At 35.1% G+C, this 60,948-nt stretch overlaps 2 protein-coding genes and 1 long non-coding RNA gene across 4 annotated transcripts in view; 1 reads left to right on the top strand and 2 right to left on the bottom strand.

Moving 5' to 3' along the window:
• Positions 1-5,601: 5,601 nt before the first annotated feature.
• Positions 5,602-12,213, bottom strand: LOC121323835 (homeobox protein CDX-1-like). The gene is made up of 3 exons (XM_041265105.1): positions 11,790-12,213; positions 6,715-6,863; positions 5,602-5,957 (listed from the first exon to the last, which is right to left on the bottom strand). Exons 1-3 carry the CDS (start codon positions 12,211-12,213, stop codon positions 5,760-5,762), a joined length of 771 nt encoding a protein of 256 aa, XP_041121039.1. The 3' UTR covers positions 5,602-5,759.
• A 26,277-nt stretch (positions 12,214-38,490) lies between these two features.
• Positions 38,491-60,948, top strand: part of LOC121324756 (platelet-derived growth factor receptor beta-like) — a 32,860-nt gene continuing 10,402 nt past the window's right edge. Inside the window, exons 1-11 of one of the 2 annotated variants that reach the window (XM_041266914.1) lie at positions 38,491-38,997; positions 52,627-52,690; positions 54,119-54,182; positions 55,203-55,478; positions 55,822-56,085; positions 56,462-56,592; positions 57,201-57,375; positions 58,262-58,451; positions 58,720-58,835; positions 59,619-59,742; positions 60,858-60,948. The exon at positions 60,858-60,948 is cut by the window's right edge and continues 121 nt beyond it. In XM_041266914.1, coding sequence (XP_041122848.1) covers positions 54,134-54,182; positions 55,203-55,478; positions 55,822-56,085; positions 56,462-56,592; positions 57,201-57,375; positions 58,262-58,451; positions 58,720-58,835; positions 59,619-59,742; positions 60,858-60,948 — 1,416 coding nt within the window. In that variant the 5' untranslated portion in view covers positions 38,491-38,997; positions 52,627-52,690; positions 54,119-54,133. The remainder of the gene's footprint in view (positions 38,998-52,626; positions 52,691-54,118; positions 54,183-55,202; positions 55,479-55,821; positions 56,086-56,461; positions 56,593-57,200; positions 57,376-58,261; positions 58,452-58,719; positions 58,836-59,618; positions 59,743-60,857) is intronic. The other variant, XM_041266913.1, reaches the window with a different exon arrangement.
• On the bottom strand, positions 40,087-43,991 carry LOC121324757. The gene is made up of 3 exons (XR_005951264.1): positions 43,928-43,991; positions 43,715-43,815; positions 40,087-43,068 (listed from the first exon to the last, which is right to left on the bottom strand). It is a non-coding gene; the product is annotated as an uncharacterized LOC121324757 (long non-coding RNA).

Below are 60,948 nucleotides of genomic sequence, written 5' to 3'. Positions count from 1 at the left end.
ATCTAACAATTTATAATTATTTACACTGATAAAAAAACAAAAATTGTGCTCTCCTATAAATCCATAATACCCAGCCACCCCCCAGTTAATATACTGCTATTTACTGTTATGCTGATGATAATTACAAGAGCAAACAGGAGCTCATATCACTTAATGACATTAACGGCAGTAATTGCCAAGCGAGTATCAATGATTACATATTGGGTTAAATTAAAAAATAAAAATCCATGTACAGGTGTCTTCTCACACTGTGCTATCATGCAGTATTTTCAAAAGTCTGTTTGTTTTGCTGGAATTAAAAGTGTTGTCTGGTTTGAGAGATAGTAAAAGATTAAGGACCCTGAAATGGTGTTTTTAAGATGAGTAAAGAAATGGTTTCCTTACATATCTGCATGTGTACACCTTGAGGTTGGAGTAACAATCAATTCTTGCAATATTAACACTATTTTTTTGTCTTGATCATTACTGATAAGTTGCTAATGATACTAGTGTAAAGTTTAAATAAAGGTTCCTCTGAGGCTTGGGGCTTTCTTCGATCTCTTGAAAGATTTCCACAGCTTAACCACAGATACACTTCATGTTTTTCTTCTCACTCCATTGCTGTTTTCTCTCCAAGCCAAACCCCAATCCCTCCGTAATTTAGTAATCAATTAATGAGACATTAATGAGGCAAAACTGGTCAAATTACACTGCATAGTTAATAGTGTGGCTGCTTAGAAATAAAATCTTATGAGTTAAACTAAAAAGGAGAAAAAAAGGATGCATGCGAGAGAAAGAACTAACTGGTCTCAAAGGGTGTTAAAACATATATCATTTGTTTACTTTATTACACCATTATGATTCAACTAAACATAACCTGTTCCGCTTGGTAAGTGTAAAACGTCTACCTAGTTTCCACATCTGTGCTCAAGATGAATGTAGAACAGAAAGGTCATTTCTGTAAACTATTTGCTTTGCGATAGCTGAAGTGTGTTACGTGCATAGACAGCTAGATATAAAAATAAGCTGTTCTCACCTTGCCCTTTAGACACCACACCCTCATTTTCAAACTAAGGTGGTAGATTTATATACGCATTCTAGGTCCTCCATGAGCATTTCAGTTTCACAGAGTTTCGATATTGATAACACTGAGCCTGGTCTGATGCAGTGCCTTCTCCTGAATGCTTTGATTTCCTTCCTTTATACAATATGTATTTCTACCTGTTCCATCACACCAATTAGTCATTCAGCTCGGCGACAGCACAGACTCATTGTGATGTAAGTGCACCTAAACTGAACCGTATCATTTGCTCATTTGGAATCCCAATGAAAGTGTGTAACATGTTATAAGAATGTTATAATATACATTATTTGTGTATAAAACCACCTATAAAAGGCAACCCTAAAGTGTCACCATGATTTACCTGTTTGAAGCATTAAAGGGTAACACTTTAATGATCTGTTCTCAATAAAATATCTATAAATGTGTTTGAAAGAATTTTGATGACACTTTACATCGTGTCACAAATAACTGTGCATTTACCAACTAGTTACATAAGATACATGTGTACTTATACATAATTACAATGTTATTATGCATAGTTACAATATACTTACCATGTAAATGTTTTTGCATGATATATGTAAGTATACAATTATATCAGAAAAGGGATAGGGCTGAGATTAGTTAGGGTTAGGCGGGTTAGGGTTAAAGTTAGCATTAGGGTTAGTGTGTTACGGTTAGGTTTAAGGTTATGTCCTGCAAAAAGATTTACGCATTAGGTACATTGTAACTATGCATAATAACATTGTAATTATGCCTAAGTACTAGAGCTGTCACTCAATTAAAATTTTTGATCTGTTAATCTATGGGCATTAGTTGATTAATCGGTAGATTAAGCTGTGCACATTTTTAATAAAGGTAATGATATTATAGCGGCTGTCCTGCATAGCAATGCTTCTAAATCAATAGAATCTAAAATTTAAAAAAAGCCAAATGGGATTTTTTTTATTTTTTATTTTTGTAAATGTAACAAATTTCATTCAGGCCACTGTCAGTCACATACCTAAAAACACAATACAGTTTACCATTACAGCTACATACCCTGGCTTCATGTACGACTCCTTTTTATTGCATAAAGCAAAACCTGAAGTGATGAAGTCTTGTTAGAGGTACCTGAGAATACGATGGCTGTTGACGAGCGATTGCTTAACATGCTGTTGTAGAAAGTATCAGAAAAAATCATTCCACACAATGACCTCTATTTGAGGAATTGGTGCCTTCATCATGCCCTCTGAAAGACAGTTCTTGCTTACTCATTGTGATGCAATTACAATTTTGGAAGTGGCGAATATATACCTTCCCTTCCTGTATCAGTTTGGGTATCTGTGGTGTATATTTTTAACAATCTCCAATTTTTTCTGAGAAAGTTCTTCTTGAAAATGAATTCATAATCAAGGGGTAAGTGTATTAAGATGGGCCAGTCACAGTGCAAACATACCACAATTTGCATTTTCGTTGCAACACTTAAGTATACATTTTGTCATATGTACCAAGAGAAAATATGCTAATGAAGAGTCGCAATATATTAAATTTAAATATTTGTTGTGTCCTTAGCAAGATCTCTATTGTGAGAGTTGTGTGACATTGTTCAAATAAATGGCAGGAGTTCAATTGTGGTTAGCTGCAGCAGAGGGAGCCCGAAGGATAACGTCTATACAAAATAACATTGTTTTTGTTAAATGAAAATGTCATCTGCGTAGTACATTTTGTTACGTCTTCATTTTACCTGTTTTAATACTGCCTGGGCAGCTGGCTCATATATAGGCAGTTTAATCCTATCAGATTATATAGTGGGGCCCCCACCTTCACCCTTCAAGCTTTTCTTAATGATATAGTAGCCCCTCACTAAACCAGATATGTTTGTCTGACATTAGGAGGTTTATGTTTAAAAATAAATAAATAATTAAAATCACACACACATTTACAGTGCTCAATGTATTTTGAATGTATAAATCATTGTGCTGAAATAACACTGTGTTTTGGGCAGGCTACACATTACATTATGAACAAAAATATAAATCTGCACAGTACACCAATACAGTATACAGCACAGTAGTAAAATCAAATGAATACTAGCACACTTTCTTTTTTTACTTTAGCCTGTAAGCTACCAGTATGGTAACACAAAATACATCATACTGCTGCATTGTACACAGAGGTGTACAATGTGAATAAAATATTATTTTAAATTGAGTTAAAACGATTTTAGCTTATTATTATTATTATTATTATTATTATTATTATTATTATTATTATTATTATTATTATTATTATTATTATTATATAGACAATTAATACAAAATAGATCATGGTGCAGGATTAACAAGTTTTGATACTTACAGGAGAACAGTTAATTCTCGTTAATACAACTTTCAAAGGACTAGCAACACATTTTGTATAATACCATTAATTCGTATCACGCTATGTAACACAATTTTTGTTCCTGGGTAGTTAGTGTTATTTCCTAATTGCTTATGCCTCAAAAATATAGAAAATGGCTATTATTCCCCACAAATTTTGCTTTTGTGACCAGGACACTATTTCCAATGGGAAAACGGGCAAATGTGTGTCTTTTCGTTTACATAAAGTCAGAGAAAAACAACATATGAATCCAAATTAACATGTATTTATACTAAAGTAATACAAAAATGACTACAAAATATTTAGAAGTGAGTAATTTTTCGAGATTTATGATTATACTGTATTTCGGTGTGTTTCCTATTCCTATACAGACGCTCAGAATGAGCTGGAGGGATTAGCGGCACGTGTGCAGTCTATTGCTCTCAACACGTTGGGGAAACCAGTAATGCCACAGAAATTTGTTTTCAAGGCTTTTAAGTACACCCTACTTTTAGGGAAAAACAGTTATTTGGCTGTTCATCTCAAAAATGCATTGATCACAACTGGCAACACATGAGAAAAAGCAGACTGGGAAATGCCAGCAACAATTGTGACTGTTTAAAATATGCTTCCAAAAGTTCTTAAATTAATGCAATTGTGTCGCAATTGCCAACAGCTTTCATGCATCTCATTATAATATTTGAGAACTTTAAATTTGCGCTATCTCTGCCCCCTTTTTGTGAATTTATGCAGGAAAGCCCATAATTACATATTAATCTATGCTTGAACCTCAAACAGAAACTGCTGTCGCAAAGCATTCCCTAAAAAGTCGCAAATAGCATTGCGCTTGTTTAGTTTTGCGACTATTCCGACAGGCACACCTACCCACAAATTAACTATGATGCCTCAGTTGTCTGATCACATTTTTTTATTTGTAGAAAGTCATTCGAAATATTACTACAATGTTCTCAATAAAATTCTCAATAATGCTCATAATAAGCAATATCACGCAAAATTCAACTATTGTTACAGCGCTTAATCTAGCATATTTATGTCACACCTCTGCTCAATAATGATTGGACAGCTGCAAAACCAGGGCAGATCTTTGAGATTCCCATTGGTTAAATTCCCAAGACCTTCAACTGAAATGGAGCATACTATCAGATTTATGTCCCACCTCTTCTCACTTATGATTGGACTGCTGCAGAGAATATATATATATATATATATATATATATATATATATATATATATATATATATATATATATATATATATATATATATATATATATATAATTCTGCAAGATTAAATTGTAAAAAAAAAAAAAAAAAAGAAAAAATAATCTTTAGTTGATTAATCGGTCCAATTAATCTGTTATTTGGAGCAGCCCTAGTAAGTACATATGTATTTACTAATATGTAAACAATTAGAGACAATTAATGTAAAATATTACCAGGATTTCTAAACAATATTAGTCTGTTATTAATTACAGTGTAACTAAAACATGTAACTAATGCATTTATAAGAAACCTTATAATTTCTTCCATGTCATGCAATTTTATAATGGTAATGTTCTGTTTAAATGCTACATTAATAAACTAAGAATACTTGATAATAATCAAAACAGTTAAAACATTAAACAACACATTTAGACTATAAATAGACCAAAGTTACTGTAATACTATAAGTCCATAGTTTTGTTTCTTAACACAATGCAGTAAATGCTATTATCTAATGTTTAATGAACAGATGTTTCACTGTAGACTGTACACACCTTAAAGTTATTTATACTAAGTGCTGATAACATCAAATTAAATAATTATTTTTGTTGAGAACACAGCACAAACAAGATAGAGAATAAAGTCCTTGTGCTTTATTTAAAAAAAAAAAAATATTGATACCCCCATCTCTAAACCCTTTTTTTCAGAAATAATAACATTAGTATACAACATAACATAAAGCTTTTAATACAAATTATTTAAACATACAGAACAAAAAAACAAAAAAAAAAAAAAACACACACACACACACACACACACACACACACACACACACACACACACACACACACACACACACACACAATGAGTACCTAATCAAATGCAGTGTTCATTTTTTTTTTTTTTTTTTTTTTTTTATGATGCCAGAATAAAAACAGTATGATATTAAAAATCTAGGTAATGGGATCATCAATGTGGTAAAAGCAGGTTGCCTTGGTGAGTTCTATAGTTATATATATATATATATAAATTTGTGTACGGAAGCGCAGCAGTATGATTTCTTTTGTTAACTTGTTTCACAGTCGCTAAGGTGGTTTCTTGTGAATGGTGTCGTCGTGCTGTGGATTTCAGTTTCTGGTTCATGCTTGCTGTTGTTAGGACAAGTACTCTTCTTTGATAGTCATTGGTATGGACGGGGAGACAAGACCACTGCTGCTACTGCTGACCATGCCCACTGTCCCTGTGGATCCCACTCCAGGTGGGGTGGGGGCAGCCTGTTGCCCTGATTGCTGCATCTTCTTCTTAGTCACTTTCCTTTCCTTTGCTCGTCTGTTTTGGAACCAAATTTTTACCTGGAAAGTCCATAAAAATGTATTTATTGAAAGCATTGCACAACATGACAGCAATCTTATTCTGTTGTAGATTTTTACCCAAAAACCATCTAAAACAAAAAGAGTTCTGATTTCTTAATCATTTAAAAAAAAAATATATAACTATTTATCTTACAAAACAGGTAACAAACCAGTCTTAACATGATTTAAATCTAAAGTGCTTGCATTCACTTTTCAATTTCATATTTAATTAGTTGCTGTATTACAATCCAACACTGTTTATTTCAACTGAATACCATCCAGTAACTTCAAAGACCTTTAGTAATACGTAAACAAACTAAGTTAAGAAAGAACATGTTTCAGGGAGGCGACTTTATCCAAGATCTCTCGCTGAGATGTTTGTTAACCTTATCCTGAGTGAGGCAATACAAGGGTTAATCTTTTTACTCCAAACACACAAGCACGTTTGTTTTGTCATTACTTTTGCTACTTGGAGTTACATTTTCAACATGCTTACTGGCACCTGAGCTCTCCCGCAACATGTAGAGTGGGAGGAGCCAGCAGAGCTTAAATGCTGCATTGTCACATGATTTGAATGAGGAAGTCTATTCAGTGCCATCACAATGTTTAAAGCTCCAACCTGTTTGAAGATCTTAATATCTTTACTAAAACACTTTCACTGTATTTTTATTTAATTAAAGATCTGCACAGATTGGATTATTAAAATAGACTCCCATGTCCTGATTTACAACAGGAAAAGAAACACACATTGACTGACCTGTCGTTCAGAGAGCCCAAGTGTAGCAGCCAGCTCTGCTTTCCTCCTGATGGTGATGTATCGGCTGAAGTGGAATTCCTTCTCTAGCTCCAGTCGCTGGTGATCTGTGTAAACCACTCTGTATTTATCTTTCGTTCTGGTTTTTCCTCCTAAAACAAATAAGTATTCACAATTATATTCATTTAGCTTGAAACACCACAAGGAATTTGTCTGCTGACTATGTAGAGCCAATTACAAATTCCACGTTTCTAACAGAATTGCTACTGAAGATTACATTTGGACACATAAATGCAATAGTTTTTGTGATTGAGAGAGAATGATCTTTATATAGTGATAATCAGACTGGAATGATCAGTTTATTTAACAAAATGCCTTTTGAAGTTGTCAGTATTTGAGTTTATCCAACCACAAGCACTTTAAAAACAATGATTAATTCTATAAAAGAATGTGTTTCATAATGAATGCTGCAAAGTGCTATATTGTGTGACTCCTTATCAAGACTACATGTTTAACCAAGAAACTTGCTGCACATCAACAGGCTGCTGGAATAATTAAGTCAGAGCGGTATTGACTGAACCAGCTTGGTCTCGATAAAAATATTGTATTTATTTAAGCAAACCAGTGTTTTAAGAGATAAGAATTCTTAAGAAGGGTCTGTATGACGAATATAGTGAAACTATTTTTTCTAAAGTGTATCCCTTTACAACCCCATGCAAGTATTGCTAGTTTAAATGGGTTTATTACTTTCAGAAACAAATGTGGGAAACATATTGCCCAAATTATAACCCTGTATAAAATATTTGTCCTAATTTCTATGACAACAGACAAAGAGTAACCAGTGGTAAATTAAAAAAAAAAGAGGAATATGGTTAATATATGTTTATGGGATGTATTTTTTATGTATTACTCACCTAAGGTGTATTTAAATAGTATAGTTTACATGTGTTCTACTCTGGGGGTCTAAGAAGCTGATTATAAATAAAGCTTATAGAAGCCCAATAGCAAATGAGTTAGAACTCAGTTGTCTATCTGTAATGCCAGATGAAACTCCAGATAAATGGGTTGGTGGTTACAGCGAATGGGAAGTTCACGAGAAAGAACGAGTTATTGTGTCAACGCAATAAAGAGGTGCAGTTCCAGTATGATGAAACAGGTCTCTGTAGTTAATCTGTAACACAGACTGTCACATTACCTCTTTCAGACATGACGATAGCCGCCTCACCTATAACTTCATTATAATTGGACTGCCATCGCTGTCCAAATCTAAAAGTTTTAGATTCAGAAATGTTGCTCATCTGAATATATTCAGTTGATACTGAAAACCTACCTAACTGTTTTGACAAGTTTTACCAACGCTTGAATATAATCCTATTAAATAAAGCATCTGAATATAAACATAGATGTATCTAATTCTCCCCAGCCTTTCATCTTGGTTCACAAATTTAAACTATATTTGGATATACTTTAAAAAATACAGTGAAAAGCAAACAAAATTGGTGTGATAATATTAAACATTAATAATGCTGGGTTTATTTGAGCTTGTTATAGATACCTTCACCAGTGTACTAAAAGACAAGCAAAAATTACATCGAATTCCACAGGGATCCAAATGAGTGCTGCGTCAAAACAGCCATTCAAATTGAATAGGCTTATTTTTTATTTATTTTTTACTTAAAGTCCTGAAAGGATTCAATAATATTGTGCATATATTACATAAATAACCCATACATCCTGTGAACCTTTGTTTCTTTTCTCCTCATAATAGGTAATGCATTATACATATTAAAGTTGCAGTGCTCAAAATATATATATATATATATATATATATATATATATATATATATATATATATATATATATATATATATATATATGGATATATGGAGTTGACTATAGATACAGTGTAGCTGCAAAGATTCATAAAGACTAAATTATTATTTGGTAATAAATAATAACAGTAACAATCCTGGCAACATAAAAGTAGGGTAATAACAGGTTTTAAATCAATTAGTAAGTAATTACATTATGCATTGTTACACATGTTTTTATTATGTTATTGGTTGTTAAACCACAAAACTGTCATAATATCAGCTGTGGCATTACTCTACAAATAAACTGTAATTTGTGGCTATACCTAATAAAATACTAAATATGATTTAGACCTACTTTTCTAATTTCTATAAATGTGTGAGTTATTTTGGGCTTTATTATTATTATTATTATTATTATTATTATTATTATTATTATTATTATTATTATTATTAAATATTGTCATTTTTTTCAAATGCTTTTACTGATTTCCTATGATATATTAATACCATTAACTTCCTACTGTTGAACGTTAATGAATCTGATTTCTAAAACGTGATTATTTACTTACAAAATGTACAAAATGAAAATGTAAGCCATTGTAAAAGGCATCCAACAGCACAGTTTTTTTTTTTTTTTTTCATTGTTCAATCTAAAGTGACATATAATTTGTGTCTAGCATTACAGCAATCCAATCAAAGTAATTGGCATTGTTAACAAGTTATTAATTATTTTATGGTAAATATCTGTAAACTTACTGAATACATTACTGGCAAATTTACTGAAAGTTTACCAGTAAAACACAGGCTGGTATTCTGTATATTCAAAGCAAGGACTTGCAAACTCATATGTTGAAGATACGGGAACAACTGCACTGGTTCTCGGGTTATCAGGGAGTGTACAGCAAACAAAAGGGGTGTTCTTGCACTTCAATCAACACTTTAGAGAAGAAGCCGAGATGTATTTTGTATTCATTGGCACGCGCCTCCAATTTCCGTAACTCCTCTGATAGTGTTAATGTCGCTTTCATATTCGTTTATGCAAACAAGTCTTGGCGACTGATACGTGCGTTTCCTAAAAGAAAATATACAGAAAACAAAACGAGTAATTAAAAGTAACCGCGATCACGTGATATTGAATAAAACAATTTAACAAAATTGTGAATGTAGTTTTCTTTTTAAAACAATAGATGTTATATATTATCAATACATAGTAACTTCTGACTTTAGCCTTTAATACGCCGTATTTGATTTGAATCCCTTGGTTAGTTATACCCCAAACAGGAATGGGTCTAATGAGAGGTGTTGAGAGCTGCTAGTGCTGGTAATTTGGAAAATGCTCAAGCACTACATTTTGGTGGAAGACACGTGACATCAAAGATCAAGTCATTTTAGTGTTCCCCTCCTTACTACATGACCAAAACAGATCGGAACAATGCAAACAATCAACTTCACTTGAGGTCCCGGGCTATCCGAGAACTACAAATCCGCGTGATTTGCACGACAAAGCCTTCAGACTTGTAGATTTGGGTTGATCCCGGGGTCCACTTCCACTTTTTTGAATGTTACTTCTTTTTTCTCGTTTGGTCTTCTTTGAAGTTTTAAAAACCGATGTTCATTTGTGTTTCCATGGGGAGAGGCTTCCATCACCTTTTGTAATGCATCCTGCTGTAACATGTCCCGTAGTCATGCAGTCAGACAGAGAGTCGAATAATAATAATAATAATAATAATAATAATAATAATAATAATAATAATAATAATAATAATAATAATTCAATGATTAAGCATGAATTAGCTATCGCAGAGGTTTTACAAATAGTCATCCACGGGAAGTTTAACAAAAGTCTAATTGTTAGAAGTATGTAAAATGGGTATTTCAGCTGTAAACGGAGTTCACCTTGTAAATCCATTATATAGATTATACTCATATAACTTATGATTTGGTGCAGGTCATGTCATGGTTTATTTGGGATTGAAGGTGTTTAGATTCACAGCTCTGGGTTGTTAAACAAGACTTCTAGTGATTTAACTGCAAGTCTATAAATAAATAAATAGACAAGATATTTGAGGCCATGTAGAAAACAGATAACTCGCTCGATAAAATACCAAGTCCGATTAAATGTAAAATGCCATGTTTGTAATTATGTGTTAATAGAATTATTTACATCAGCCCCTGTACTTTTAAATAAGTATTGACACTAAACAGGGTCGTTTAAAAAAAAAAAAAAAAAGCTATTAGGGTTGACATGATGCCTTTTTTTTGTCTTAACATTTGTAAGTAATTGAATTTCCTTTCTCAAATGTACTATAATACTTATTTGAAAAGTACGCCTGTTTGTTTATTTTATTTCGTCGTTTTAACATGTAGATTCTTGGTGTGAGATGGTAACTGTTAGATAACTTTTACATCCTTATAACCAGGTCAGACTAAATCACAAATAACGATGACAATGCAACACTTTACAAGTTCTGTTTGAAAAGACTGTGTCCTCAAAAAATGTAATTAAAGTCCATTGCTTTTTACTAGAAAGTATCCGTGTGATCCCCAAAACTTGCACAATGATGTTACATTTCACATCGAAATCGAGATATTTACAGGGGAAATAAAGTTTTCTGTTGAATCCTTTGCGATCTTGAACCGGTTTCTCTGAAACCCCTACTGAAATTTAACATATATAAAAACAAAGGTTTCTAAATTAGAACCATTAAAAATTATTACCACAATTATTTGGAACCCTTCAGTTATTAAATATCAAACATGCACATATCGAATCTGTATGTTGTACGGAACTTGGAACCAATTCGATTTAATGTAAAACTCATTATATAAAACGCTCTGTTGTTCGGTATAACAAGCAACGAGGCCAGAAGAATCATCTTGGTATAGCGACTAGGAACCATCTTGTCTAACAGTAACGCAGTAATAATATTAATGAGGGAACCTTGCCATAAGATGTATTGGGACAAAAAGTAGTTGGTCTATAAATGTTGCAAAGCAATGTTTGATGGTTAAATTCAGAACTCTCTGTAAAGATACCAGCATGTCATAACAATTCGATGGTGGTAACATGCATCTGTTTGCTTCAGCCAATGAAACTTGAGAGAACAATTAAATTAATTATATTCAAGTAATATCTATATGCATACATTTTATGCCCTAAAATCAAAACTGTCTTGATTTGAACAGCTTAAAATGTCATATTTAAAACTAGGTTGCTGGAACAAATGCGACGGGTTTCATTTATTTATTTGTTATTGCACTCACCTGCAGATACTGGCGGAGCATTGCGCCTCATCCATTCATACGGGTTTCTCCTTTGCGCATTTGGGGAGAGAGGAGCCACGGAAGAGTTGATAACAGGGGGAAGGAGCCCAGAGCCCGGGGGTTGCACTGAGTTAAAGTCAGAGGGGCTAAAGCTAATCTGCCCAGGGTTAGAGCTGGAGGTTGCTGGCCCTGGTCCATAAGAGTGCCAGTCTTCCCTGGCAGGTGCATAAGCTGGATTCCATGTGCCACCGGGCTGGTTGTGATGAGGGTCACCGTTTATTCCTGGTACGTGGTGATAACCGGCAAAATCCGAATATTGAGGCGGCGCAGGAACAAAATTCTGGTGATTCAAATTCAAGCCTGGGTGTCTTACAGTGTTCGAGTACATGCTGGTGTCGTTATCCAAAAGATAGCTCACGTACATCTTTGCAAGGGTGTCCTTTTGCGCATAATGTGTGTCAAGCAAACTTCTCTCTCCCAAGCTGTCCCTGGCTTTTCTTTAACCAAATTCTCTCCTTCCTGATTACCCGCCTGTTCACTAATTTCTTGTTTGCCCGACTTGCTGCCAGTTTAAAGGCACCACCGTGACGTCACTCGTTTATAACCCCACATCTATCTCTCTCCCGCTTCAGAATCATTTGCATTGAGAGACACCCACTTCAAAGATTACCACGTACCGGCATCAAAGTATAGTCTAATGTCTGAATACCAATGTTAAAACTGAAGGTGATACCTGTCAGAGTTTATGCGGATATTGCTGATGCTGAAGCCGTCAGGGTTTTGTCTAAGATATTGCTCACTGGGAAAGCAGACGTTTTCGATCTGGGTGACTCCAATTTAAATACACGCGTATTAAAATAACAGTCAAAGCAATATTCATATACAGTACACACGTTCTTCTGAAAATACACACATGCTTGTTTCGTTTGTTTTCTAACGGGAACAGTTATTTAGATATGTATTTATAGTCCTATAGTTTCCTGAAGGTGTGGGGTTTTGTATTATTAAATAATAAATAAATAATAATAATAATAATAATAATAATAATAATATAATAATAATAATAATAATAATAATAATAATAATAATAATAATAATAATAATAATAATAATAATAATAATATAAATACTCACAAGTAGTATTATCTGTTTGAGATACATATAAATACATTAATCCATTCAATAACCCCCCCCCACCACCACACCCACCACCACCACACACACACACACACACACACACACACACACGAGTTTGTTTTTAAATAAAGCAATTAAAGTTAGTTGTCAGTTGATATTTTAGTACGAGGTACAAATCGCTCCTTCTGTATTTCATTTTTTTTTTTTATACCACAAGTGAGATCTTCGTTTCTTTTTCTATAGCAAAGTACTACCGTCCATAGACTGGTCATGTCATTCCAAACCAAATTGTTACAACAAGTGGTATAGGATATAATTCTGTATGGTATTCATATCTACATCATTAAAACGAAAATAAAAAGGCATGGTAATGAAAGAAAATAGCAGAGATCCACATAAAGTGCTTAAAGTATTATAAAGGATTTCTTGTTTTGAACAGAGCGTGTTTTAATACAACTATAGCAAATGTGTCCAATAGACCTGATGTTTGAATACAGGTTTGTTCAGTTAGAGATCTTATTTGTAGGTAAACATACTATTCTAAAATAAATAAATAAATAAAACAATAAATAAAGAGACTATAATAATGATACATGTTTGGACAGAATTAGACTGATAAGATGTGAGAAATGCAAAATGAAATAGAAGTCTAGTATAAAGTATACAAGTGTTGGATTGTATAGTACACTTATAAAAAGGCTATGATGACACAGCAAACCAACATTATATATATATATATATATATATATATATATATATATATATATATATATATATATATATATATATATATATATATATATATATTTATTTTAATGCATATACTTAAGCTAAATAAAGTGCAACACGCTTGTGCGAAAATTTTACTTGATATATGACATACTGTCATTTAAAATTCTATACATATTTAAGAAGATCCGCTGGAATATAACCCATTCTCTAAAGCATTATAATAATATAATAAATAATAATAATAATAATAATAATAATAATAATAATAATAATAATGATATCAATGAAAATATAATACGAGAGTTGATGATACAATAATTCAAGTAATTCGATATTTTTTTTTTTTTCTGGATAGAATTATGGTTTAATAGTCCAAATTCACCTTTCATCATTATGATTATCTTCAGGTGGAAAAAGATACTTAAACGAAAAATATGTTATATACCTATAATGCAACCTGCATCAAATAAATAAATAAACCAAATTAGAGCAAGGAGACTCGGTGTCTCCATCCTTATTTTGACGAAACTACTGAGGGGTATTTCAAATAGATTCCCGTCGGAGATACCTTTCATCTCGACCCAGCGCCTCACACCTCTTTCTAAAAGTTAGCCCGTCAGCTATTGTGTAAAAAATGGACGGGGAGAAACGAATTCAAGCAAAACAAAGAGGAAACAGCTTTTAAAAAATTATACAATTTTAACAAAGACCCAATGCCCTTTCATGCCCTTACATATGTTTAAAGCCAGTGGAACACGACGCACCTTCCAGGTTACTTTTCTTCTTTCTTCCTGGTAATTACTGGAGCGGCAGAGTTTAAAATACTTTTTTCAGCTTTTTTTATTTAGCAAAATGTATGTCAAAAGAGTCTCTCCATGAATGTCTGTTTAAAAGCAACTACTTAAGCAGTTTACAGATTTAAAAAAAAAAAAAAAAAAAAAAAAAAAAGCTTTCTAAATATTTTTGGAATGTACGTAATTTTTCTTTCTTGTTTGGTTTCGGGTTACTGTTCGGGTATATATCTAAAACATAAACAAACAAACATATATGTTTGTGAACTTTTCGTTAAATTGATATCAGTACATTTGTTATAAATAAGCCGAAACAGAAAAAAAAAAGTTTTTTAACACGTTTTCATGGAGTTAGTATTGGTCAAGAGAAGAAAAAAAATATTTTTTGTATTTTTGTCAACTCTTCATTTTGCAAAGTTATCATTGTGCTCTGAATGTAAAAACACACACTATTACACTACCCACAACAACCACCACGCGTTTTTCTGTGTATTCTTAATCTTTAAATCATCTTTGAAATTGTCTACAGACGCAAATGTATGACATAAAAAATAAAGACCAAACTAGAAGCACATTTTCCTTTTTAATAACGAACACCAGTGTGAAAACATATATTGGATTAATTTCTGTATTTACAAAATATATGTTTTCATCCTTTCATTGTTATGTGTCCTGTGTAAATGTATTTGCTTTAATAAATACACGGGGATTGACTATTATTGGTATTTGCTTATGTGATCTGTAATTTTTATATATATATATATATATATATATATATATATATATATATATATATATATATATATATATATATATATATATATATATATTTATATATTGTAGATATCGATAAATTCGTATTATAATATCTAGATATCTAGCATATATTTTATACAGGGCTGTCTGAGCGAAATTATTTGCATAATTTCATATTAGCTTGTCGCGACACAAAAACACGAAGTCTTTAACGTCAAGTAGGCTCTTATAGCTGGTTAAAAAAAACAAAAAAACGCTTTCCAAGGGGTAGATACTGATATGGAAATCTGAAATGATGTATAGCTGCAAACATGGACAACTGTAACTCTGAATTATTTATATATAATCTTAAAACACAACCACAAGTGCAGCCTATGTGTGCGCGCGCGTGCTGGGGGGCTACCCTCAAGCCTCTGGTCTGACATCGCTGGTATAGCACTTACTGTATATAAATATCATTCATACAGCTGCATTGATGATGAAATAACACACTTAAACAATCAAATCTGAGAGTACCTATGTTTAAATGTATTAGTTTATGGTAAGTGCCCAACCAAAGACCTCAAAGACTAGCCATAAGAGCTTAATTTAAAAAATTGAACTTAACCTATAATTGGCTGTCAGCATATAGATTTAATTTTTATATTTTTATTTATTTATTGATTTATTTTGGGGGTGGGGGGCTGGGGCTGTGTTAAATCATTGTGGTAGCAGCATATGAAAATAACACAGAAGAAGTCTGTTTAATTTTCATATTGGGATATATTCTTTAATGCATATTTTAACAAAACAGTAAGTTTAAAAATATGAAATGAGGCATTCAGGCAGGTTTGTGAACATCTTTCTGCTGGCATAAATTAGCCAGCTGTAAAGCACATAAATCTGTTAATCAGGTGTTTAGGAATTAAACATAAATGTTAATGAACCTATAGTAAATATCATGTAAAATATTGATATGCTTTACACTTGAATGTTTATATTGGTTTGTGTGTTTAAAGTATATTGATCACTGCACTAAAATCTTCCACAAGCTTTATGCTTACTTTATTTTTACAGTGAACCTCTGAAGCACTAAAAGTGTGAATTCACAAACCCAAAATACACTTCCAAAATGAAAAATATTAAAACAATCACAACTTCATTCATTTATTTATTGATTGTGTATTTGTGCAATGTAAAATAGACTACATTTACATTATGTAGAATATTTAGTTTTGGACAGTTTTACGGGAAGTTAGACTTATGTTGTCCTATTTAACATATGTGACACTATAAACTTATACAGAAAAATGAGCCAAAAGAGTTTATTCAGATTTCAAGCCTCCTGTAACACTAGACATATGGCATATTCTATAACATCTTGTAAACAGCTTGGGAAAATGTCCACTTTGGAAGACGCAGAGTGAAACACTTTAATATCTACCATATGTCCCTGCCCATAAGCTGAGGTCCTCCGACTCTGCCCTGCTTGTTATCCCCAAGAAAAAGTGTACCACACTTGAACAACGTTCTTTTAGTTTCATGGCTCTGACTCTTTGGAACTCTCTCCCAGCTTTGATGTGTGATGCTCCCACCGTTGCTCGCTTTCAATCGAATCTTAAGATCCACTTGTTCTCTCTTGCTTTCCATGCTCTTTAAGCTTGATATCTGCTATCACCTGCTGTGTTGCTGCTACTATTTCACGTATTATGTTACTGCCATGTATTATTTACTTTCCACTGTATTTAATGTATTATGTTTTTTTTTTTTTTTTTTTTTTTTTTTTACTGTATATCATGCATTATGCATTTCTCTGAATTTGAAGTATTGTGGATTTTCTTGTATTGATTGCATCTTGTAAAGCGCTTTGTGATGGTGGTCCACTATGAAAGGCGCTATATAAAATAAACATTGATTGATTGATAATAACCAATTTATTTATTATATTTGAACACATTGTATTTGTATCCATATTCTAAACCTCCAGTGGGACCACACAATGCAACATATTGAACAGGACCAAGTGAGAAAGGCTGCAGAACCATGCTCCAGAACTCATAAATATAGCTGTTGTGAGGTAAAATTTGCTTTCATAAAATAAATAAAGAACACAAGTTGACTTTATGTGGGGTAGGAGGACTATGAGGAAACAGGAAAGTGTTACCCTGTGAAGGTGTACAACACAGGGGAGGCCAGGTTGATTATTAACTAATTCAGAGAAGAGAAAGATAGACAATGTGTGGAGATATATAGATAAACAGAAAAAAGACAGAGATGGTTGTAAAGCCTGAAGCCACAGAGCATGTTATTTATTTATTTATTTTTAATCTGCACAGTTTCAGTTTTAAAAACTCATCAGCATTTGACAGTGTACCTTTTTAAAATGCAATATTCTCAACAATGATGTTTAATTCTGCATCTTTAGGTTTGTGAAGTTTATTAGTGAGTATACATTTTATGTAATTTCATGGTCATTAAGTTAAGTTGTGGTTTACCATTGACAAAACAATCTTTGAATAATATTGCACCAGAGCTAAATCTTGGCCAACAAATTTGTCATTTTATGCATTTCTTTTTTTTTTTATGAGACCTGCAAAGCAAAGAGAAGCAAGGGTCAAATTCCTGACAATAACAATGCCTTAAAGTTCACTCTTTCCAGTTTATTCTCCATATTTACCTCCGTTATATGCCAAATTAAAATTCCCATTCAAAAGTCCTCTCACTGCTGCAACCCACTTACCAGCCAAAGAGGACTGAAGTTCAACAAGTGACCTCTGTTTCTACTGTCAAAACACAGAACCCTGAAGCCTATGAAGTTTCCAGTAAACACAAAAAGCACCGTCGGCAACTCTGCACTACCAGGATTCAAAGCAGCATACTGCTGATTGTATCTCTGCAGTACCGTAATGCCATAAACTGAATGTCAATCAAAGCATGTTTCTCAAAATCCCTGTTAGATTACATTTATAGGGATATCTTTTGGTTTTCAACAGTCAATTGCAGGTGTATTTGGGAAAATCAGCACACCTGAAGTGTGCTCTGTGAATACAGAAGAGATTCAACAGTGTCTGGGGAGTTTAGAGAAACAAAGCAGTTCTCACGATGCTTTTATGACGTTGTTTAAAGAAGCTTTTGACAAGCGGCCCCCAGGTCAGGTATAAACAAAAGGTAAGTGTTAAAACACTGATTGTTAGAAGCGGTTGAAAACCATACAGAAAGAGGACAGCTCATATACTGTACACATACTGCAAGCCACATCCAGCTCTTAATAAAGATACAAGTAGAACCACACAGAGGGATACACAGACGGTGAGCTAATAAAGTTCTGAGCAACCTTTAGCCTTGTGTAAAGCTCAACATGCATGTGTATTGTTAATGCATTGCTATTTTTCTTTACTGTATATTGATTCTAAAGAGCCAGACTGACCCAGTATCATTCTTCATGATTAATAAATAGAAACTAGTATAGTACGCTGATGAAGCACAAAATGGCCATTTTCCAAAATGAAGACAGTAAATGATTCCTTTACTTATTGCACAACGTTTTGCAAACTACCAGTTTGTCCCACTGATGAGTACCGGTATATTGTTAGTTACCCCTGCAACTGTTTTTATACCATGCCCCCCACCCCCTGCCAGAATGACGTTACACTGCAGTAAAAAGTCCCTCAGAATATGAGTAGATAGAAAGTAGTAGGTGTAAAAATCAGTGATTGTAAAGTCAATCCCTAATGGCGGTGCTATCATTATTACATTTAAGATGGTCTAAAATTGTATTCAGAAACATAGGAAACAGTCAAAAGCATTAGCCCAAAGAGAGTGTAAGTATGTGAGTTTTAAAGGTTGTTGGAGTGTTGTTGTTGGAGTGTACCGATTAGCTCAAAATGAACCCCCCCCCCCCCCCCCCCCCCCAGTCACCTGTTTCCGGTCTCAGTGAGGCTGATGCTTTTCACAGGTCTCTGTTACTATTCGTCTCAGATCTATAGGAAGTCAACCTCATTGTGTCTACTGTCAGCCCTTTCGCTGTCCTCTCTTTGTTATGAGTTCACTGAGGTACAAAATTAGAGAGGAGTACAATGGACCCACAAAGATCCTCTGATAATTCCTGCCCCCAGCACCCTGTCTCTGGGGAATGTATTGCAGTGCAAAAGATGGCCAGTGTGAGCCTCCCTGTCAACTAGACTGTTTCTGTTCTCTGAAACAGCACCAAGGTCATAAATAGCCCTCCCCTTCCTGTGCTCCTGAGGTCCACACTTTGAGAAATATGCAATGCAATAATGTTGAAGAATGGAGTGTAACGCATAAAATAAGTTAATTTCAATTCAATTAAAAATGGGTTTTGGGGGGATACAAATTCAAGCAATAAATCCATGTATTTGTATCCATTTTGATTAATGTTCAATGATGTGCAGTGGCACCTCAGGGTTGATTTGATTAATACAGTCAGGATGATTCCCTAGTGCTGAAAATGGCTCTAAAAGTATCCTCACAGTGCATAGGTAATTTATTCAACTCAATTGAAGACACAGAACAAAGAGAGTGAAGAGATATTTCAAATATAAAAACTAAGCAATAATGTTTGAATCAACTAAAAATAAACATTGTACCTCATTCTCTATATTTAGTTATATTTTCTGAAAATAACTACCTACAGCCCCCCGCAACCACCACCTCTTTTTATTTATTTATTTTTTAAATGGTTTGCAGTTGGCTTTTAGCTGACAAACTGTGGCACGAGATAGTTTCTACTTGACAAGTCTTTTTGAAGTTATGGGTGAAGAATAAACCAGTTTGTGTTCATGTAAGACATTACAGTGTGTATTGTCGAAAATGTTGTAAAGTTGTACTGTTTATATCAAACAATCCATAGCATGCCCATGTTTTGGAGAGTTTGATAAAGAAGCATTTACCTGTATCACAGACCTGTATTTAAAAACAAACACCAATAAACAGGCCTCAGATCAAATGACATGTTGAAGACATACATGTAAAACTGTAGAATTTGCATGAATAACAACAGATTTCTAACTCATGAGTGAAAGCTGTATAAATAAGGCTCATTGTTGCTCAGTATACAGTTCACATAAAATCTCTGTAGGTCATGTATATTTTGCTTTGAGTGTCTTATACAACAAATTATCTTTAAACACATCAATATATTGTATTGCTTTATTTTAAGTAGCATTCAAACTTTATATTGTTTAAGAACATAAGAACATAAGAACATAAGAAAGTTTACAAACGAGAGGAGGCCATTCGGCCCATCTTGCTCGTTTGGTTGTTAGTAGCTTATTGATCCCAAAATCTCATCAAGCAGCTTCTTGAAGGATCCCAGGGTGTCAGCTTCAACAACATTACTGGGGAGTTGATTCCAGACCCTCACAATTCTCTGTGTAAAAAAGTGTCTCCTATTTTCTGTTCTGAATGCCCCTTTTTCTAAACTCCATTTGTGACCCCTGGTCCTTGTTTCTTTTTTCAGGCTGAAAAAGTCCCTTGGGTCGACACTGTCAATACCTTTTAGAATTTTGAATGCTTGAATTAGGTCGCCACATAGTCTTCTTTGTTCAAGACTGAACAGATTCAATTCTTTTAGCCTGTCTGCATATGACATGCCTTTTAAGCCCGGAATAATTCTGGTCGCTCTTCTTTGCACTCTTTCTAGAGCAGCAATATCTTTTTTATAGCGAGGTGACCAGAACTGCACACAATATTCAAGATGAGGTCTTACTAGTGCATTGTACAGTTTTAACATTACTTCCCTTGATTTAAATTCAACACTTTTCACAATGTATCCGAGCATCTTGTTAAATGTTTGTTGTATTAATTACATCACAAATATATGTTACAACAAAATTCTATTCAGTTTAAACTTGAAGGACTTGTGTGTAAAGGGGTTTTATGTATATTTATTAAAGCAACACGTTTATGTTTACTTTAATTCAACAAATACAGTGCAGTAAGTTATGAAAATCTGGAGTGTTGTGGCCCAGGTAGCCTAAAGTACAAGTTGTTTTACAGAATAACTCAAACGAATCCGTCTAGACCATTTATGATCAGATCTGACAATGTATGAAAATGGTGCCTGTTGACAAAGAAAACTGTGTCCCAGCCTGAACTTCAACCACGAATGGTAACTCCCTTAAGAGATGATGAGGTGCTTCCCCCTGGTGGAGGACTTAAGTAACAACAAGAGTTCCTGTTGCTTCCCCCCCCACCCCCCCTCACCTTTTAATTTATAGGGAGAACCTCAGTGTTCAGGCATGTCATGACACCTACCTACCAGAGCTCTCCTCGCTGTGAACATCCAGCTGGATAGCAAAGAGTTCTGGGGGAGAACGTTTGAAAGTTTACTTAAGATTCCCGTAAAGCATTTCTGCTAGTAAGAGGTCAAAGTCAAATACTTTAAAGTATGGAATAACTTCATGCCTCTTGAACCAGAACTGGGTTATATATATATTAAAAAAAAAAAAAAAAAAAAAGTTATATATATATATATATATATATATATATATATATATATATATATATATATATATATATATATATATATATGATATTAAGCAATTTAAATGTAAATCAAATCAGGGATTTTAATTTATTTTAAAAAGTCAGTTATATTATGCTTCAGCTCTGACTTCAATGTGATCAATAATTCAATGCTGGGCTGTGCATTGCAGTGAAGGGGAGCCTTTGTGATGTTTGTTTATCCAAACTGTACTGTATCCCGTTATCATAGAATCACTGGAATCCTGAATGAAAATAAATGTCAGATGTCATTGGTAGGATAGATGAAAACCGACACTTCAGTTGAGGGTCTAAGCTGTTACTAGCAAGATGCAGATGTCAATAATTTCTTAGGCTAGCTAAAATTGAGGTATGAATACAAGATCATCATCAAAATACAGTATATTCCCATTCAACTTAATTTCACAGACTGCTGTTTAGATATAATGGTCAGATTTTCAAATGCCATTTACTAAAACTATTTATGTTTATATATTGCCATTCCATTCATATAGAGTACAATGCATGTTTATATACCATATCTCCCCTGCTGGAATGCATATATTTAACTAAATGGACAGAGGATAAGCCAATAGATATGTAGATACATTACAGTGTTTCACTGATTTTTTTTTTAAATTATTTATTTTTATCAAGAATAATGCAACTTGGTTTTCACTTTCTATAGTACAGGTATAGAGGTATAGAGTATTAGACTGCAGTTCAGGGTAGTGTGAAAACCAGATGCTGGTGCAGAAAGGCAATGGAAAAGACCTTGTGTCAGGGGTTGAATTAGCAAGCAAGCACACGTGTGTTTGTGTTCCCACTGTTACTGGAAGGCTGCTACAGAGTCAAGGCTGCATCTCTGCCACAGTCACACATGCGTACAGGGATAATCTTTATTGCAAAAGGATGCGTTGGGCCCTTTTTTCATCGAATGAACATTGTGAGCATCCATAGCTTCAAACACATTATAAATTCCATTACCCCCTCACTCCACCCCTTTTTTCTTTTCTATTATTGTTTTAAAGCTAGATGTTTTGATTGCGTTATCTGTTTATTGTTGACACTCAATAATAAGTAGAAGTTAGATAAGAAACGGCTCAAAGCATTAACAAATACATCTGCGTCAGCGATCAGTTACTGTACACTGCAGCTCAGGGGAGCCACAGCATGGCATAATGGCTGCTTCTAATTGACAGAAAGCTGAGCACAAGCCAAAACAGACCAGTTGTGTGACTATGTGTGTAAAAGTATTATGGTAAAGCCAGTAGCCCACAAGTCTTATTTGATAAAATGTATTTATTAACAACATCCAGAAGAGGGAGACAAAGTGTCTCTGGTAAAATGAATTGCATACTAAACAGTATCTAAAAGTGTTTCAATATTGTGCAGGTAACTTGGACACATTGCTATAGGTGCATCTATATTTTATAGATATAGATCTAATTTAAAATAAAAAGGTGAGTTTAAAAATAATTTGCTTCCCAATCAAAAAAGACATTACGTAAACACAATATTAGACACAGAATATAATCCATAATATTATAATATCTGTTGTGTGTTTTTTTTTTTTTTTTTTTAACAGCAATATATAACCAAACAATGTCTGTTAACTATGTGATTTAATTTAATTGGCTAAAATTTAAAGCCCTGTTTTCAATATAACATTGAAATTATACATAGCAATATGCTATAAGCATATAACATTTTTCGAATGGTATATTTCTGAAAACCACGCACGCAGAATTGTGGGAGTCTGGAACCAACTCCCCAGTAGTGTTGTTGAAGTCGACAGCCTGGGATCCTTCAAGAAGCTGCTTGATGAGATTCTGGGACCAATAAGCTACTAACAACCAAACGAGCAAGATGGGCCGAATGGCTTCATCTCATTTGTAAACATTCTTATGTTCTTCAAATGAGCTTCTGAACCACCATGTAAAAGAACCAAGCTATTCCTTATAGCTTGTTCAGCCCCATCTCACTGACAAGGGTGTAACTGCAGAGCACCATACAATACTGCCCATTGCACATACACGACTTCTGTGTTTTAAAAGTGTTAAAGCAAAATAGAAAGAAAATAAAAACAAGCTTTACAGGGCTTTAACCTCAACATGTCAGAGGTGCCATTTCTTGTTGTGTTAGGGACAGTAATGGACTGACGCCGGTGTTGTTCCTACATTATAACTCTAATGTTAAAGTATGTAAAGTGTACTCAGCTACTGTCTACAAAGTCTTAATACTATTTAATGGGTTTGTTAGCTACTGAGCCAGTCTAATGACATGGGCTTTGTTCCTGCTTCACTTTAGCTTGGTAAGTACAACACAATTTGAAAAGCAGCAGCCTGTTGATTAAAACCAATACTCTAAAAGCACTCACAAAGTAGCATACAGAGAAATAGAAGTGTAACTAGGAAACCTTATTTTAAGCACAAAAACATGAACTACAATTGGTCCTTTAAAAGTACAGTACAAACATTCCACTATCACCCAGTGAATAATTTACCATATCAGTACGTAGACAGCGCTACATAGTTTCTCATTGATGGCTTGGCATGGTTTCATAAAGACTGTACAGATTCAATCAAATGACTCCAAATTGCTGAAATTTGACTGATTTGATTTGAATTTATCTGATGTTTCAGACTTGCTTTCACCATCTTGGAACCCTTTGTGGTTGCTAGGTTACAGTTAGTCATATTCATATCATATTCGTTTTACAAAATAAACCAAACTAAATGAATCTGTTGTGACGTCAGTTTTAATAATTTCGGCAGGGTTCTAGGCTGATCAAATCAATCCCTCACACATTGTAATGTTGCAACCACTGCACTGCAAACCCCACACAGCTGTCGACGATGATGTTATTGTGTAAAAGTATCAAACTTAAAAATAAATGTTAACAATCTGCTTGGCAAAAAGTGTATCATTATACATAACAAAGTCAAATGGCACATTGAAACTAAAGGTACATTTTTACAATATTAGGATGCAACCTATTATAGGGAGCACAGCATTAAACAAAATGCAATTAGGACCCAATTTTAAAGTGCTTATATCAAAATTGTTTCACCAAAAACAACATGTTTGATATGCTGTGTGTCCTGAACAAGGATAGCAAAACTAATAGGTTTTCCCCAAATCTGCTCTATATAAAATTTAAAAGAAACTTCTAGAAATGCTTATTCAGGAAATTATAACCAGAATTATATATATCCAACTGACTCGTTTCATCCGTAATTTCACTTAATCTAAGGATCCAGTCTGGCCAGCAATGGGATGTTATCTGAGTGTTCCTGAATTGCCTATGTGCTGTTTTATTGGATCCCTATGGGCCTGCAGCAGCCCCTCTCTAATCACCCCTCCACTTCCTTCTTTCAGATCTTTAAATACACAACACACAATCTTAGTCCAAGATGACAGATTCCATGTTAATGTCCCTCTCAGCTAAAGGACCTCCTAACCAGAAAACCCATCAATCTACCACTGCGCATTGCCTCTAATTAGATTTTTAAATAGACCAGAAATTAGCTATTATACAATATAGACAGCTTATTTGAATTATTGAAGGTTTAAGCTAAACAGCTTTTAATTACCAGCTATGAACTCAGTTTAATCAATACAAATGTGTAGATCTCAGATTCATGTTCCCTTAGAAGCACTATTTGTTTTGTTTTTTTTTTCCCCCTCAGATAAATGGAAAATATTAAATCAACATTTCAACCTTATAGCTGACTACATTTTTAAGGCATGCAGTTAATAAGAAAACTGATCATATGCGTTGCCATTTTTTAGTTTGTATTGTGGAAGGGTACTTCAAATTCTTTAATTCCTCTCTCGGTCACCACACCACTATTAATTGGATATAATTGCCTTTGACTGTTTTTGTACAAAATGTCAGCATCACAATGCCTGGGATTAAAGATAAGTATTTGTTCAAGCATCCTGAGCTGCATGTAACATTTATTATCAGGAAACATTTAGCACTTTTTTTAAAAATACATAGTGAGCGTCTCCGAATTGATACAATTAAAGGTGCCCAGTATCAGTAGTTTAACTCTGCTACTGCATATCTACAACATTGTCTTTCAACTACCTCATAAAAGCATCATCTTATTCACCGTAATTCTTTCACAATCAAACGGAGATGCAGTCTGAGCATAACTGCATTTATATTCTACTGATGCATGATGGGAAGGCTTTAAGGCCTTCTCTAAAGAAAAGCCTAACATGCTTAATTTATAACAGACATTAAAATATACTTTGGCTAGTTGTTTCTTATTCCTTATAGCCATATATGTATATTTCACTAACTTTACAACTGGGATATGAATGCATTTGCAAATAAACAAAACTGAAAAAAATCAAAACCTCACAAAATAATTATGGATGCTTTTTTTGTAATTAAGTACTGACTGCTATTTTAGTTGCAACCTGGGCACAACAGAAAGTCCCTTGGATAGAAACAAAGGATTTAAACAGAGAGTGAATATTTTCTAATGGCATATTTCAGAAATCCCAGAGCAAATTTTGTAGTTATATACTGTGTGTGTGTGATATATATATATATATATATATATATATATATATATATATATATATATATATATATATTATATATGACAGGGTCTTGCTTGTGTCATGCGTGCGTGTAGCCACTGTTCAAGCATACAGAGAGAAAACTGGGGATGACGTTAAAATGCCGGCACAGGATTTATTAACACAAACACAAACGAAAATAAATAAAGTTGGTCATGTGACGTTACCACCGATGGTAATGCACAGAGAACTAATACAGCAAACTGCACAAAAATGCAAAATAAAATAAAGTACAAACTATAAATCAAAGGTGCCGTGAAAACAGCAGGCCTTGCAGCAGCCCTGAGTTATCTCCCGCGGATGTTTTTAAACTGATGGACACTCACTCAAGACCTGCCCACCTGCTGATTGAATTCCAGCTCAGCCATTCACTTGCCCTTCCCCTCAATCAAGCCTAGCAGGCAGCAAGTCTCAATCAAGGGCCCGTCTGTAAACAATAATTCAATCAAAGAAATCAACTCCAAAACGACACACAATAAACCCATTCCCACATATAAATCACGCCAATACAAATTTACCATTGTCCAGGGCAATCGCCCTGCCACAATTATATATATATCTGTGTGTGTGTGTATATATATATATATATATGTATATATAATGTTTTTTATGTACATTGTGCAATTTTTCAAGAAACCCAACTACTCTGAAAGAGGTATTTCTTAGTTTCTCTGTTTCAGTTCCATGTGGCTGAAATTCATTTTTGGTCTGTTTTATTCCTTTTCTAAACTTCCTCAGTCTCCCACATTATTATTTTGGCTCTAGATGATTTCCATAGAAGTACATGATGGCACAGGAATTTACAGCATTTCCACAGTATGTATAACTACTTTACATTGTGATAGCACCAGTCATCCACCATTATTACATCCCTGGTGTCAAGATCATTATTTATAGGCCAATGAACATTCCCTTAATCTCAGGCTTCAATACCACTGCCAAGCTGAGTGCTTTGTAAGGGACCCTTAAGCTCCAAATAGCTACCGAGTATACCACAGAAGTCTACTTAGACTAGAGAAATGTTCATATGTAATTCTCATTAACTGTAAGAATGCGTTTCCCACAATAACTAAGCTATAGTAAGTACAGCATCTTCCTCTCTGTTTACTTATACCAGATCATGTGGAGCGCAATCTTGTAAATTGGCATTTTTCCAGTGGGACTGAAATATATCAAGATAATAAATTACAAAAATAAATGTTGCTTGATTCTGGCACCTAAAGTGTACAGCTGTCATTCTAGCCTCCAAATTGCTGTCATTTGGTTTACTATACCATACTTAAATAATCGTGACCTAATTCACCCCTCTGCCTGTTCCAAGTGTGAAGCAGGATCATATATCATGAGAGTACAATGTAAAGTTTCCTTTCTTTTATATATCTCCTCCCTACATGTATAACTGTACAATGTTAAGTTTTCTATTTATGTTAAACGTAATGCATTACAAAGTATTTCTTCAGATTTGTCAGGGCAACGTCTTGTACACCATAATATTTATACTAACAGTCTTATACATGTCTAAAAACGTAATCAATTTTGATAGTATGTAAAAATGATATATTTTCTTTAAGAATAATTGAAGCAAGAAGCCTCATTAGATAAATACTGCAGACATGTTGTCTGCTAATCTAATTTCCTTTTCAGATTCTCAAGATGAAATAAACCGAACATGATTCTTATTTGTTTACAAATTACTCAGGTGAGGAATACAAAACATACTATACTTTATTTTAAAGGAAAACCAGTTTGTATGTGCATTGAATATTCATTTTTGCTGATTTCAGTACAGAACTATTTTTAAAACCAACCTCAGTAATTAAGAACAGATGTCTGCAAAAAGAAACCATTTTGTAGTTTTCACCCAAACAGTAAAGTTACGAAAAATGTTCTGAAGTCCTGAAGTCTAAACGAAGGTTGACATATGCACTTGATTTGTAACTAGTGTGGTTCAGGGGGCTGGAGTAAGGGTTCCTCCCCTGTTCTGTCCCACCAGTATATCTGCCAATCTTCCTATTTAAACCCCAAAGTCATGCCCTTATTCTCTGTCTTGCGTTTTTCATTTCCTCCATCCTTCCTTCCTGCTCCACCTTGCAACAGTCTCCCTCTGCGGGCAAGTGAAGCTCACTTCCCAACCTTTGAGGCCCAGTCGTGGTGGCCTGTCCTCCGCCAGGAAGGTTCTGCCAGAGGGGACTCACGGCCAAATCTATCTTCTGTTCCATTTTCCCCATTCTCTACCCTCTAGGTTTCCCTTTTGGGAACTAATGGTTGCTCCCCAGCCTTGATGGCAGAGCGGTTCGGTCTCTTTCAGCATTGCTGTCTCCCTGTGTGGCACAGCCTCAGTAGTCCAGCCGCACTGACCACCCTAAGCGTAGATGACCCTTGTAAGCTGGGAGAGTTCTAGACTTCTCTTTGATCTATCCAATATCCTTCTCATAATTTCCCCTTGGGGGAAGTAATCCTTGCTTCACCCAACCCAGTCTCACGAAAGAAACGTCAACAGATTAACGTTTCTGCATTTCTGCTTTCTGGGGGAAAAGAAAAAAACTGCGTGGGTAACGTTTTCACTTTCAATCACAGTGCTTTGTGGCAGCTTTTGTCTAAATTCTTTTTTTATATTTATTTTCTGTGAACATTAGTTTATGGATAATCTAGTTTGCTTTTAAACCAATTAAATTGTTACAAAAAAATGACTATTCTATAGTCATTTCTAATTCATTTCTAAGTCATTTTAATTCCGTACATGGTCTTGTTGTACTAGTGCTAAAATATAGGAAATGACATGACAGCAATGTACTTGCATCCAGATCGCGTCTGCCAATGAAAATAAAAATATGGCTACAAACAAAATGGTATTCAGTTCAACAGAGACAGTGTCAGTAGTTTAAACACGTTTAAACTAAGTGCTCCATGTCCATCTGTGCTGTTTGAAATTTGAATGTGCGCCCCTGCTTGCTCTGCGGCGCTCAGCCAATAGGCAGGGAAGGGACATTGAAAAGAATTGTGGGATATGTCGTTTTAAAACCTTGAAATATACTTTGCCGAAGAGCAAGCAGGAGCGGCACATTCAAATTTCAAACTGCACAGACAGACACGGAGCATTTAACTTATTTGTGTTTAAGCTACTGACTATCTCTGTTCAACCGAATACCGTTTTATTTTTAGCCATATTTTTATTTTCATTGGCAGACACGCTCTGGAAGCAAGTACAGTTCTGACATGTCACTTCCTAAAATTATACTAACAAGGTTTCTGGTAAATATATAAAAGAGAAAAGGCAGTGTATATTTTAGCTCTACTACAAGACCATGTACAGAATTAAAACGAATGAACTAAATAATAGTCATTTTTTTAAAGTTAATTGGTTTAAAAGCAAACAAGATTATCCATAAACTAACGTTCACAGAAAATAAATATAAAAAGAGAATTTCGACAAAAGCTGCCAAGAAGCACTGTGGTTGAAAATGAAAACATTACCCACCTAACATTTTTTTCCCCAGAAAGCAGAAATGCAGAAACGTTAATCTGTTAACGGTTCAGGCACTAGTGCTGCTCCAAAACAACCAAACATTAATTTGCAAGGACACTGGTGTGTTTTTATTGGTACGTGATACAGGAATATAGTATATTTATAAGATGAATACTTTTTTTAAAAACATGGTCACCATAAAAATCATTAATCAAAAATGTGCAGAGCATATACAGTATATATATACACACACACACACATGCTCAAATTTGTTGGTACCCTTACAGCTCATTGAAATAATGCTTCATTCCTCCTGAAAAGTGATGAAATTAAAAGTTATTTTATCATGTATACTTGCATGCCTTTGGTATGTCATAGAATAAAGCAAAGAAGCTGTGAAACGAGATGAATTATTGTTTATTCTACAAAGATATTCTAAAATGGCCTGGACACATTTGTTGGTACGCCTTAGAAAAGATAATAAATAATTGGATTATAGTGATATTTCAAACTAATTAGTTTCTTTAATTAGTATCACACATGTCTCCAATCTTGTAATCAGTCATTCAGCCTATTTAAATGGAGAAAAGTAGTCACTGTGCTGTTTGGTATCATTGTGTGCACCACACTGCACATGGACCTGAGAAAGCAAAAGAGAGAGTTGTCTGAGGAGATCAGAAAGAAAATAATAGACAAGCATGGTAAAGATAAAGGCTACAAGACCATCTCCAAGCAGCTTGATGTCCCTGTGACAACAGTTGCAAATATTATTAAGAAGTTTAAGGTCTATGGAACTGTAGCCAACCCCCCCGCCCGGTGCGGCCGCAAGAGGAAAATCGACCCCAGATTGAACAGAAGGATAGTGCAAATGGTAGAAAAAGAACCAAGGATAACTACCAAAGAGACACAAGCTGAACTCCAAGGTAAAGGTACGCCAGTTTCTGATCGCACCATCCGTCACTTTTTGAGCGAAAGTGGGCTCCACGGAAGACGACCCAGGAGGACTCCACTTTTGAAAGAAAAACATAAAAAAAAGCCAGACTGGAATTTGCTAAAATGCATATTGACAAGCCACAATCCTTCTGGGAGGATGTCCTTTGGACAGATGAGTCAAAACTGGCGCTTTTTGGCAAGTCACATCAGCTCTATGTTCACAGACGAAAAAATGAAGCTTTCAAAGAAAAGAACATCATACCTACAGTGAAACATGGAGGAGGCTCGGTTATGTTTTGGGGCTGCTTTTCTGCGCCTGGCACAGGGTGCCTAAAATCTGTGCAGGGCAATATGAAATCTTAAGAATATCAAAGACTATGCTCGGATACATTGTGAAAAGTGTTGAATTTAAATCAAGGGAAGTAATGTTAAAACTGTACAATGCACTAGTAAGACCTCATCTTGAATATTGTGTTCAGTTCTGGTCACCTCGCTATAAAAAAGATATTGCTGCTCTAGAAAGAATGCAAAGAAGAGCGACCAGAATTATTCCGGGCTTAAAAGGCATGTCATATGCAGACAGGCTAAAAGAATTGAATCTGTTCAGTCTTGAACAAAGAAGACTACGTGGCGACCTAATTCAAGCATTCAAAATTCTAAAAGGTATTGACAGTGTCGACCCAAGGGACTTTTTCAGCCTGAAAAAAGAAACAAGGACCAGGGGTCACAAATGGAGTTTAGAAAAAGGGGCATTCAGAACAGAAAATAGGAGACACTTTTTTACACAGAGAATTGTGAGGGTCTGGAATCAACTCCCCAGTAATGTTGTTGAAGCTGACACCCTGGGATCCTTCAAGAAGCTGCTTGATGAGATTTTGGGATCAATAAGCTACTAACAACCAAACGAGCAAGATGGGCCGAATGGCCTCCTCTCGTTTGTAAACTTTCTTATGTTCTTATGTTCTTATGAATTCTGGAGCAAAATGTACTGCCCAGTGTCAGCAAGCTCTGTCTCAGTTGCAGGTCATGGGTCCTCCAACAGGATAATGACCCAAAACACACAGCTAAAAGCACCCAAGAATGGATAAGAACAAAACATTGGACTATTCTGAAGTGGCCTGATCTGAATCCTATTGAACATCTATGGAAAGAGCTGAAACTTGCAGTCTGGAGAAGGCACCCATCACACCTGAGACAGCTGGAGCAGTTTGCTCAGGAAGAGTGGGCCAAACTACCTGTTAACAGGTGCAGAAGTCTCATTGAGAGCTACAGAAAACGTTTGATTACAGTGATTGCCTCTAAGGTTGTGCAACAAAATATTAGGTTATCGGTCCCATCATTTTTGTCCATGCCATTTTCATTTGTTTTATTATTTACAATATTATGTTGAATAAAAAATCAAAAGCAAAGTCTGATTTCTATTAATTATGGAATAAACAATGGTGGATGCCAATTACTTTTGTCAGTTTCAAGTTATTTCAAAGAAAATTGTGCATTCTTCATTTTTTGTGGAGGGGTACCAACAAATTTGAGCATGTCTGTGCGTGTGAGTATTATATATATATATATTATATATATATATAGATATATATATATATATATACATATACACACATACACACACACACACACAGTGCCTTGCAAAAGTATTCAGACCCCTGACCAGTTCTGTCATATTACCGAATTACAAATGGTACACTGAAACTTTGTTCTGTTTGATATTTTATTTTTAAACACTGAAACTCAAAATCAATTATTGTAAGGTGACATTGGTTTTATGTTGAGAAATATTTTTAAGAAAAAAAAAAAAACTGAAATATCTTGCTTGCATAAGTATTCAACCCCTGTGCTGTGGAAGCTCCCGGTTTGCCCTAACGATGACACAATTACCTTACCATTGGCCTCCACCTGTTAACCATTAAAGTTGCTGTCACATTTTCTGGATGAAAACCGCACTGTTGAAGGATCATTGGTAAGGCTGTGAATCTGAAGGAAAATGAAGACCAAAGAGCATTCTACAAAAGTTAGAGATAAAGTAATACAAATGCATAAATTAGGGAAAGGGTATAATAATAATAATAATAATAATAATAATAATAATAATAATAATAATAATAATATAAATAATAATAATATCCAAGTGTTTGAATATCCAGTGAGCACAGTTGGATCAATAATCAGGAAGTGGAAGCTGCATCACACTACCCAGGCACTGCCAAGAAAAGGTTGTCCCTCAAAACTCAGCACTCAAACAAGAAGGAGACTTGTGAGAGAAGCCACAGAGAGGCCAACAATCACTTTGAAGGAGCTACAGAGTTCAGTGGCTGGGAGTGGAGTAATGGTGCACCAGTCAACCATATCAAGAGCTCTGCATAACACTGGCCTGTATGGGAGGGTGGCAAGAAAGAAGCCGTTACTCAAAAAGTACCATCTGAAAGCACGTCTGGAGTTTGCCCAGAAAGCATGAGAGTGACCCAGCTGCTATGTGTGGCGCAAACCTAACACTGCCCATGCCACACCATCCCTACAGTGAAGTATGGTGGTGGCAGCATCATGCTGTGGGGATGCTTCTCATCAGCAGGGACTGGGCATCTTGTTACAATTGAAGGAAGAATGGATGGAGCAAAATACAGGAAAATACTGCAAAAAAATCTGCTTCAGTCCGCTAAAAAACTGAAGCTTGGGAGGAAATTCACCTTTCACCAGGACAATGATCCCAAGCACAAGGCCAAAGCAACACTGGAGTGGCTCAAGAACAAAAAGGTGAATGTCCTACAGTGGCCCAGTCAAAGTCCTGATCTCAATCCCATTGAGAATCTGTGGCACTATTTGAAAATTGCGGTCCACAAGCGTCGTCCAACCAACCTGAACAACCTGGAGCAAATCTGCCAAGAAGAATGGGCCAAAATAACTCCGACACTGTGTGCAAAGCTGGTATATACTTACCCCAAAAGACTTAAAGCTGTTATTGCAGCGAAAGGTGGCTCTACCAAATATTAATGTGTGGGGGTTGAATACTTATGCAAGCAAGATATTTCAGTTTTTTATTTTTCTTAAAAATATTTACCAACATAAAACCAATGTCACCTTTAAATAACTGATTTTGAGTTTAAGTGTGAAATTTCAATGTACCATTTGTAATTGAGTAATATGAGAGAATTGGTCAGGGGTTTGAATACTTTTGCAAATTATATATAATTTTAGGAATAGGACCTAAATGACAGTAGACCCTCGGCATCAGACCTAAAATGAACACTGTAAATGAAGTGTTTATTTATATACAGTATTTTGCACTATAATGTCTATTTTGGTAACACATATATTTGTAAAGTACATGTGTAGTCTAAAATAATTAAAATAAACATTAAAATTTGTTTATAGTCCGAACCATAAGATTTATGTCAGATTCTTAAACACCATGGTTTTATCAAGCAAAACACTGAAACCAGGAGTTAACCAACAGGATGTGGCTAAACAGAAACAGACGTATCAAAGTGACAAGGGGAAAATGTTCAGTTATTCATCTGCAGCAAAGATAGACCAGGGCTCTAGAATTTCCAACTACTGTAGTAATAAAGTCATGAACAGTGCATGTAAAGTTTATAGTGTCAAGGGGCTATTTTCAATTCAGCTGATTTATGGTGAGAAAGCAACCTCAGTGAGGGGTGTTCTCTTCCTCTGGGGTTTGCATCACCATTTCCATTCTAAATGAGCCTCCTCTTACTATGAGATTCCCTTAATGGAATAACCAAGCCAGAGTCCATTAAATGCATTATTTTTCTATTCTACAGTGAATAAATCCTTTAGAAACTCAACTGTATAAAGGTTTATCATGGTGTATGTTCACATACCATTAACAGGTCATAAATTATCATGTTGTAATGCACAGATAATGACTGTAGCCTTATCCACGTATACAATAGTAGTTCTGAAAGCAAATCATTATTTAAATTAATTCAGTTGATAACCACAAAGAAAACACTTTCATTTAGGGACGTGCTATATTATAAATACTAATAAATCTCAAAACGTGTTATACACATATACAGTGGCTCTCAAAAGTATTCATCCCCCTTGGACTTTTCCATATTTTATTGTGTTACAACATGGAATCAAAATGGATTTAATTAGGAGTTTTTGCCACTGATCAACACAAAAAAAGTCAATGTACTGTTTGATTAATCCCCCACACCTATCGGTTATGTCACCAAGGTTAAAGATGGAATTGGCATGGAGATTAATATCATCCTCACCCAGACAAGAACTTGGGGATCAGTCACTGTAACCAGACTGTGTTGATGACACCAGCCAACAGTAGCTATTGAGATGCGTGAATATAACTGCTGTAGGGAGCCAAAACACCTGTGGACACTTCTCAAAGCCACAGAATGGTTTCAAACTGACTCGCTTCATGCTCTTTATTTTCCTGTTGTCATTTCCTCTGTTTTTTTCATTAATCTTTCCTTTAAATGAGTGTAGAAACATGTTTGAGGTGTAATATGAGTGCAAGAAAATAGACAAAACCTTTCACACACACACACTTTAATTAAAGAGCTAGTGATCTATGATGCAATTCTCATCCAAAGCTCCACTATGTGCACCTTGGTTTTATTAGTCAAACCCATACTTCAACCCACCACCTAACCCCATATAATGAATCGTTCTAAACTTATTAGTTAACTTATTAGACAATTATAATCAGTGAAATTGACTAACTCATCATAAGAGAGCCAGTGTAACCGAGGTGGTATGATTAAGCTTGGTTTTGAATCATGCATCCAGATATTTGATAGTGTTTGTAAAGGCCTCAAGTTATAGTATGTCAGGAAACATGAGCAATTCCAACCCTCCCAAAGAAATAGAAAGACTTTCATAAATGAATTGAATAATTAAAAAACTATTAGAATTGGACACTATACAGCATTCAAATGGGCTAAACATAACTAAACATGTGTAGTCATAACCTGTTTCAAAGTACTGTAAACTAAAAATTGGCTTTGCAGGTTCATTTCTGTTACTTTTAGGTATTATTGCTATTATTGAAATCTATTAAGTAATGATTTTTCAGCATTTTTGGAGCAAATGCTATGACAATGAGTTATAAATACTTACATGCATTTCATACGTATATGTCTTTTTCTGCTGATAATGAAGGATTATAGATATTTACACAGTGTCATGTAATCTTTATGACAGTGTTATGAATTCTACACAGTGTCCAATTCAAACAAAGACAATTCTGGTCATCAATGGTAGCAAGTCTATGAGATGTGCCCTATGGGTTGGACTGGTCATTATGCGGGGGAGGTAAGTGTATATAATCCCATTACAAAAATAAAAATCACGTTTGTAGTGTTTCTCCCTAATCTCTCCTTATCTTGAGAGAGGCTGTGGATATCCATATGTTAGAAAACACACCAGGAGTCAACCCACAGGATGTTGCAAAATAGAAACAGATGTATAAACATCTGACATGACCAAAAAAATCCACACACAAATTATTAGTTATTCATCCAGAGATCTGTAGATAGCTAAATAACACAGTACAGTACTAGCCAGATGTATGGTGAGAACTGAGACTGAATACACACTTGTATTGTTCCTATGGGGAGAATTTTTACGGAAACAATTTGTGTTACTTTTTTGGACAACAGAACTTGTTAAAGGCACAATTATAAAATTATTGTATTTTCCACAGTTTCAGAAAGCTGATTGCTAATACTTATGCTAGGCTTTAGATTATGGTGTATAGACTGAGGAGTTTAAGATTGTTAAAAGAGTTCATTCCATGGGGTCTTTGGGCAGGTAGAGTAAAAAGAAAACAAAGCCATCATTGAAGTTGCCTAAGAAATCATCTCATAGCACTTTCACACAGGTAGAGCAATTAAAGATACATTTACATTTTTAAAAAGTTTGATTTCACATTGTCTTTATGAGAACATTGTTGAATTAAACAACATAAATCCCTTGTAAGAACTGTTTTACAACCTGCTGGTTTCCCACTGGTAAATACCATTGGCCTCTGCTTATCAAAACAAAATCCAAATAGCTGTTGTCAAAAGGATAGCATTCATTTCCTGTCCCCCTTGCTGTATTGCTAACACTGTCATTGTGAAAAATGAACTCATAAACTCTCAGTAAGCTATCCACTACAGTTTCAGAAACGATAACTGATTAATCAAATCCATTTAGATTTTTTCTGTTTAAGTCTAAAAATACAACAGAAGGGATGTGAGGTGGTGTGGGCCCTCAGCCAACATTATGTACCGGGGCCGTAAATTTCTCTCTAATGGCCTGATTACATCTGTCAACATATCTGAAAAGTGCAGTGTTGAGTCATCAAGCAACATCATTCTACAGGCAGTATATTAGTTGTTTGGCTTTAAAAGTTAAAAACTGGAGAGATGGAGGCATTCCTTCCTTGTAACTTATTTTGGGTCAGTTACTTATTTTATACAGGGTAAGTGTCCCACTCTTAGAAGCTTGACATTGCTGGCTAATGAACTGAGGAAACATTTTACGCTTGTCCCCTAAAACACTTCTTCAACAGCGTTCTGTGACTATGCTTAAAGACAATGCCATTTCTCCCCTCAAAACGAGGCTCCATACTGCAAAATGAAAGAGTTTTTGTCTATCTGACCTGGTTTCCTACGTTTCACATGTGGCTATAGAGAATCATGGATCAAGACTATAGCAGTAGGGCTTGCCAAACTGAGTGGGATTAAACATTTTCACTCATTCACAAGGAAGGTATTGTGTAAGTAAGGCATTCACACACACACACACACCATATACATATACTATGCATTTACCATAGTTTACCTGGTTTTGCATGTTTAGTAATCTGCTTTACCATACCTTGCTGTTATTTACAATCCTTACCTATGCTTTCACTGTGATTTAATACACTTTTATAAGGGTTAAAAGGGGAATTTGTCTAGCATGTTTTTAATTTACACAGAACAGCTCCATAGGGATACAAAAGGAACTATATGCAAACTAATACAAAAAAATAAAAGAGCAGTTTTTCTTAACTGAGCATTGGGGTAGTTTAAGCTAGTTTGTAGGAGATGTCCTTGAAATAAAGTGCATTTTTCCTTATGTAAAGGACATTTCGTCCACAAACTGGTCCTCTATTTCAATTCCAGTTAGTTAATCACTGTGAAGCAAATATAAATGTATATGTAACTTGAATAATCTATATTAAGATCTTCCAAATAACTATGTAAAGAGCTCTAACAGTTGTGTACAGCAACCTGTCTTCAGACAAACAGTACACTGTCCACTTCAATCCAATAGCTTTATCCACAGCAGCTTTTTAATTAGTTCCACAAGGCATTTCAATGTATTGTAACAGTATTGTCTGCAGAGTCCAATTTAGCCCAAAAAACCCTTCTTTAACAAAAAAACCCCACAAAAAAACAACTTAGCTCAGCTGCTGGCATGGGTTATGAATTTTCTAGCCATCCACTCACATCCTGAGAAAAGAGAAAAAAGGAAAAGCAAGGGAAAGAGCCAAGATTGAAAACAGACAGTCTCACATTGGGACCAGAGAGGAAAAATTATTATTTCGCACTCTTTTTAAATTTATTCAAGAGCTGTTATAGTTGTTTTTTTTATGTTCAGTTCTTTTGGTCGGATCACTGCTCTGATTCATTACCAGTCACAACAAAACTCCTTTTAAAATGCGCAGTTTTCAAAAGGAGGTTTTGGTTGCAAACAGTGAGGCATACCAAACAGGTTTTGGGGATTTTTTTTTTTTTGTTGTACCTTTCTGATTGATGTAAACCATGAAAAAAAGTAGTAGTTTCTAATTTGTAAAATTTAGATTGAGAACATCATTATAGAAGGTGGGAAAGGACATTTCTAGTCCTGCATCAGTTAACTAATAAAGATTAAAAACATGCACATACTGTATATAGATTTTTGTTGATCTAATTTGTTACAAGTAGCTTGATTATATACTCACTCACACACACACACACAAAAACTATTGGGCATTCCTGTATCAGTGTCTGCCCCTGTCATTTCAGTTGAGTAAACAAACATGGTTTCAGTCCTCTGTGAGGGGGCTCTAGGGGTTAAAATAGATTAGGACAGCCATCCCCACAGACCGAAGGAATCTACCCAAGTACTAGAAAAGTTAATTGGAAACTGTTACTCAGTCCATACGGCTGCTCGGAGGGAGTGTTAGGCTGTGAGTCAGAAACTACACATGTGCAATGCTTTAAAGGATAATACAAAGAAATCCTTGTGAATTGGTCAATACGTGCTGGACTTTAGTGAAAAGTGAAACGTTTTTGTTTTGAAGGTAAGAATGTATTTTGATTCTATACTTTTTTTTTTCTCTCTCCTTAAGCGTGCAAGCTTGTTTTTGTAGTTTAAATAAGTTTGGGATCATGGAAACTGCTGGTAACAAAACCACATGTCGTGATTTCTGTTCTGGATTGATGTTTTTGCCAGGTTTTTGGTGAACAGTAGTGCCAAGTTTCTCTTTTCTATACACTTCAACTTGTTATAGAATAACTTTGATACAATCATGGTAGGGAAAGGACAGTTGTGTTGTGGACACTGTACAAATGCATACATCATTAGTATGCTGGTGTGGCTGCATTTTCTGTACATTACTGGGAATGATTTGATAATTGGTAGTTACGTATCTAACATTACATTTTTATCATGTGGTGTTTAGCTGTCCATATACTTTGGGTGTTGTATTTTAGAATAGCAATTTTATTGAAGTTTTTTATTTGTATTTAAAAATAAATGTGTTGCTTTTGTTTGCAAGAGAGCTTATTATTATTATTATTATTATTATTATTATTATTATTATTATTATTATTATTAATTTTTATACAGTGCATTTGTTTTAGAAACTATCAGCAGTTATTCAAGAAGAGATCCAAATTGAAGATAAGGAAGGTGTCATCCTATATATTTGTAAAATGCTGATGGGAGAGCACCGAACATAACATAATTTGTAAGAAATTAGCCAAATCATGCATCATGTTCACACACAAGCATAAACCTTTCCAAAATCAGCCACACAGAACTGATGCTTTTCTTATCATTCCTGTTAAGGTTTGGCAGTGTGCTGCTGACAGGTAGCATCTGATTGGCTAACGCTAAAGTTTTTTTTTTTTTTTTATCTCAGTAGCGTATGATTATTAATATATATGTGTGTGTGTATATATATATATATATATATATATATATATATATATATATACACACACACACACACACACATACACATATATATATATATATATATATATATATATATATATATATATATATATATATATATATATATATAAATCATAATCAGTATATATAGGCCAAATTGCTTGAATTAGAATGCATTTATTTACAAAATAAGAGTCACATTTTGTTGTATTAGTGCTGGTATATGAATCACATACAGAACAAAAAAAGTTTCTCTCCAAAGTTGTAAGGTACTCTATGATGTTGCATTGACTTGGAGAATCCTTGCCTGTTTGTCTGTATTCAGTACAGCCTGTGTAAGTTTTGTAGTGTTTACTTTCACGCATTTAGACCATGTTTGACAATGTGGCCACCTGTCTGTCAAATCTCTGAAGTGTGTGTCAATGTTTCTCCAGAGTTCTGCTGGTGCCCTGACCACTTCCACACACACACTTTAATACATACAATACATATACAGTGAAATAAGGACCACTGAAAATCAGTTTTTAAAATGGTATTAAGACTGTTTAAATACATTCAAATATAATATAGAACAGTTATCTAGCATTTAATACCCACTTTGATATTAGAAATTAGGAAGGCTAAGTGTCATAATAGGCTAAATTGCCAGCATGTGCTTTACCTGGTCTGGTTTTCAATTCAGCAGAGGTCACAAGTAAAATTAGTTTGGTGTCTCAACTTAGCTGCCCGGAACACATTCATCAGTCCAAATAATACCCAGTTTGGAAATACAACAAATAATGTGTCCACTGTTTGAGTGAGACCCAGGAGTGAAGGCAGGGGGTATGTTGCGAGTTCAGGGCTCTCAGAGCTGTGGTGGAAGCTTGTATGCTGCTCATGAAATGCCAGCACCATGCCTGACCATAGCTAGTGCCATTGTCCTTCACTTTTCCTTAGCAAAAATGAAAATTAAAGAAATGAAGCAGCAGTTACAGTGAGCATTTCCAGATTACAAGTACAGCAGTGTGATACTGTCAGTGTATGCTTGGCTGTCTAAGACAATACACAAGGCTTACGATTACTGTGTAGTGCTATTGGATTTACAATAGTGCATTTGATTGTTGTTCTTCCTGCTTCAGTAAATGAGGGGTTCGGTATGGGTAAATGCCCTGGATATAAGGGTCTGGGCACTGAGTAGTTACTTTGCTACCAATTACATAACTGTCAGTTAACTTTAAGCAGGCATTTACTGCAAGGGGCCCACAATCTCTTCGGGTCTTCTTTTCCTACAGAGCTTACAGCAACAAGCAGGAGACTGCCTGAAGATACATAGTGAAAGTACATCTCATCAGGAGGGTGTAGACAGATTTCAGTCCAACTGCAATGCAACTGTAGTTTAGTTCCATTGCAATTTAGCAACCCTATATTTACTGTACAGTACAGTGAGCATTTCAACTACTACTCTAATCTGTAAATGCTGTCTTTACAGCCTGTTATTCATACGAATAATAATATTCATATTTCATACGATTTGTGAACTAGCAAAGTAATCATCTTGCACAGACATCCCTAGCAGATGGGTGACTTTTGAGGGCATAATATTTAATATATGCTTTAAAAATTATTTTCAGAAAAATTCAAGTTTATTTTAAAAGCTATGGAAAATTTCCCAAAAAATGTGTTACGTATCAAATTATCACATGACATGAACAGCTATGAAAGCCTGCTGCTAGAACACCCCTGCCAGCTCACAAAAAATACAACAAACAGAATAGCAGAATGGAGAGGTAACACTGTTCCATCTGTTAATGCATTCTGCAGCTGTACATTCACAGCAAATATACCAACAGCTGCATTTAATATAAAAGCAAACGCAATTCTGGGACTCCAGTGTGAACCTGCCAGGCTTGATCTGCTGTCTAGGGCAGCAGATTGGAGAGAAAGAGCTCCCTTTTATTATATTTTATGAACTTTTCAAGTTTTGCAGCTGCTCTGTACACTGAACTGTGGTTATGCTCTCCAGGCCGATTACAGATTGAAAACCACGTATTATACAGTACATGTGGGCAAGAGAGAAGGAGAAACAGAGAGAGGTGCAAAGACCCTTTTTAAAATTATTCGTATTTGATTAAATAAATTATTTATTCCAACCAGGTTGATTACAAATATCAGATCAGCCTTAAGGTGCTCTCAGCAACTTTGAATCTGGCCCCAAACTGTCACAAGAAACCTAAAATAAGAATGTAAAAAAAAAAAAAAAATCAACACGGTAAAGGTAATAAAACATATCATGTTGTAAAATTACTTGACTTCTGCAAAATCTTTGTTTAAAAAAAGCTTACATTTTTAGTAGTTACCGTAAATACATGTCTAAGTTTAACTTTGGTTAATTGTCATTGAGATATTTTAAAGAAGACAACATGAGTAAAATCTGTCTAGGCTATGGGAGAGGAGTTTAGGGTCGCATTGGCAATAATTATATTCAGATGTGGGGCTGCACTGTCTCAACCAGAAAGAGATAATATGCCGTGCAGATTTTAAAGGGACAGGCAGTGTTTTATTACACCAGATGGGGATAGTTTAAAAGGGGCTGCCAGCACCTTGGTCACTGCTCCTTTAAGATCGTGAGAGTTGTAGTATCTTGTTAAATGACAGCATTTCCTTCACAGACAGCTGATTTAAGCCTTTGCAGAATATATAAAAGGAAGCATTTATCTTATTGTAACTTTCTAGAAAGACCAGAACTTCACTTAACTGAAATCAACACAATGAACTTTGTTATAAAAAAAATAAATAAACACACATTACAATATACTTCACAACTGGTAGTCAATAAATCACATTGTACCCATATAGCAGAACTACAGTATATTGAAGTTTATGGATGCTCAAAGATTTTCATCTTCACTAACATGGTACACAATGGCATATTTTTCATTTTAAAGAAAATAAATAGACACTGAAAATACTATTAGTTTTCCCTTTTGAAATAATTTGGTTAATCAATTCGTTGGTTACTAACTTGGTTCGTTCATTAAATAACCTTGTCTTGACTAAATATTCCTAAAGTGGGTACATTCTATCTTGTAAAAATGTTGTAATCGATGCTGCAGTGCAGAGAAGTAAAGTAATGAATTGGTCCAGACTGGAACATTTTTTTTTATGAGGTGAGAGGAATTTCCAGGATTTGGTCTGTGCCGATTTTTCATAAACACTGAGGAAAGAAAAAACATGTTTGCTTCATGTTATTGTGCCTGAAGTCTGAACAGTTAGATAAACACCACATCATAAAAGAGCTCTATTCCATATACATAAACTTTAAAACGCAAGATGGGTGTAGAGATCAGTAAGATTTGCATGTGTTTAACACTCGTTTGCTTAGCAAGCACCATTGTTCACATGATAAAGTTGGTTGAAGTTTGAAATTCATTTGATATTCACAACCATATCACCGAGACTGTAAAACGTACTTTACTATGAAGCTGATCAGTTGTGATTATATTCACAACCATTCTTTCAACTGTGAGTTATATAAATAACTTGTGAAAATCAATACAATATTGCATATGCGCATATTAAACATGTATGAATAATTAAGCTTTATACTGATAAGAATATCACCTAGACTGTTCAAACCAACTTTATTGGGAAGCTACCCAGTTCAGTATGTTCACAACCTTTCTTTTGACTGGGAATCCTATTAATTTGTGAAAATCCATGCAATATCCTTAAAATCCACTCCGTTTCTGACATTGCCAACCTACATTTAAAATATTGACTTTTTATTGTGTATGTAATACATCTGTGTAGAATACATTTTAAGCCTGAAACCGGCAATTAATTAAACAAACTGTACTTACCTGTGTGGGGCATTGTTGTTTGGGTTCTGAGACTGGTTGTACAGGGGTAACGGAGTTCACAGAGCGGGTGCACAGGCTCAGACAACAAACAGCGTCCCTGGCTAAAGGAAAACAAATAATTAAAAAAGTTATTTAAATGTAACTTTTAACCACTTATGGCCAATTTATAAACGGAATATCTCGGGTATGAAATCGAGAAGCTGGTACTCTCACTTGCTACGTGCTCTGTGAACGGGTGTTGTAACCAATTCAGTACCCCCCAGAAATCTGTATCCCCTGGAGCATTGCGCATGAGTAAAATGAGATCGTTTCTTTTGCTCGTGTCTGAGGTAAAATACGAGTAATGTGCAAAACAATCTGCACATAATTAATGCTTAATGATTGTGCCGATTTCAAAGTAGCCTGTTTTTTTAATATGTTTTTTTATTTATTTTTTTTGTTAGTTTTTTGGGGATTTCAAAACTTGAAAGTTGAAAGTAAATAGTTTTCACGAATGTGCTAATTAATTTATTGTTGTTGCTCTGTGGCTTGTGCTGTTATGTCTGGAATAAACACGAGTGGTGTATATGATATTAAAAATACATAATGTATTACATATAACGTTATTTGCAGATATTTGTTTAAATATCTATTTTGCATACAACACACACAAGATTGGTATTCACAGTGAGAAAGGGATACCAAATTAGACAGCTGCTGACAATAGTCTATGGCTGTATTATTTGGTATCCCCTGTGCATTTCAGGCAGTGGGGCTCCTAGAAATGTCAGACTTGCACAATGTGTCTGCCTGTGCCCCATTGTCACACACAGAGGGTTTGATTGATATTGGGTGTATTTACAGTGAGAAACACAGGGGATACCAAATAATACAAGATATATTGTATTAAAATTAAATACAGCCTTCCGCCCATTAAGTTCTCCCTAAATACACAGAACTGTTTGTGTTTACTGCTCAGGGCTGGTCCTCATTGCTGTTAAACACAGAGGTTTGCTATAATGGTCTGTTTAGCAATCTGTGCAGAGTTTAGGAAATCATGTGATCTTGTCTGTTTTAGGAGTTCTCACTCCTCAGACACTCCATCAGACTGATATTAGAAGAAGAAGAAGAATCTTTATTTTTATATAGCGCCTTTCATAGTGGACCACCACCACAAAGCGCTTTACAAGATACGAGATATGATCAGCATTTACTGTAGATCTACATGGGTGTTGGTTTACATCTTTATTTTTTCTGGTGTGAGAGCATAGAAAAGCCTGGAACACGTTGATCAAAAATGGACTTACCATTTTGACTTTGTAAGCTTGTATACACAATGCCTTGTCGGTCCAATAGTTTGTTTAGTTGTTGTTAAGTTAGGATACAGAGACACTGGGCACTTTCTGGTAATTAGATGTCTTGTAGGAGTCTTTTCAGAAGCAGCCCCCTCAGTTGGTATACAGTGTTCAAAAAAGAAACAGCAATAGAGAAATATACAAAACAAACATAATAGGATCATAAAAAACAGGTTATCAGTCAGGTTTTATAAATAGGGTCCACTGCCTATGTTTAATCTCGTGAAGATGAGCCAAGTTGTGCTCTTAATACTGGAAATCCTATCATAGTACCTCTAGACAGGTATACTGGTAACCATCAACAATGCAACATGTATGTAAGCCAGAGAAGTCCAAACTTTTGAGTTCACCTACTCCTCAGCTGAATTTATTTGTATACATTCCCACTGGAGGAAATTAATATAGTATGTTACAGTCATTATAACATCTGTCTAAAATACCATTTAAATCTACATGGTAACCATATGTATCATGAAAATGTGTATTTAAAATGTAAACAATACTGAACATGTATTTCCTTCTAATATCAGCCTGTTTTATGTTAGTGGTTATTTTTATAATATTTTAAAGAGAATGTAGAGGTGTTGTTAGAAGAACTGCATTAGGAACTGTATGCAACAGGATTTTCTTTTTGAGAGATAAATCCATCATTCCTCAAAGATAAAAGCCACTTAAAATTTGTTTTTACTGAAACACATTAACTCAGTTTTCCCACAGACCAACCCAAACCCCTTACCAAAAAATGTTTCCAAGACTGTCATTATCTATACATGGTGCAGGCCTGCAGAGTGCACAATGGGAATACTAATGGTTGAAAGAGGGTTATTTATACATGGTATACACTGGAGTATATCCAAACAGATGGTTTATTTTATTTTCGCACTCAGGTTAATGCAACAGTAACCTTCACTTCCGGATGAACATTATTAGCTTAAATTATAAACACATTGGTGCAATGTAAAATTTTATATAATCCATTTTCCCACAAACTCATTCTCATAGCCTAACACCATTGTATTAGCGTTTTTTTCTTTTGTTAGAAACTTGTCTTTTTTTCTTTGGGACATTATCAGCTGTTAGACCACCTCACAGTCCTGCATGCTGGCTGTCTTGCTACATATCTCAATGTCCATTTTAGTCCTCCCACACAGGGGGCAAAGGCATGTTCCAAGTAGGGAAAAGAAATGACTCCCTGACCAATGTGAACAATCTATAACTCTACCCCACTCTATGCAGAAGCTGTAGTTTTCTGTTGGGGTTTCATGCATACTACACCAACGAAAAACAATATATATATTTTTTCAACTAGAATGGATGCATTTCAAATACCAAAATCAACAAACTCAGCTTCTAAAGCCACACATTTGCAAACTGGATCACTAGCTATATTATCAAAGCTACGTGCTCCAAATTTGTTTTTTAGAAAGGAAATTTAAATAAAGTTACCAAACCAGACATTAACAACAGACATGGAGTTTGCAAGTACTCATCAGTTTTTTTTTTTTAATTCATTTTAGAATTTCCTTCAGAAATGTGCAAATGATTTGGATTAAATAGCTATGACCATCTATTTCAGAGCATATTACAGTAAATGTACACATGCTTTCAATGCATTTACCTTCTACTTCTACAGAATATATTAAAATCACTGAACCTAGAAATTCCCGCAATATCATACAGTATCCTAGACTAATATTATAGGGTTTTGAAAAATACCAAACATTTCATATGTATTGAAATACACATCAATGATCTTTATTTTAATGATCAAAACAGTGGCTCATCTAAATATCATTGTTTTTACACTCTATATTAATCCATCTGGGGATTCTTTATTGACCCACTTTGTAACATTACAACACATAATACAAATACAGTGAAATCAGGTCTGTACATTTTAGGCTGGTGGCATTAAGAACTGCCACTGTGGAAGCAGTCATTTGTAACTTTCAAAAATACAGACAGTACTAGGATCAAACAAGTCATACAAGACAAAGAAATGCATGTTTAGACCAAAAGGATGGTGCCCTGAGCCATTGGATCTTTTAATATCTTGTAAAGGAAAGTTATTCAAAGTCTAAAGGTAATTTATTGTTTCTGAAAGGATGACTGGTACCCAGCAGGAAAACATGGACGTTCAGGGCCTTTTTTTTTTTTGTTGTTGTTCTCTTTGTATCAGTTTATGCAAGGAATATCCAAGCTGTGAAAGTATTCTGTGTTGTTTTTCATTGGTTTCCTGCTTGTCTTCTGTGCAAACCTTACACAGCTAGAAACACAATTTGGCCATTATAAGGAACATTTTCAATATTTCAGGCCAATCGTTTTTCTGGTGCCTAAATTACCGCCAAAGGACAAAAACTGATTAATCTTTCTTTCCTGTTCATTATTGGTTAAGTATTCCCTCTAGTTCCTCTGTGGCGACTGGAAAAATATTCACAAGGTTTTGAAGCTGCTTGCAATGTTATTTTTGAACAAACTCCAAGCAGATGTTTTCATTTTCATCTTGTAAAGAAAATACAAAAATCCCCCAAAATCAAAATTCTAGTTTATTTACCATGAACCTGTGCTTTTGTAATGGGTGACTTAACTGTTACCAATTATAGCTGACCAGAATACACAAATTAAATATTTTTTATTTGGAGTTTTATAGGGGTTTTAGAGATCATTACATAGAGCATGCGTGCGTGCGTGCGTGCGTGTATGCGTGTGTGTGTGTGTGCGTGCATGTGTGTGTGAGTATGTGTGTGTGTATGGAAGAGGGGTCATATAGGATTTTATTTTGCTCAACCATTCCCCCATGAACATTTAACACTAAAGGAAGTTCATACAATTTCTATCAATATATAGGCAGCCTTACAAACATTGGAATCACATTGTCACAGTGTACGTTAATCCCAGGTGCATTTCTTACTACACTAAATAATTTTACATGAAGTATTAAGATAGTGGATTATGTTACCCAGTGATTAAGGAACTGGAGTTTAATTAGTGAAACAATAACAGTTGCCTTGTTTATATTCACAAAATCTAATTGGATTCAAGTTCTCTTTGAGAGGAATTGATTCCTAAATCTTCTGTATATTCAGATGTAAACCCGTTTCAGAATCTGGATGGGGTTCTAGTTGGATTCAAGTGGACAGGATCAGAAGCATTGATCCCTCTGAACCCCAGTTGTAATCACTGCAAATCACTGTAAAACAGTATTGATTTGTTATGCATGTAAATGTAGAAAGTGACGAAGATCTCAGAAGATCCTGGAGGATCCTGGTATCATGTCACCAACATAGAATGTTACTAACTAGATTAGGCCCTTACTAAACTAGCATACCATACTATTATTTTGAAGAATTGAGAGAAGATGCTGGAAACTGAAAAAAAAAAATTCTACCATAAGTTCAACTTTGGCATTGAAAACAAACATATTGTATTTTGCCAAGGAGGTCATTTCCCAGTGAATTGAGTAAGACTTTTTAAAGAATCAATGGCTGAGGATACTGACCTGTAGGCTGATTAAAATGTTTTTTTTTTTTTTTTTTTTTTTTTTTTTACTACAGTGCAAACTTTTCTCCAGTATTTGTAAGTGTAAAAAAACATTTGTTTTGAAAAATATGAATAAAAAGTATTATATTTACAGTACCTACTCCTGAGTTGTTTCTGAATAACTGTAACATTAATTATAACATCGTGACAACAGTTATGTATATTCCAGCAAGAATTATAATTACAATATAATATTAACAGTGTCTGTTAAACTTTAATCTAGTTATCTAATTTACATTTCAATTATATAAGATGTGTGTGCCAATCAAACTCTTATATTCACTTGTTGTGTTGCAGAAATTAGGGCCCCCTGAGGTGGTGGTGTATTATCTTTAACACAGGAAGGGAATGGAAGAGCAGACCAAAGTCTTCCATCAAACTTATAGTGCTGTGGCATGACACATTTGGCTACACCTTAGTCCAAGTGAAAATATCTGTAAAACAAAATGATAAAAGAGCAAAAAATAAGGGAATTGTTGAATGAGTTTAGCTTATAAGAGATGAGAACATGTTTATAAAGCCTTGACTGTTACTTAACTTACTTGAGTTTACTTGTGTTGCTTCAGTTTATTATAATGTTACCCTAGAATTCTGATTCAGCGTTTTTAAATTCTGGATGACTAAACCGCTGACAAGCTGTATGATGGAAATTCCTCAGATACATTTTTCCCAGACGTCTCATGAAACTTAATGATAGAGGTGCTTATAAAACTCAGTAGACACCTAAGTAGAAAGAAAATATTGTGTATACAGAGAAAATCATTACATTAATTATCCAGCCAGGAATGTCGTCTTAGTTTATTTTTCTACATCATGAGCAGTGGGACTGGGGGAGGGCTAGAAGGCAGTTTCCAGACGCATGTATATGGACCTGAATGAACACAGTTGCTGTGAGCAATTTAAAGAAGTGGTATGAGCTCATAAGTGTTTTATGCCACTACATGACTCTTGTTGAATATAATGGCTAAGGGTATGATTTTGTCACAGTAAAAATATGTAAAAATCATGGCATAGTCCCCACATCTAAAATTTATACTTAAAAAATTGACATTTATTAATATATTTATTCATTTAAAATAAATCTTGATTGAATGTATTTCACATGTAATTAATGTGTTTTCTTTTAACAAAGCTCCTAGTTAAAAGTAAACTTTTTTTTTTACATTTATTCCTCGACCAATGTAAAAAATGATCTGAATGCTGAAATTAAATGTTTTAAAACAAATGTTCACTTTAGGTTTGTATTATCAAGATATGCAGAGGTATATTGATATACTGAAAAAGAGACTGCTGGGCTCTTGAAAGCTATGGTTTATATAGAACAGTATATAAACTAATAAACAGTATCATTAAACAGTATCGCCGTGCAGAGTGCGGCCAGTTTCACACTCGTACAATGTTGCTTCTGTTACTGCCTCAGCATACCTCAGAACCTGCCAGGCAGCATTCAAATGAGACCCTTTAGAATTTCAAACAGTATGGCGGGGAAGTGGCCAAAATGAGATGGGCAAACACAAACTAAACAGAAGGCTGTGGGAACAGAATGAGCAATGTATTCTCTAACAGAATCTCCCACTGGCTCTTTCCAGTGTTTGTAAACTAATGCAATACAATGTGGAGTTGTATATCTTGTGGAGGGGAAAGGAGCCTTTGTGTTTGTCCTGTGTCATTTTTGTATTGTCAAGTATGTCAATGACATTTAGTGCTCTGTTTGTTACTGTTTTATTTATGCAGTATTCATTGAAGATTTTTTAGAAAAGCTGTTTTCTTGATACAGCATCAGCATGTACTGCATATAACTGCAAAGTAATTAACCTAGAGCATGAGGAAAGTAATCTGCTGTCCGACTATGTTGTGCTCATTTTTGGTTGCATAATGTGTATTTATCCAATAATTTAGATTATTTTCTGTTCCAAATTGTCATATGTCTTTAGTGAGAATTAATTATGATAATTTGGGCAGAAATGTAGTAAGATTAAAGAGGAAAGGCTAAAAATCACAAAGCTTGAATAATAGGATTGTGCTTAGAAGAGCAATAGGAATGATTGTCTGTTCTCTTCAACTGAACCCTTTGGAATGGCCCAGTGAATATAGGTTGAATGTATGCATAGCACCAACACAGTGCAAAGCTACACACAACCAAGCTTTTCACCCCTTGCATTTCTTTAGCTCTCTGGTGACACATTATCAGACAACAACCTCACTGCTAAATAAATACATGCAGCCTGGGGTACAAGCGATGAGAAAAAAGGACAAGAGCGTGTTGTTTACAATGTTTACTTGAACAATCCCAAAGCAAGACATTCACTTCATTGCAGTGAAATGTGTGTTTTTTTTGTTTTGTTTTTTCTCAGCTTCCTCTTGCAATTTTCCCAGCACTGGTTATCTTGTGGCCATAGAGATGTTTAAACAGGAAATGGCAAAAATGCCTGTTGTCAACTGTGTTTCTCTGTGTAGTACTCTTCATGCATCTCGAACCATGGGCCAAAACAGAGTCTAACTAGCCCACATTGAGTTCCCAGTGCTGGTGCTTATAAACTTCACAATTGGTAATGTATTTTATCACCATTACCCAGAAAAGAACATAGCGATGAATGCAATGATGTTAAGAATTCTTTGAAGGCCAAGATACAGTTACTATTTTTTTTCCCCAGCTCTAACCTTAAAAAAAATGAAATAAATTGAAATAAATGTGCAGTCACCCTAATTGGACATGTTACCATAGCAACCCAACTCGACTGCCAGGTTTTCATAGCAACCCGACTGCACGGGTCAGGATACAATCCCATTACTTACGCTATATTGCCAGAAACAAATTAAACAGTGCTGTTGCTATTTGTTCAATTAGGAAGGATCTGGGCCTGGATCCTTGATCACTACAACAGCTGAGTGAGGCCTACTCATGCAGAATAAGCATAGGACCCACCTGTAAGGTGTTTAAAACCAAATCAAGATTCCAACTCTGAGTGAAATAAGCGCTGACAACAGCCCTGGGACTTTTAAATTGGCTTACAAGGTTTACCCTTACGTTTTCTATTTCCAGTTTGTTGACATTTCAAAAAAGCATTTTCACCTGCCGATTCACATGCTTTCTGCTTCTTTAAAGCCTTACCATTCTTCTGCTACTATAGTACCTGCAGTATCAAGCAAGGTCAGCTATAGGGTAGGGACAATGGATGCTGTGTGGTCCAGTGGTTAAAGAAACAGGCTTATAAGCAGCAGGTCCCTGGTTCAGATCCTTACTCAGCCACTTATTCACTGTGTGACTCTAAGCAAGTCACTTTATCTCCTTGTGATCTGCCTTTCAGGTAAAATGATGTTGTTTTTAGTGATTCTGCAGCTGATGCATAGTTCACACACCCTAGTCTAGTATCTTATAATGTGATGGTGGTCCACTATGAAAGGTGCTATATAAAAAGTAAAGATTATTATTCATGAATACAGTGTTTTTTTTTTTTTTTTTTTTTAATCATCTCATTAAACTGTGTAGTTTTTCAAAAAGCCAATATTTTTTTTTTAAGAATGGTTCAGTGTTAGTCAGGCATCACTGAGTTTGAAATCTCATTTGCAAAGTATTTGCTGCGTGCCAGACACATTTATTTTCATAAGCAATGATTCAATACAGACAGTAACTACATTTTAATTGAATTTAAAGTGTATCCCCTCCTCCTACATATCACAGATTCTCAATTTAATCTACAAATCATAATGTCAATATCTGAATTTAATCTTTACAGAAACATCTAACTCTGATTAAAACATGGGCCCCACACTGTGACAGGAAACTGAGATTTGAATCTTGATGATTCAGAGAAGAAAAAACAAACATATTTTCCCATTGCCAAAGAGTCTCTAAAGCCCACCCACACTTTACATGAACCACAGATAAAACCACAGAGTGAATATGAAATAAAGAGCTAAATAATGAAATAATAACATGTAAGAGTTAAGGAGGGGATGAAAGAGAGCTTCTAGTGGTGCTGACACATGGTCTATGTCAAATAGCTTTGTCATCGAACCATACTCTCCCTGCTGCAGGCCTCTCCTTAAAACTTCCTGACTCTTACACAATCAAATAGCCGGAATCCTGTTGAGGTCATTGGTAAGTAACATGCCAACCTTTGTAAAAATGCACAGCTAGTTGTAGACTTGGGTTTATTGGGTTTATATGGTAAGCTTATCTTTCTACGATATAGTTTAAAACACAGTTAGGCGACTTCAGTCCATGCTACAAACTCACGTGGAAAACCACTAAACCCTCAATTCTCAAATATCTCTTTACCTATAATTTCAAACATTATGCTACTTATATTACTTACTCATAAACTAACAACTCAACTATTTTGGGTAAAATGTTTTGGAAATCTAACCCTGTCTTGTAAAATGCATTTACATTATGTCTTTTGATATTTATAAAGGAGAGTACAACACATTTTAAAAAAAATAATAAATTGGAATCTTGTGTACTCTGTCATGGAAAACTGACCCCAGAGTACCTTAAATCTTGACGCTGAAAACGCATGTGCTCAAAGTAAATGTAATATTGTTTTTTAGTTGTTACAAAAAATGGCCCTGATAATTGTTCTACAAGAACCCTGAATTAAATAAAGGATTGAATTACATCTCAGCCAATGCAACAGTGTCTTCTCTGGATGCCTTTGATACCGCAGACATCTGGAATGCATCTTGACCTGTAGGGGGGGAGGTTTCATGGCGAGTAACTGCACACAGGACTAACTAAATGTCACTTGAAAAAGTTACATACCTCAGCTGATCGTGAGACCCAGCTTTATCGATGGTCTCTGTATGAGGTCAATGACATCTCCAATGCAAGGATCTCCAATCTAGGATTCAAGGGTAGAAATCTAGAGTATTGCTGCCAGTTTTTTTTTTTTTTTTTTTTTTTTTTTTTTTTTTTACTGTTGTTATTTGTTGTTGAAGAGGCTAAACACAGTAAATAAAGACCGGGTTTACTCCCACCAGTGTCCTTTATGGTTATTACATTCTCCTGTTTTTTCCTGTATAAGGATGATAGTTGGCATCATTAGATTTTAGTTCTTCATGCTACACGTCTGACCCACTGCCATTTCAGTTTATTCACTCATAATATTGTATAATTTTGTTTGTGCTCTTATTCTTTTTTCCTGTCTCTTCCTGTTATTCCCAGCATGCATCTTTCCATACTCTGTTGAGTCATTTGTATTTTTTTTTGTAATTTTTTTTTTTTTTTTGTCATTTTTGCATTGAGGGTCCAGGTTTCACATCCATAAGTTAACACTGGCAGCACGCATTGGTCTAAAACTTTTCTCTTGAAGCATAAGGGTAGTTTTCCTTTCAGAAGCATGCTTAATCTTCCAAAGGTGCTCCAAACTAGATTCATTTTCTAATTTATAGATTAAATAAATCATTCTAAAGGCAAAATAAATTGTAAGATAAAGCATAATTGCGAGCTAATGATGTGCTTGAATTAAAACATTTGGAAAAGTTAATATAGTTTCCTTTTCTTGTTTAACAATAATTTTCTTTTCAGAGCTATACCTGAAAAATGAAGGATTGGAAGAAATCCACATTCCCTATTGTCATTCTTCTTACAGGTAAGAGCAACTGAAATCCATAGCAATATGATTCTTTTAATTGAAATGCACAGATGCATCAAAATCAAAGGGATAAGTCTTGTGTTGCATCACCATTGATCGTTTGTTTCAATCTATGAATTAGATTTTATTCCAGTTCTAAAAGAATGTTTGCACAATTTATATATCTATGCACTGTATGTATGTCTGTATGTATGCACAGAGGTAGCAACTAGGCACCTGAGTTTTAAGGTGTCTGACTGAATCTCTTTTTACTACACAGCTATCAGTTATTAATTGGATAATTTACAAAAATGCCCTGGGTACTCGGTTCCAGATGTTCTAGCCCTGCCGACTTGTAGTGTGTGTTTATATATCTCCAATGAGTATTCGATGGCTTGATCGAGAAACATCACTACGCGTTCTGCGGTGCCCCTCATCCACGTTGCTCCGGCATGTTTCCTAATTTCATCTTGCCATCTTCCTGGAGGTCTTCTTCTTGGTCATTTTATACAGTGTCTCTTGGGATCCAGTCTAGTATCCCTTTGGTCCTGTGGTCTGTTCTTCTTGTCCGGCCCCCTGCCATTTCAGTTTGTTTGCTCTTATAATAACATTGCATATTTTTGTTTGCCCTCTTATCCATTCCTTCCTTTTCTTGTCTCTTCTTGTTATTCCCAGCATGCATCTTTCCATACTCTGTTGAGTCATTTGCAATTTTTTTGTCATTTTTGCATTGAGGGTCCAGGTTTCGTATCCATAAGTTAGCACTGGCAGCACACATTGGTCGAAGACTTTCCTCTTGAGGCATTAGGGGAGTTTTCCTTTCAGAACCATCCTTAATCTTCCAAAAGCTCTCCAGACCATTTTTAGTGTCCTATGTACACAAAGTTATTGACTTCTTTAAACATGATCCCATTGACTTCAATTCCTATTATATACGGTATATATATATATATATATATATATATATATATATATATATATATATATATATATATATATATAATACTTATTTCTATCAAACCTAATTCTTTTTTTAAGTGATTCTACAGTTCTGCACAGGGGCCCATAGACCAGTCATTTCACCTGAGGATTCTGAGCACGTTCTGGACCTTTCCTCTACCTTCACCCTCACGTGTTCTGGATCTGATAAGGTGGTGTGGAAATACAGGCAGGACACCAGTGTGACTGAAGTGCAGGGCGAGTTATCTAGCAACCTCACTCTGCACAATGTATCAGGGAGACACACTGGGCTGTACACCTGCCACCACAACAGTGCAGAAGAACAAGAGAAAAGCACATACATTTTTGTGCCAGGTTGGTGACACTGTCTTTATTTTTACAAATGTAAGCTTGACTGTATGTTTGAAACTATAAAAACACCAAGCTAAACTACATCTGACATTGGCGATATAGTTCAAAGATGTAATGCAAATGTTGGATAGCTGAGGGGAAAGCTGGTGAATTTGTGATTAAAAAAAAGAAATACATGTGCACTTGGGTTGTAATACTAAATATGGTCGTACACTGTAGATCCCCTTATCCTCACTTTGGTAGTAGCCTGAATAACCATACATATTAGGACAGTGGTACTGTGCGGTACTGAGATGAGACTTTCTTTGCTTTGGTTTACTGTACAGACTGTATGTTCCTTCCTCAGATCCAGACATGTGGTTCTTACCACTGGAGCACGGCGAATCAGTGGTGATGAAAACGAATGCCAAAGCCACCTTTCCCTGCTTTGTTACCAACCCTGCTTTTAATGTCACCCTTCATGATAAGTCACATGACCTGCCTGTTCCTGGATCGTACAAGCCACAGGAAGGCTTTACAGGGAAAGTTGAAGACAAGACATATTACTGCAGGGCAACCTTCAATGGAACCCAGAGAGAGTCAGAGCAGTTTTATGTTTACAGCATAATAGGTAACCATTTTCCTCTATTTACTCATACTTTTTATTGATAGTTACCTCCATACACATGAACCTCCTGAACTCTCGTTTGTTTTCCGTATACATGAGTACAGTGTTGCAGGGACAAGCATGTGTTCCCTTCGCTCTATTGTGGCTGCTAATGTTGAAGCATGCAAGACCTTCACATTGATGTGCTGGGAGACGTGAAGTCATCTTAAGAACTGTGATTGCAAACTCTTTTTTTTGTTATATATTATATTGCTTTGTTATTTATTTTGAAAGCAAATAGTGGATATTGTTCACTCAGACCAAGGTCACTTTCACAAGTCTCCCAGTAGGGTTTATTCATGCTGTGTTTTTTTTTCCCCCTTTTTTTTTCAACGTTTAGTTCCAGAGGCGATTGAAGCCATTATTAACGCCACACAGACGGTACTGAAGCAAGGAGAGCCTCTTATAGTTAACTGTTCCATTCATGGCTCAGAGCTTGCTTATTTCAGTTGGGATTACCCACGCAAAGCTGTAAGTAGCAATGAATTCTGTTCTAGCTGACAAAAACTTACCTGCTACATAAAAATTGGTAGAAAACCGGTACAAGCATACTGTAAGTTATAAGCAATGTTAAAATTGCTCCTCAAGATAAAAATAGTGTTTTGTGTTCCTGTACCTCAACATTGTTTCCCTAATAAGGTCACAGAAGTCCTTATTTAAGGGAGCTTGGTTACATTTTATGTTAGTGGTTTAATTTCACCATCATACGTAAAAGACGGGTTTAGTAAATACAGCTCCCCATACATAAAAACTGTTGAAGTGGCAAAAGAAGGATTGTTTTAGTTTAATCTGTACAAACAGTAATGAGATGTATATATTTTTCAATATATAAATATATATTTTAAATTCATCATATATATATATATATATATATATATATATATATATATATATATATATATATATATATATATCATCTTCAGTGCAAACTGTATTTTATCTTTAAAACAAACATTTTTAAATTTTGACTTCGGTCTAGCGGTGCAAATTGGCCTTATATTTACCCTAGATTGTCAATCTGGTGGTCTGTCTTTTGGTCATTTTTCTTTAAAGCAAGCCTTCTCCACCCCCTCCATTAGGCAGGCAAAACTATTGAGCCAATAACAGATGTGACAGCTGGCCTGGAGTGGAGTCTGCGCTCCATCCTGAACATTTCCAACGCCACTCTGGAAGATTCAGGCCTGTATTACTGCAACGTCACAGAGAATGTCAGGGAACAGGAGGCTTACGATCATATCAATATCACAGTTCTTGGTAGGTTACCTAATCAAGGTACAGAGCCTCCCTTTGAGTGCTTTGATATTAAGCCCCGTGACCCTGTGATAATTATCCCTTATAAATAGTGAATATCTATAAATAATGAAAACATGCAATAAATTATTTCTGAGTGATTTATACATGGTTCCTATACTAAAGCATGGCTGAAGAATGTATGCTTGTAGCCATGCTGTATTTCTGGGATATCTTACCCAATTCATCCCTAACCATTTGCCTTCTCCTTCCTTCTCTTTTGCTTTAGCTTCGATTTTCTTTCTCATTTATCTTCATTTTATTTGAATCATATGTAACTATCTTCTACCTTGTCACCAATTTCAACACAATGAACATCTATGAACCTCTATACTGTATATTGTGTGACACCTTCACTATATATATATATATATATATATATATATCTATATCTATTATATATATATATATATATATCTATCTATCTTAAAACTATCTGTTATCTATCTATCTATATATCTATATATATCTATATATATATATATATATATATATATATATATATATATTTGTCACATTTGTTCTAATATATCTTAAAACTTATTCCTGTTAGTTCCTGTTTATAAATGATTATTTTCTAAATAAACTAGTTCTGTTTTGGTATGCCTAATTCCATACCAGGTTTTGTTCTAGTTAACCTTTACATTCTGTTCACTGAGATAAGCATACATTTAGTGAATAAAAATCTTATTCTGCTAGAGTGTGCCCTGCAGATAGAGGGGGTGACTGGAAAACCATATGTATTTTGGCTCTGTTTTGAAACAGCACAGATGTGTATGTTTTTGCAGGACAAAGGGATTTTTTTTTTTTTTTAATGGAAATAAATACCTGTCTCTATGTGCTTTCACAGAGCAGGGGTTTGTCAGGCTAAGCTCAGACCTCAATAGTAATCTGTCTGCCAAACTCCACGAGAGCTTCGATGTCAGTGTGGTGATAGAGGCCTACCCCAAGCCTTCAGTGCAATGGTTGAAGGACAATAGCATAGTAATGGAGAGCAGCGATGAAGTTTACATGGAAACCACAGAGGAAGAAGAGACCAGGTAACAGTGTAGTTGATACTGTTGAGAATAGCGGCAAAATATGCCCTCAATACATTCAAAAAGCTTATTTAGTATTGTAAGGTAAAACTTAGAAGAAGCTAGGTAAATAGATATTTTGGCTGGTGCTTTCTTTGGTGTACTGGCAAAATATTTCTTCCAGACCTTTGTGAAACATGCTGTGATAATTTTTTCTAGAAGCTGCGTATTTTTCATTATTATTAACAGTACCAGCTAATGATAACTTCTCCCTCTATTTTATTGTTTGAAGGTACCTGAACACGTTGACACTGGTTCGAATTAAAACAGAACAGAGTGGTTTTTACACAATCAGAGTCTCTAATGAAGATGAGATCCAGGAGTTGACCTTCAATCTTAATGTCAATGGTAAGTGTGGCAAGTGATTGATATTGTGCAGGTGATCAAGGAACAGACAAACAATTAATCCAGGTGCAAAGTTTATTTAATGATATTTTTGTGTCCATTGCTTGACGGCAAAACAAACAGCAAACAATAATGAAGGTAAGTAATACAGCAGTGTCTATTACTTAATTGATAATCCCTGAATTTGCCCCGCAAATAATAGTCCTGTTTTTATTATACACCCACACTAAACACAAAACACATACACAAGTCAATTAGTGCATGAATCAGTGCTAGAGGTGCAAATACAAGTGCAGTGCTGATCCTGGTTTGTGCTTGCCTCTGGTGACAGCTTCAGAACATGTTAGCTGTCTAGTGATAACAAGCAAAGAAACAGATAGAAAAAAACAAACAATCACAATAATTCATAAACGCACAGGACCTTTCGGGTCACTTATAAATAACCAAAAAACGAAGGAACAGATAACATTGCTTCGACCCCTATTTATATCGTCACTCATAACCCCTTGGTAAATGATTGCAGCTGCTCATCCAATCCGTGGCTGCCACATAATTTCCCCTCCGGGTCAGTGAGTTAGTGTACCGAAGCTCCATCTCTTTCCTACATGACCAACTTCCTTTTAACCCTTGGAACGAAGCAATACAGGCTGAGAATCGACATCTTGTTTTCAAAGGAGTCCTGATAAAAACAGAAGCAGATATTCAATATCTGCACTACTACAAACCACACCACAAATACAAGTTCCTGTTGTGAATCTCCAGTTGTGCTTCCCCTTTCTCTTGTAGTGCCTCCCAGGATTGTGGAGCTTTCAGACCACCACCATTCTGATAAGGGCCAGGCTGTGGTCTGTGTGGCTGAGGGGACTCCCTCCCCTGAAATAGAGTGGTTCAGCTGCAGCCAGATGAAAAAGTGAGTATCTGATGGGCCCTTTTAACACAGCTGCTTTACTGGACTTTCTTTGTAAACCTTCACTTTCTCCACCAGAGGGTAGTGGATCACCATTTTTAGGTGTTTTTAGAACTGACTACATCTTATGCTTGATAGTTTTCTCAGAGGAAAAAGGCAGTCTTTATTTAAGTTTTAGATGTGGGTGCATTTAATTCTAGGCAATTGTCTATGTGCATTCATTCTGAGCTTTACTGTATACAGAATAATTGCAGTATTAATTCACTAGGTGGTGCTAATGTGTATTGAAACATTTAGATATTTTTACACACCCCTTGTACATTGGATAGTACTACATATTTAACATATTTAACATATGTAGTTTCGGTCCACCATGCAGACACTTTATAGCAGGGCTACTCAACCCTGGTCCTGGACACAGCTAAGCTTGACAAGTATCCCCGGCGTGGTTTGTCGATTGCATATGGCCCATAAAAAGCTCAAGGGTGTTGAGAAAACCTTTGAATGAATTCATTGATATCCGGTTTAAAAAAAAAAAAAAAAAAAAACTGTTAAAGACCTCATGATGGACATGGTTAGTGAAGGTTTTAGAAGGCATATGATATGCTAGAAGGCATATGATATTATTTGTCAGCACAATTTCCTACACGTTAAAACTGCTTTAGATATGGTAGTTATCTGAAGACTCTGAATGTGTTGCCTAACATGTGCGGTAATAAATCAGAAGGGGTCTATTTCAATAGTCTAAACCAGGGGTCTCCAATCTTGGTCCTGGAGGGCTGCTGTCCCTCCTGGTTTTTGTTCTAACTATACACTAAATTGATTAATTTAAGGTACGGTTGGAACAAAAACCAGGAGAGACCGGCACTCCAGGACGAGGGTTAAGTAGCCTTGCTGTATACTGTTTCATTAACTTTCACTTCATAAAAATTGCATCTCCCTGCCCCCTAAAGACAAGATGAGACAGACTTGAATATAAGGCTTATTGTAGGGGCTCACTGGGGAGCTGGTTCCATATCCAAAACTACACATTTGTATGTCCACAGTGCTTCTAAGTTTCTGTCCAGTAAATACAAAAGATCTACATTCTAACTTTCTGTTTTACTAAATGTCCACAGATGCAGCAACATAACTGTTCCCTGGAACCCTCTAGCCACAGACCCTGATATTATCAGCATTCAGACCAACGTGAGCTTCAATGAGAGTCGG

The sequence above is a fragment of the Polyodon spathula genome, chromosome 12 (genome assembly GCF_017654505.1).
Source record: "Polyodon spathula isolate WHYD16114869_AA chromosome 12, ASM1765450v1, whole genome shotgun sequence".
Lineage (NCBI taxonomy): Eukaryota > Metazoa > Chordata > Actinopteri > Acipenseriformes > Polyodontidae > Polyodon > Polyodon spathula.
This window is presented reverse-complemented; position numbering and strand designations above follow the sequence as displayed.

Bases quoted from the DNA above. Each gene is read 5' to 3' on its own strand.
- LOC121323835 (XM_041265105.1), bottom strand. From the start codon at position 12,213: ATGTACGTGAGCTATCTTTTGGATAACGACACCAGCATGTACTCGAAC. The intron at 6,864-11,789 runs GTGAGTGCAATA...TATTTGTTTTAG, and splicing joins TGCTCCGCCAGTATCTGCAG to GAGGAAAAACCAGAACGAAA. The intron at 5,958-6,714 runs GTCAGTCAATGT...TGGACTTTCCAG, and splicing joins TTGGGCTCTCTGAACGACAG to GTAAAAATTTGGTTCCAAAA.